Here is a 72,089-nt window from a genome sequence, read left to right as displayed (position 1 = left end):
AGATGGCCGAAGAGAAAGCGGAGTCTGCTGAGGCTATCCGAAAAGTAGCTGAGGCTGAGAAGAAAGAGGCCGAGGTAAAAAAGGCCCAGGCTGAGAAGGAGCTCCAGCAGGCTTTGGCCACCAAGGAGGCCGAAGTCAAAGAGGCTGATGAAAAGGCCTATGCCCAGGGTATGGCCGACGTCACAGAGGATTATAAACTTCAAGTCAGGCAGGCATACAACAGGGGATTTTCCCTTGGTTGGATGTCCCTGATAAAAAAACTTGATCTCCCTGTTGACTTGCCCTTTCGTAATGCCGATGCCATTCCTTTACCATTTCCTCCTCCAAGTCAGGTTGAAGATGAATCAGAGACTGAGGCTGATGCCGAGGATGAGGATGAAGGGAAAAATGATGATGAGGCCTTGGTGAGAAAACCCAAGGATGCTGCTGAAGCTAAGTCCCCTCCTCCTGCTGAGCAAGTGATGGATTTAACTTTGGATGAGAAGGGTGATGAGGTTGGGGAGGCACCCAAGGAAATTGCCATCGGGCAACTATCATCCGACCTTCTTTTGGATGAAAGGAATCTGGACAGTACGCTGGCTGAGATTGATGCTGAGATTGAAGCAGAAAAGGTTGCCGAGGAGGTTCCACCAGAATCGTCCGAGGTCCCAGTCCCTGCAGCTGCTAATACTGAAGAGTCTTGATTTAAAATGTCTTTTGTACTTTTTCCTTCTTTTCCTGCACTTTGCACTTTGTACTCTCTTTTAATTTCTGGACAATGCAAAAACTCCTTCTTATGGCCGACGTAGCTTTTTCAATATGCAACTGTTCTTTCCATGGATGTTTTTAATCTTGTGACGTTCTGTTGATTGCTTCTGCATAGTTCTATACTTAGGAATTTTTGCATGCTTTTTCATTTTGCTTCCTTTGTGCAATCTTCTCGGGGTTACATACCTCGGGTATAACTATAAAACTTTTACTTCGGCAAGATACTGACCTGCAAACCTTTCATAAATTTTAATAAGTATAAAACATATACTACTGAATGTAATCTTTGCAAGCTTCTTCTCAAGTTTCAACAAGTATTAAACAGTGATCTCGGTCTAACCTACATGTGAATTGCTACAAATTTCAACAAGTGTTAAGCAATATACTTAGCCTTTACTTCAGCCTGTAAATTTCTGTATACCTCAGCGGGTGATCATATGTTGGCTTAACATAAACTTGTAAACTGTTACAAATTTCAACAAGTGTTAAGCATCTTCCTTAGGGTTTAAGCAACCCATATATTGCTATGAGAACTTAAGCAATAACCTCGGCTTAACTTCAACTTGTAAATTGCTACAAATTTCAACAAGTGAAGATAAGGAATCAGCTTAATTCCAACTTGTAAATTGTTACAAATTTCAACAAGTGAATTAAGGAATAATCTCGGCTTAACTTCAACTTGTAAATTGCTACAAATTTCAACAAGTGAAGATAAGGAATCAGCTTAATTCCAACTTGTAAATTGCTACAAATTTCAACAAGTGAATTAAGGAATAATCTCGGCTTAACTTCAACTTGTAAATTGCTACAAATTTCAACAAGTGAAGATAAGGAATCAGCTTAATTCCAACTTATAAATTGCTACAAATTTCAACAAGTGAATTAAGGAATAATCTCAGCTTAACTTCAACTTGTAAATTGCTACAAATTTCAACAAGTGAAGATAAGGAATCAGCTTAATTCCAACTTATAAATTGCTACAAATTTCAACAAGTGAATTAAGGAATAATCTCTGCCTTTTCTTTGCCCCCAATGTGAACCTGAGTTTGACTTGGGTTCACATTAATTATGTCTTCAATAAACATCAATGCATAACTTTCTCAATCATATGTGTTGAAAGAATTCTGAAAAGACTTTATTGATGATATCGGCAAAAAAATGACGTACATCTAATGATAGAAAAATTTCAAATTACAAGTATTCCAAGGTCTGGGCAATGCTTTGCCCTCATTGTCCTCAAGCCGATAAGCTCCATTGCCTAATACTGAAGTAATTATGTAGGGTCCTTCCCAGTTTGGGCCAAGCTTGCCTTCCTTGGGATCCTTCTTGTTCCCGACGACTTTTCTCAAGACTAGGTCGCCGACTTGAAAATCTCTTGGATTGACCTTCTTGTTGTAAGCTCTGGCAAGCTGTTGCTGGTATACTGCAAGCTGAATTGCAGCTTTCTCTCTTCGTTCTTCCAACAAATCCAGATCTCGGGCTAAGAGTACGTCATTGGTGCCATTCTCTACTTCCTGGGTTCTGATCCCTGGGATGCCGATCTCCAATGGGATGACTGCTTCTGTGCCATAAGCCATGGCAAAGGGGGATTCTCCTGTTGATCTTCTCGGCGTAGTTCGATATGCCCAAAGTACGTTGGGCAGCTCGTCTACCCACTTTCCTTTTGCTGCCTGCAGCCTCTTCTTTATTCCATCCAGAATTACTTTGTTGGATGCCTCTGCTTGCCCATTGCTTTGAGGAAAACTTGGTGTTGAGAAATAATTCTTGATTTTGAATTTTGCACAAAAGTTCTTGATGAGTTTGCTGTCAAACTGTGTTCCGTTGTCGGCAATTATTGCTCTTGGAATCCCAAATCTGGTGATAATGTTCTTCCATATAAAATTCTTGATGTCCACATCTCGGATTTTGGCAAGAGGTTCTGCCTCTATCCATTTTGTAAAGTAGTCTGTTGCTACCAGCAAGTATTTTCTCTGCCCAGTTGCCTGGGGAAGTTGTCCAACCAGATCCATGCCCCATTGGGCAAACGGCCAAAGGCTGGATACTGGGTTTAGGTCAACAGCTGGCTGATGTATCAAAGGTGCAAACCTTTGGCATTGTTCACACTTTTTCACATAGGCTTCGGCATCCTTTTGCATGTAGGGCCACCAATAAAAAAAAAAGGTAATGGCCCTGTGGGCTAATGATCTGCCCCCAGTATGGCTTCCACAAATTCCTTCATGAATTTCGTAAAGAAAATCTTCAACCTGCAAAGGGTGTACGCACCTTAAAATTGGTCCAGTGAAGGACCTCCTGTAGAGATGGCCTTCTGCTGTTAGACTGAATCTGGCTGACTTTAGTCTGATTTTATGTACTTCCTTATGGTCTTCTGGCAGTTTCCCCTCTTTTAGGAATGCAATGATTGCATCCATCCAGCTTGGTCCCAAGTCCACACACATTGCTTCTTGTTCGGTGCTCTGCTTATCTATGCTCGGGGCCGACATGTAGTCGATCATAATTGTCCTTGTTTTTCCAGTTTGAATTGAACTGGCCAGGTTAGCCAATGCGTCGGCATGGGTGTTGTCATCTCGGCTAACTTGAAGTAATCTGCAGTTCTGAAATAGGGCTGCCAATCTGATGACTTCCTTTGCATATGCCGACATTCTTTCGTCCCTGGCTGCAAATTCTCCTGTTGACTGGTTAACAATGAGTTGTGAATCACAAAAAACAATTACCTCATCTGCTTCTGCTGCTGCTGCCAGCTTTAGCCCTGCAATTAATGCTTCATATTCTGCCTCATTGTTTGAGGCTTTGAACCCCAAACGGATGGACTGTTCTACTATTTCTCCATCTGGAGATATCAGCAGTACTCCTGCCCCTGCTCCCTGGCGGTTTGAACTTCCATCAACGAATAGTCTGAATGAATCGCCGATGTAGATGCTGCAGGGTCTGAGCTTCTCATTCTCTTGCTTTTTTGTTTTTGGCTGGGATTCTTTTTGCTTGTTGGGACAATGCTCATCTTGGCTCGACGAAGCCCGATGTGCGATGGTTTCAGGTGTGAGTTCTGCGACGAAGTCGGCCAAAACTTGACCCTTTATTGCTGTTCTTGGCCTGAACTCCAGGTCAAACTGGCCTAGGGTTACAGCCCATCTTGCTATCCTTCCTGTTAAGTCTCCTTGTTGCAACAAGGATTTCAGTGGGTGCTCTGTTAGGACCACAATCTTGTGTGCCTGAAAGTAATGGTTCAACTTCTTTGATGCCATTACTAAGGCCAGCATTAATTTTTCCAGTAGCAGGTATCTTGTTTCTGCGTCGGCCAAAGTTTTACTTACATAATAAACAGCCTTTTGCTCCCCTTTTTCCTCTCGGATTAGCACTGCACTGATTGCGTGTTCTGAGACTGCTAAGTACAAAAACAGTTCCTCCCCTGGTACTGGGTTGGAAAGAACCAGAGTTATGGTCAAGTACTTTTTTAGGTCGGTTAAGGCGGCTTCACATTCTTCTGTCCATAGGAAGTCTGTGGCTTTTTTCACCAGTTTGAAGAAGGGTCTGCACTTATCTGAGCTTCTGCTGATGAATCTGTTTAGGGCTGCGGCCCTTCCAGTAAGCATTTGAACTTGCTTTGCCGATGTCGGGCTCTGTAATTCCAGGATGGCCTTGATTTGGTCTTGGGCTGGCCTCAATGCCCTTTCTTGTTACCAGATACCCCAAAAATTTACCTGATCCAACTCCAAAGGCGCACTTCGAGGCATTGAGTCGGAGCCGATATCTTTTGAGTATGTTGAAGACCTCTTTTAGGTCGGCAAGATGACTTTTTGATTCCTTGGTCTTCACGACCATGTCGTCGATGTAGACTTCTACTGTTTTGCCAATCAGGTGTTTAAACATCTTTGTTACTAACCTCTGATAGGGTGCTCCTGCGTTTTTCAACCCAAAAGGCATTACCTAGTAACAGTACAGGCCTTTAGGGGTGATGAACGCGGTATTCTCCTCGTCTAGAGGGTACATGGCAATCTGGTGGTACCCTCTGTATGCATCTAGAAAACTCATCCTTTCATGTCCTGAGGTAGCATCTACCAGTCGGTCGATCTTGGGCAGAGGAAAGCTGTCTTTGGGGCAGGCTTTGTTGAGGCTGGTAAAGTCTACACAAACCCTCCATTTGCCATTCTTCTTTTTTACTACTACTGTGTTGGACAGCCATGTTGGGTACTGAACTTCTCGGATGGCCCTGGCCTCTAGGAGTCTGTCTATCTCTTCTTCTACTGCTTCGACGTGCATCAACGTCGGTCTTCTGGCTCGTTGAATCACAGGTTTTGCCGACCTGTCGACATTCAGTCTGTGGCAAGTGACCTCGGGGTCAATGCCAGGCATTTCGTAAGGTGTCCAGGCGAACACCTCTATGTTTGCCCTCAAAAAATCTTCCAGTTCTCTTTCTTCTTCTCTAGCTAAGCCTGAGCCGAGAAGAAAGAAGCGCTCTTCGTCGCCTTCTTGGACAAAAACTTTTTTTAGTGTCTCTTCGCTCTTTTCGGCTGGTTCTTTCCCGACGTCTTCTAGGACCTCCATGTCCTCATCTTCAACTTCTGCTTTCCTTGGCTCCCGTATACTACAGGTGGACTTCATTGCTGTCATGGAGCAATTTTTTGCTTGCAGTTGATCTCCTCTGACTTCTTCAATCCCATGCTCTGTTGGGAACCGTAGTAGTTGATGCAACGTTGAGGGAACTGCCCCCATTGCATGCAACCACGGCCTTCCCAAGATGATGTTGTATGGTGAGGGCGTGTCAATTACAAGAAATTCCGTCTTGATCTTCTTAGTGCCGGCTTATACTTCCAAGCTTGTTGCGCCCAGTGGCCATGTCGGCGTTCCATTAAAGCCGACCATCGGGCCGCTGGATTGTTCTAAGTCATCAGGGTGAAGGCCCAGCTCCTTGTAACATCTGACATACATGATGCCACAAGAGCTGCCTTGATCTATTAGGATGCGTTTCACTTGGCACTCCCCAACCTGGAGGGATACTACCAAGGCGTCATTATGCGGATGTTGGACCAATTCCAGGTCGGCTTCAGTAAAGGCTATCATCGGCCCTTGGCATTCTTCTGGCCGATGTCTCTTCTCCCCGACTTGGTAAATATGCTGTAAATGTCTTACCCTCTGGGTCTCCCTTCTGACTTCGTTTTCGTTGACCCTTGAGTGGATTACATTAACCACCCTCGGTCCTCCTACTTGTGGTAGCTGTGCTGGGGGAGGCGGCGCTGCTGGTGCTTGAGGCAACCTTGCCTGTTCTTCCCTTGTCCTGGCTTCATCGACCAGGTCCCTCAGAAGGCCTTGTCTCACCAGGTCCTCTAAGTGTGCTTTCAAGGCTCTGTAACCTTGAGTTGGGTGCCCTTCTTCATTGTGGTAGGCACATCGTCTACCAACGTTCCTTCCCATGAATTCCTCTGGTGCTCTTGCCGGAGCCCTGAAATAAGGTTGGTTTCGAATTTGATCTAGGACTTTATGGATTGGGATTCGGAATACCATCGTTACCGCCTGTTTATTTCTCAACTCTGTTTCTTGTTTGGTCGGCCCATTGTTGCCTCGGCTTCGCTTCGGCGAGCCATTTCCCTTTTCTTGTTTTACCTCTTTGCTTCCCGATGTATCTTCTTCGGCTCTGGCGTACTTCTCAATTCTTGCCATGAGTTCTTCCATGCTTTTTGGCAATGTTTTTGCCAAAGACTTCCGTAGTGGGCAGTCATCTTTCAGGCCGTTCTTGAAAGATACGACCGCTACCTCTTGGTTGCATTCCGGTATTCAGTTGAACACCTCGTAATACCTCTTCGCATAGGCCCTAAGGCCTTCTTCCTTGGTGATCCTTAGAGCCATCAAAGCATCAACCCTCAGGGGTTGCAGCTTGTTGGTCACGAACCTGGCCACAAACATCTCGGCCAGGCCTTCCCATGTCTTTACGCTTCCCTTTGGTAATTTATGAAACCAATCAGATGCAATTTCCCCAAAGGATGAGGGGAATACTTTGCAGAGCAACGGCTCGTTCCCGCTATATAACGCCATTGAATTCAGGTACAGTCCAACATGAAAGTTTGGATCTGACTTACTATCATAAATTTGAAACCTCGGCATACTGAATCTCTTTGGTGGTTCGAATTTGTCCCGTTCCACCGAGAAGGCTGTCTTCGGCTTTACTGGGGAGTTTACCTCGGCTTCAACATTCTGCTGCCTCCTTTTGAGGTAGTCCCTCAGGTCTTCTTTGCTCCTCCTTGGAGCTCGGCTGTCTTTGGACTTTAGTCTTTTTGGTACACTGCTTTCGGCCTCGTGGTGGGCCCGTTTGGATCTTTCTCCATGGGTTGTGTCAAAGCAGAGTGCTTGCCCCTGAACATGTCAATGTTCTTTGGGCTCCGGATTCTTTATGTGGTGCGTCCTTCGGGACTCTTCTTGCCTCGGCTCTTCTCGTCCGACTTCCCTGGAAGGCCGGTGAGAATGCCTTCCGCTCCTGGTATGCTGAGGGACCTCGGGGATTGTTTTTCTTCCGCCCTTCTGGGTGTTGGTTGCTGGCATCGGCGTATCTTGCAGCGGGTATGGTGGCTGCATAACATTATTCTGTATCATGAAGTTAACGACTGACTGAAGGTCTGCCAACTTGTTCGCCAATTCTTTCACTTCCTCATCCCTCCGTAGGCACCTGTCCGTCCATACCTGGAGGTTATCTTCATTGTAGTACTTTCCTTGGTCTGTCCTTTTTGACGTGTCGCCCTCCTGGATGACGTCTTTCTCTCTGTGACCCTGGTCACGGGCTTCTGTATTGTGGTTGTCTCCTTCAATGTCAAGGTCAATTGGTCTGCCACTCCCGGCGGGAGCGTCATCCCCAATTTTTTCCTGCTGTCCGTTACTGGCCATCTATTCTTCCTTCGTTCCCACAGACGGCGCCAAATTGTGTGGGTGAGAATCTAACCACACTGCCTGCTTAGTGATCAACTGGAGAGCACAGGCAGAATAGATGGCTTCAGCAACCTGTAACAGAAAGAAAAGGCTCCGGCGGTGGTTCTTCCACCCGGGGGCACTCCGACGATCAAGTCAGTATATCTCTCAAAGATAATCAAGTGCTAAACTTGATACTCAAAACATAAATTGCATACCTTAGACCCGCGGGGGTGCCTCTCTTTTATAATATATTCAATCCAAGTCCAACTAGAAGTATGACTTCTATGAATTCCAATTCAGTGTTTACTTTGGACTCTTTAAGAGATAAAGATAAACTCCCTAAGAGCTTTATCCTTATCTTGGTTAAGTCCCCTCTTCGTCTTAGGACTCTTGTCCCTTATTCGCTTATCTCGGATTCCGATATCTTCGGAGATAACCTCGGCAACTCCGAGATCACCTCGGCCTAACTACCACGGCACGTGGCATCTCGGCTGACACATCGACGTCACCATGCCACGTGTTGGTATTCAGAAAATATATCCCCACAAGATCTTATAATACATCATAAAATTTGTGGGCCCATTTTTGAAGTAACGATGTTTTCAAATACAATATAAGGGGAATTACTGTTCAATAGAGAGTAGAAGAAAAAAAAAGGGCAAATTACATATACCCCTCGAGATTTGGCTAAATTATAGATACCCCCTGAGGTTTGAAAAATTATAAATTTCCTCATGAATGCTATATTTGCATAAGAAATTAGGGGGTAATTTGTTATGAAATATAAACCTCAGGGGACAATTTGTTATGAAAATACCAACCTCAGAGGGCGGGATGTAATTTTCGAAACCTCAAGGGGATATCTGTAATTTAGTTAAATCTCAAGAGAGGTATATGTAATTTGTCAAAAAAAAAATTATAAATATATAAGAGATGCAAATAATTCTATGCTAAGATACAAGTGAAAATTTGTAAAGGTGAATTACATCCCTCCATATTTCTGTAATTTTTTATCTTCTACCTTACCAGAGTAATTCCACCTACAATATATCTACTTCAATCATTGTCCTTATGCCAGTTCAAAAAAAAAAAAAAAAACATTGTCCTTATGCATTGACTTGCTCACTAATAGATAGCTCTTTCATTTGTCTTTATTACTGATTAAGAATGAATCCAACTACTTACATTAATATAGAAATTTTGAAAAATAAATGAATGTTTAGTTAGAAACGATTAATTCTTTTGTAATAAGATTAAAATATTATTCCTTTGAATCTATTTTTTTTATTTTTATGTCAGTTTTTTTAAAATTCTTTTTATGTTTGGTTGGAAAAAAAAAATATGTTTTACTTTTCTTTTCTTTTCTTTTCTTTTTTTTTTTTTTTTTGCATTTTTGGTTTCAAAATTATTAATTGAACTTAACTATAATTTAATTTATTTGTAATATCATTTTTCAATGAATAACATAAAAAAGATTGGGTTAAACACCAATAAATGTCAAAATGTGATATTATGAATTGTTTAGTCCTCTCTTTTTTCTTATGAACCAAAAGGTCCCATAAAAGTGGAAATTACGCAAAAAGATAGTCACTTAGATGTTTGAGTTTAATTTTTAGAGATAAAAGTGGGTTTTCTAAATGTAAATTATACATATGGGCAATATGCAGTGTAGAACTTTTGGATTTTCACTCCTTTTAGAATAAATCCCACATTATCAACAAAAATTTAACATTCTAAATGCAACACTCTAATAACGGAACACTCTGACGTAACATACTAAAAAACTCTGTGGTATACTTTTCTCAAACGTAACAACGCAACACTAAAAAAAAATTTCTTAGTGTACTTTTTCCAAACGTAATGCTTCAATATAACACAAAAAAAAAAACAAAAAAAAAACAAAATTCGTTAATGTATGAAAACCAAACATAACACTCCAATCAATATAATCCCAAACATAACACTTCATGTAACACGCATAAAAATATTTAAAAATTCATTAGTGTATTTTTTTCTAAATGTAAAACTCACAGTTTGAAATTATACATTTGTCAAAACTTACTAAGGAATTTTTGTAATCCTTTTGAAATAGTTTGAAGAATCCCACTTTTTTTGAAGTGCTATGTTTGAGAAAAATATGCTAAAGAGTTTTTTACGTATTACATTAGAGTGTTACACTAAAGAGTTTTTTTAGAGTGTTATATTGGAGTGTTATGTTTGAGAAAATTATGCTGAAGAGTTTTTTTGTATGTTACATTAGAGTGTTAGACTAAGGAATTTTTTTGGAATGTTACACTCGAAAAAAATTATGTTACATTGGTGTGATACACTAAGGAGTTTTCTTTGGAGTATTACGTTTGGGAAAAGTACACTACGAATGTTTTTTTTTTTTTTAAGAATCTCATATTTCAAATCATTTTTGTACTCATTTTGAAATATTTTTCAAATAAAAAATATTCTCATATAAAAATGCATCCCACAGTTGATTTTCATAAATTGTGTACCTTATCTTTCCAACACAAAAGAAAAAAAGAGAAGGAGACATAATAGAAATAAGTATATAAACGTAAATTCAATTTTCAAATAATATGTTAAATCCACTTTTCCAAAATTAATGGAATTAATTGGTCTATAAGAAAATCAGTGGGATTAAATGATTCACCATTTTTCAAGATGGGATTCATCGGTAAATTTTCCAAAAAGGTTTTTATGATTATTTTCTTTTTAGTACTTTTTTTTATTTATAATTTGACTAAATTTTTTTCCTTTACTTGTTGCATTGTCTATATATATATATATATATATATTTTACTGTATAGTTGAAAAATGGACCCAAAAAAAAAAAAATAAAGTCAAAAAGAAAGACGATATTTTGGTTTTATTACTGTGGGAGCCCAATGGGCATCCATCCTCTACATCGCTCCATGAGGAAACCACACTCCACTACATAAGTTGACTAAGGCATAGTTTGGGAAGTTGGTTTTGGTGGGTTAGGGGCTAAAATAGCCACAAAAAAACAAAATAGGCTATTTTAGCCACAAAAAACAAAGCATCAAATTCAACCCATAATCATTACACTCCTATCTCACAAAAAAAGTCAAAAAAGCCAAAAAGCCCTTCCCAACCAGGCTTTTTAGCTCCAGGCTAAAATAGCCAAAAAGCCAAAAAGTCAAAAAACCAACCCACTTCCCAAACGGAGGCTAACTATTTCAAATTAGTACAAGGCCTTTTCCTAAGGAAAGAACAAAGCCGTGAGAGTACGCCCAAGGCGAACAATATTGTGCTAATAGGGGATTGGTTACTTTATTTGGTATCGTATATGGGAACTCCCTTCTCAGGAAGCCAGTCAACTGGGGACCTATGTGAGAGCCCAATGGGTGTCCATTCCACATCGCTCGGTAAAAAAATTACACTCCATTACGTAAGTTGACTAACTCCTTCAAATTACTACAAGGCATTTTCCTAAGAAAAGAACAAAATCGTAAGGGTATATCCAAAGCGAACAATATTGTGCTAATGGGGGGTTGGCTGCTTTATTTGGCGCTGTTTATGGGAACTCTCTTATTAGAAAGCCAATCAACTGGGGACCTATGTGGGAGCCAATGGGTGTCCAACCCACATCGCTTTGTGAGGAAACCATACTCCATTACATAAGTTGACTAACTCCTTCAAATTAGCACAAGGCCTTTTCCTAAGGGAAGAACAAAGCCATGAGGATACTCCCAAAGTGGATAATATTGAGCTAATGGGAGGTTGGTTATGTCATTTTGCGCTGTCTGTGGGAACTCTCTTCTCAGGAAGCTAGTCAACTGAGGACCTATGTAGGAGCCTAATGGCTGCCAACCCCCCATTAGCACAATATTGTCCACTTTAGGAGTACCCTCACGACTTTGTTCTTCTCTTAGGAAAATGCATTGCGCTAACTTGAAAGGGTTAGTCAACTTATATAGTAGAGTGTGATTTTCTCATGGAGTGTTGTGGGATAGACACCCATTGAGCTCCTATATAGGTCCCTAGTTGATTGGGTTCCTGAGGAGGGAGTTCCCACAAATGGCGCCAAATGAAGCAGCCAACCCCCCATTAGTAGAATATTGTTCGCTTTGGGCGTACCCTTATGATTTTGTTTTTTCCTTAGGAAACGGCCTTGTGCTAATTTGAAGGAGTTAGTTAACTTATGTAGTGGATTGTAGTTTCCTCATGAAGCGATGTGGGATGGACACCCATTGGGCTCCCACATAGATCCCCAATTGACTAGATTCTTGAGAAGGGAGTTTCCACAAACGGTGCCAAATGAAGTAGCCAACCCCCCAAAGCGGACAATATTGTGCTAATGGGGGGTTGGCTACTTTATTTGGCGTTGTCGGTGGCTGCTAACTACACTTATGTTCTCCCAAGGACAATGCATTAGGTGATTTGATATATCTATAGGGCCCCACTTGTTTGGCCGCATCAGTGGCTGGACTAGAGTAGGATTGTTGTGCGTCCTACTCACAGCATATTTGGTATTGTCTAATAAGGTCAGCTTCGTAGTCTGGGTGGTTTAGTAATCCCTCTTAGTAGAGGGATTAGCTTGGCTGAGAAACGAGTGAGATTAAGAAAATAATGAGGGCTTCAGTCTATTCGAACGTCTGGTACAGTGCAAATTGTTTTTTTACAAATATAGCCGGCCGGCCAAAAAAATATTCGGCCGGACAAAAAAATAGCTGGCCGGCCAACTTTTTTTTTTTAACAATCCCAAGTGCACCTTTTGTTTTAATATTTTTTTTAATTTTTTTTAATATAGAAATAATTTTTTAATTTATTTTATTTTAAAATAATTTAACAATTTCATCATTAACCATCTCTCATACTATTATCAAAATAAACACACTTTTACTTAATCTCCCCACTAACAAGCCCCACATTAACAATATCTTCACTAATTATCCCCTCATTAACAATCCCTTCCAACCTAATCCACCAAACAAATGTGACTTATGTATTCAATTCCGTATATCCATTCATATGGGTTAGATTTCTTAAACTTAAAATTGAAAGAATTCTAGGAGTTTGTGGAGCTTATTACGGGGTCTATTTCAATAATTTAAATTATTTATTTTATAAGACTCTTTTTGTATATTATTTATAAAACAAAATATTAAATCGATTCATTAGTCATAATATTTTCATTTGATTGTATTTTATCTTCAAAAAATTAGATGGTTTATTTTAAAAAATATACCCCCAGTCTATTTTTATTACATTTGTTTTAAAAAAATAAATCACAAGTGTTGTTTTTGAAGATAGATCATTTTTTTATTTTTTATTTTTGATAAATATAATAAAGTAGATGCTACAATTATTGAATTATTTTAATTTTTTTTATAAATAACATATATTAATAATCTTATAAAATAAATAATTTAAATTATGGAAACGTGACTATAATAAATCTCACCTACGTAAATAGAGTAATGTTAGAGGTTTAAAAAATTTATTAAAAATTTTACCAAATATCTCACATAAATATAAAACTCACACAATATAAATCTTATATGAATCACATATTCATGTAAAATATTTGATAAGATTCTTAGGGCCAACTGCATTCTTGACCTAAATAACACCATTCAATTATCATGACCAGGTTGAGGAGCCCACTCTTATCAGATTAAATATGTTGTTGGAGGTTGGGAAAGGGAAATTAATCACATCCCCACATCACATGGGTTTCTAATATGTATATTTATAGGATAGGCTAATTTTTAGAGTTATGTTCGAAACTCCCGATGAATTATTAACTATTTTATTAAATTTTTTATATGAATATGGGATTTACATAAATCTCATATATGTAGGTCGTATATTTATATGAAAAATTTGATAAAATATTTGATAATTTATTTGGGTTTATAGTATTTTTCCAATTTTTATATTTTAATCTCTTCATATTTTTTTTTATAGTTCTTTGTACGGGGAACAAATATTCCGGCAAGCCCGTACTCCTTTCTTCCGAGCTCCGTCGATGTCCGATCACCTGCGAGCAAGTAACGGTGAGCTACCCGGCGGTGTGTGGCCGGAAAAACCATCCGACGATCAAGTTAGCACACACCTTAGGATGGATAGAGAGAAGGGAGAGAGTGTTTAAGTGTAAGAATCCCTTACAGAGATGTTTGTGTGTTGCGTATGGGGGGCGCAGACATGCTTATATACCTTCTGAGCCCCATATCCACTCCCAGTCATCTCCTGACACGTGGCTCTGCTATCCCATCTGTCAGCATAAACCATGCCATTCATCACCTAACCTCAACTGCCTGTCATCACAGCTGGAGCTCGGCAGCTGAGCTGCCCTATCCGTTGTTGTGCCATGCCGTGCTCCATACCCTAGCACTTCACTGGCCAAGACTGAGGAGGACCGGGCTAGGCGGCATCTCGGCAAAGCCTAGCCCGAGGTTCCTCCACTGGCCAAGACTGAGGAGGACCGGGCTAGGCGGCATCTCGGCAAAGCCTAGCCCGAGGTGCCTCCTGGGGTCGGCCTTTCTACCGGTCAGACAACTTCCTCGGATGTCCGCGCCTTCCCGGGCGCCGGTCACTCGGCCTATCTGGCTTCGGCCATCCTCGGACCGAGCATCCTGGTCCGACCGAGCACTGCCTTGCCGAGCAGTTTCTGTCCGGTCCGGGGTGGCACACACAGCCCGAACACTGCCCGGCCCAAGTTCTGGCAGCCCTTCTCTGGGCGAACAGTCGATCATCTCGGCCCAATGCACTGCTGGGCTTTCAACCTGCTCGGTCGATATCTCGGCCCAACTCCAGATCATAAATCACCCTCTCAATTGCCCCTTAATTCCGTCCGCGAAAGCGTGACTGGGATTACTCACTTCGACCGAGATAACATTTCTCCGGTCTTCAAGACGCCGAACCTCGTCCAGGCTAGTTAACATAATTGTCTGCAAACTTGCCCGGTTATATCCCCGGCTGACATCTTTTCTCCAAAAGTAGCTCGGCTGGCTCTTCGCCTCTTCAACCCGTCGTTTCAGTCCTGACGTCGCCATAAATAGGGACACGTGGCGGGCTGCCATTGGTCATCGAGCAGCCCACCCACCGTCTGTGTCAGAATTTGAATTTGGGCGGTCTCATGCTTACATATACACGACTCCCATCATTTCATTTCTTCCTACTGCTGCTTCCATTTCTGACGATTTTGAAGCTCAAGCCTTCTCCTCAAACTCGACTGCCATTCTTCGTGTTCGAGGGACACGACCCTGTCCTTCACTGGTAAGTCATTCCACCCTCATTTTGTTGCTATTTTCCTTCATATTGCACACATTAGGGCACAAAAACGTAGTCCTTAGGGCGTAGGCCATAGAAAACGTCTCAAACCTCCTACTGTTCTTGGTGTTCTTCGTCTTCCTGAAGAACACTGAAGAACTGGGGCGAACCGGGCTCTCGGTCTTATTTTGATCCGAAAAGCCAATCAAACCGGGCAAACAACATGTTTGTCGCAACCCCGGCACAAACCGAGATAACAAAAGGACTTGGTCGCTCAACCGGGCTAACATCTGGTCTGCTTGGGCGACCGGGCTCCTTAGATAGAGTAGACAACCGAGGTGGTTTGGCACTCTTAATGACCGAGCTAAAATCCAGCTCCTTTTGCGCGACCGCGCCCAAACCTAACACTTACCATCCTTTTCCTGCAGAGTCCAAGGGGACCACTGTCATTCCTGAGGCTCTCAGGACTGAGAAGCATCCAATAACCAGTGCCAAACCTCTCAGCCGGGATACACTAGGCCGGCCACCAATGGGGAAATTCCGCTTCCTAGTGGATACTCCGGCCGCACTAGATGCTTTCAGAGAGGACTACGGCATCCCGGCCGATGTTCATCTCGAACTGGCAGAAGAAGAGACCACACCCTGGGGCAGACTTGATCAATGCCCCTTCACCGTGCTCTCAATTGTCGAAGGGGGTCTCCGTTTCCCGCTCAATCCTCTTATAACCGAGTTCCTTCGTCGCATCGGGCTGGCACCCACACAAGTGTCAACCAATAGCTATAGAATAATCAACGGCGTACACGAACTGAACAATCGGCTAGGCACCCACTTAGGTCTAGCCGAGATATTAAGGCAATACACAATGGGCCACACCGGTGACGGCCTAGCATATTACTTGAAGATTAAACCGGGCAAGGAAAAAATTGTGACCGGCACCCCGGATAAAGATCTTCACGACGATGATTTTTTCTGGGTGTCGGGCAATTACGAAACAGCCGAGGTGCCGGGCTGGTTCATAAACAAGGACTTCGGTTCTTCCTGTAAGTCATTCAAACTTGCTCGGTTTAGCTTAACGTTTTACCTTGTAACTAACCGGTTTTCTTGTTTCCTTTGCAGCAATCCAAGCCTTGCAAGCCAACTATCAATTTCCCAACGTCGAAGCAATTCGGGCCGTGCTTCGGTATCCCCGCCAAGATTGCAACGAATTACTTGGCTACACACCGACATACAGGTATTCTGCTCCGCGCCGGAGTAGAGTAACTGACTTCCTCCGGGCTCCTTCGCCACCTCCAGATCCTACCCTTCCAGACGTTCCTCTCATCCGCCTGACCGAGGAACAAGAGATGGCCAAACGCAGCAGAATCAAGAATCTTCTCACCGCCACATCCGCCGAGCTGTTGAGCGTTGTAACCCGGTCGCCAGCTGCTGGTCAATCCAGCAGCGCTGTGGTCGCCCTTGCCTCCCAATCCGCCCGGCAATCCAGCCGAGAACCCTCTGCACGGCGCGCCGGGAAAAGAGCTCGGGCAGACCCGTCCGCCGAGCTTGTCACCGAGCTTACCACCGAGCATCCAACAGACGCCCCCGCCCCAGTGCCGGCCTGGCGCCCACATTTGAAGCACCGGGGCCAAGACATCCCGGCGACGGCTTCGATCAAGGGTGACAAAGAGCATCTGCTCGCCTTTGATCTGTCAAAAGCTCTGCTACTACCGAGCGACGTGGTCGGCAGCGACCACGTCCCCGACACTCGGTTGGTCAAGTCGTCAGTGAAGTCTATGGCCAGGGTAAGTTGATGTTCCTTTTAAAAATTTCACAAGTGTTTGCTCGGTTCCCTTTCTGCTCGGTCCCCTTTCTGATCAACTTTGCTTCTTTGTGCAGGCCATTCAAAAACAACACTTGGTTTTGGAGCGCATCCACCGGCTTAGGCAAAAAGCCAACGACACAGCCAGCCAGGTTGAAAGCCTTCAAGCCGAGCTCGGCCGGGCTAAGTCTTCGCTTGAAATGGCCAACCCCGACAATAACAGACTGCTCGGCCAGCTGGATGCGGCCGAGAAAAAACGAGATGAGCTCCAAGCCGAGGTGGACACTCTAAAGAAGTCGAAGAAGAAAGCTTGCCGGGCTGCAAACACCGCTGGCTTCAATGAGGCCGAGGAGAGCTACAAGAAGTAGGTCTTTGCAACGCAAGACATCTACTTCAAAGCAGGCTGGAAGTCTGCCTGCGAACACCTCGGCCAAGGCTCCGGCACCGACGTATTTGCCAACCCTCCTCCAGCTTCGCTACCGGTCTACCTTGTGCCTTACGCAAACGACGTATTCAGCGCTTTGCAAGCGGAGGCCGAGGAGGGACTTGAAGATGGAGAGGATGACACAGATTCAGAGGCAGAGGAGGCCGAGGTGCCAGAGCAGCCCGGCAGTGCTGAGCCCGGTGCCCAAGAAGTCAGTCCTACCATCAACCTTGATGCTGGCGAGGACGAGTTCACCAATCTCTCCCCCCTAGTTTAGTTTTCTTTTTCCTTGTTTTTGTATTTTTGTTTCCAACTCTTTTGATGTAACCGGGCTCTGTCCCCACCTTTTGTAATGAATTTCTTATCAATGAAAAATTCTAATTTTTGCAAGTGTTTGCACGGTTGTAATCAGTTTTGTCTTCAGCAAAACACCTCGGTATAACTCATAGTTTGAACACTTTGTCGACTGGAATACATAACACGGTCGAAGCACTTCAGCAGAACAAGACAAATTCATGAACCGAAATAGCCACCTCGGCTGTAACAAAGTCGAACAAATCAACACTTCCAACCGGAGTACATCATCTCGGTTGGGAATCCAAAGTTGGACAAGACCCCAACTCTTCCAACCGGAGTACATCATCTCGGTTGGGAATCCTAAGTTGGACAAGACACCAACTCTTCCAACCGGAGTACATCATCTCGGTTGGGAATCCTAAGTTGGACAAGACACCAACTCTTCCAACCGGAGTACATCATCTCGGTCCGTAACATTAAAACAACAATCCAAGTGCTAAAGCAAAATTACTTCTATAAATTAACAAAAAGAATTACATGCTGTGGTGCAAGCCAAAAAATTTATTTGCACAAGAAAAGAAAGCAGAAGCTTAAAAATAATACAGTTTCAAGTTGGCCGCATTCCATGGCCGGGGTATTGCTCTTCCCTCTAAATCCTCCAAGTGGTAAGCCCCCTTGCCCGCCAGACCAGTGATCTTGTAGGGTCCTTCCCAATTTGCCCCTAGTTTGCCTTCTCCTGGCACCAGAGTGTTGCCCATAATCTTCCTCAAAACCCAATCTCCAACTTTAAACGGTCTGGGGTGCACTGTCTTGTTATACTTCTTGGAGAGCTCTTGTTGGTAGGCGGCCACATGGATGAGGGCTTTCTCCCGGCGCTCTTCCGCTAGGTCCAGCTCCAAGGCAATAGCCTCGGCATTTAGCTCGGGCTCAAAACTCTCGGTTCTGAGGGTGGGCATTTCAACTTCCAAGGGTATGACCGCCTCCATGCCGTAAGCCAAAGCAAATGGAGTTTCTCCGGTTGAACGTCGCGGGGTTGTTCGGTATGCCCAAAGGACGCTGGGTAATTCCTCAGCCCATTTGCCCTTGGCCTTTTCCAGCCGTTTCTTCAACCCATCCAGTATAGTCTTGTTCGATGCTTCGGCTTGACCATTGGACTGCGGGTAAGCCGGGGTGGAGTTGTAGAATTCTATCTTTAAATCTTCACAAAATCCTCTGAATAGGCGACCGTCAAACTGGGTGCCGTTGTCAGAGATCAAAATCTTGGGGACGCCAAACTGCGTGACCACGTTCTGCCAGACAAATCGCTTCACGTCTTTCTCTTTGATGGTTGCCAAGGGCTCAGCTTCAACCCACTTTGTGAAGTAATCTGTGGCTGCGATGAAGAATTTCCGGTTGCCCGGTGCTGTTGGCAGTGGTCCCACTATATCTAGCCCCCACATGGCGAAAGGCCAAGGACTGGTGAGGGGAAGAAGTTCTCTGGCAGGCTGGTGGATCTGATGGGCGAATTTCTGGCATTTTTCGCACTTGCGGACATACTTTTGTGCGTCGGCCTGCATGCACGGCCACCAGTATCCCTGCGAAATAGCTCGGTAGGCCAAGGACCTGCCCCCTATGTGGCTGCCACAAATGCCCTCGTGAATTTCGTACAAGAAGGCCTCCACACTGTTCGGGTGCACGCACTTTAAATAAGGCCCAGTGAAGGACTTCTTATACAACGCGCCCGATGGAGAGAGCCAAAACCGCTCTGATTTCACCCGGATTTTGTGTGCTGCTTTCTGTCCGTTGGAAGAGTCCGGTCTCTGAGGAATAAGATCAAGGGGTCCATCCAGGAAGGACCTAGCCCGGCACAGAGTACATCCGTCTGCCCGGCGTCTTCAATGCTCGGCCGCGGAAGAAAGTCTATCAACATAGGGTTTGGAGACGTACTATCTACCATGGAAGCGAGGCTGGCTAGTTCATCAGCTCGGCTGTTTTCTTCCCGGCCAATCTGTTGGACTCTGATTGCCTCAAACTGCTTGATGTGTTCCCTGACCAGAGCTTGGTACTTCGCCATCCTGTCATCCTTTGCTTCATAAATCCCAGAAACTTGGTTAACCACAAGCTGGGAATCACTGTACACTCGGCAGCCTTCATTTGAATTGCGCTCTTGAGCCCGGCGAGAAGTGCCTCGTACTCAGCCTCGTTGTTAGACGCCGGGAAGCCAAGCGTGATAGAATGTTCAATGGTTAGGCCATCCGGGGATATAAGAACAATACCTAGGCCGGCACCATGGCGGTTGTTCGCTCCATCAACAAAAAGCTTCCACATGTCCCCCACAAAAAGCTTCCAGCAGTCAGATGGGTCCTGAGAGTTGCGAAGGGCAATGGGATCACAACTGCTCGGCTGTGCGGTGTTGAGTTCGGTGTTGACCGGTTCGAATTCAGTGCCCCTTGGTGATTCGACACCGGACTCAGCAAGTTGTTCTGTAATGCTCAAGTCCGTGGGCGAATCATCAGGTTGCGGTGTGAAGCCGGCCGCAGGTTCTAAGCTGTGTGGAGCCATTCCTTCCCCCCTTGATGATTCGGCACCGGACTCAGCAAGTTGGTTCGGAATACCCAAGTTCGTAGGCGAATCATCAAGTTCTGAGCGGTGTGGTTCAATTTCTTCCCCCCTTGGTGATGCGGTACCGGACAGAGTGGATGGGTTGGTGATACACAACTCCGTCATCGCATCACCGGGTGGTATGACCGTGCGAGCTGAGGGAACTTCGATGGTGCGCGCTAACTCCGCAGCGCTACCTCCTTCAACTGGTTGTTCCTCGGTTGGCATTGCGTGCATCTTATCATCTGCCTCGGCAATATCGACCGGGCATACCGGATGAGTGCCAGGTGAGAACTCGGCGACAAAATCTGCCAAGGTTTGGGCTTTGATTGCGGTGCGCGGCTGGAACTTCACATCGAACTGTCCCAACTCGACCGCCCATTTTAGAATTCGGTCTGAAAAGTCCGCACGTTCAAACAAAGCCTTGAGGGGAAACTCGGTCAATACGATGATGGTATGGGCGTGAAAATAGTGCGCCAATTTTCTTGAAGCCATCATCAAGGCTAGGGCAAGCTTCTCCAATGGCAAGTACCTTGATTCTGCCGGTAACAAAGTTTTGCTGACATAAAAAATTGGGAGGTGCTTGATTCCTTCAGCCCAGACTAACACCGCACTTACTGCGTGCTGGGAGACGGCAAGGTAAAGGTAGAGTTCCTCACCCGGCTCTGGTGTAACCAACAGCGGCGGAGAAGACAAATAATCCTTGAGCTCGGCCAAAGCTCGGTCACACTCGTCATCCCATGAGAACTTTGACTTCAATGCTTGAAAGAAAGGGCGGCAGCGATCTGACGACCGGCTTATAAATCGATTAAGCGCGGCGGCCATCCCGGCCAGATGCTGCACGTCCTTAGCCGAGCTGGGCTGCTTCAACTCTTGCACGGCTCTGATCTGAGTAGGGTTTGCTTCGATGCCTCGGTTCGTGACTAAGAATCCCAAAAAATTTCCGGATCCCACGCCAAAGGCACACTTTGAGGCGTTCAAGCGCAGCTTGTGCTTCTTCAGAATGGCAAACATCTCGGCTAAGTCGGACAAATGGTTTGCCTCATGTCGGCTCTTTACCACCATATCATCGATGTAAGCCTCCATTGTCCGGCCGAGCAAAGGAGCAAACATTTTGGTCACCATCCTCTGAAAGGTTGCCCCGGCATTTTTCAAACCAAAGGGCATAACTCGATAACAGAAGAGTCCCCTTGGAGTCGTGAAAGAGGTGATCTCTCGGTTAGGCCCATGCATGGCGATCTGGTGATAGCCGCGGTACGCATCCAAGAAACTGAGCCTATTGTGTCCAGCCGTCAAGTCCACCAGCTGGTCAATGCGCGGCAAAGGGAAGCTGTCTTTGGGACAAGCTCGGTTGACTGTCTTGTAGTCGACACAAACTCGCTACTTCCCATTCTTCTTAGGCACCACTACTGTGTTGGAGATCCACCGAGGATAATGCACTTCTTGGATTGCTCGTGCCTCAAGCAGGTTCTTGACCTCCTCGGCAACTACCTCGGCGTGATGCAACGCCGATCTCCTTGTTCGCTGGATGACTGGCTTTGCTCCAGGGAAGACATTGAGGTGATGGCAGATAAAATTCAGGTCGAGGCCAGGCATGTCGTAAGGCGACCATGCAAAGACTTCGATATTCGCCATCAAAAACTCAATCATCTCGGTCCTCTCTATGGCCGTGAGACTTGAGCCCAGCAAGAAGAACTTGTCCGGCTGCTCGGTATCAATCCGCACTTCAACCAATTCCTCAACAGCCTTATCTTCGGCCATGGTGCCTACATCATCCAAGACACCCTGGTCCTCCGGTCCCTCAATCATTTGAACGAATCCTTTGGCAGCCCGGCTTCCGTTGACCACCACGAAGCACTGTTTGGACATGACCTGATCGCCCCAAATCTCCTCGATTGCCCCCATAGCCGAGGGGAATCTCATTACTTGGTGAAAAGTTGATGCCACAGCTTGCATGGCGTGTAGCCATCCCCTTCCAAGGATAAGGTTGTACGTCGAAGGCACTTGCAGCACCCAAAACTCAACTTGCTTGACCATGAATCCCGCTTTGACCGGCAGGATTATCTTTCCCAAAGGCCACTCCGGTTGCGAGTTGAATCCAACCAATGGCGAAGTAGCCGGAGCCAAGTCCGTCTCACGGAGTTTAAGCTGTTTGAACGCATCATAATACATGATCTCGACTGAGCTTCCCTGATCGATCAAGATCCGTCTAACATCAAATTCTTTGACGCGTAGTGTTACTACAAGAGCATCGTTGTGCGGCGTCTGGATACGCTCTAAATCCCTTGAGGTGAAACTAATCACGTCTTTCTCTTCTGTCTTCCCCCTTTTGATGGCAGGCTGTACCGACAAAACTTCCCTCATATGCTCTGCCTTCTTGATCATGCCCCGGAGTTCGCAAACAAGCTCTGGTTCCACGATGCCGTGGATGACATTAATAACTCCTTGTGGTGGTGCATCTCGGTCATCCTGTCCCCTGGGATCGACCGGAGCCTGATTCAGTTTCACGCCGCCATCAATGTAAAGGTCCAGATGCCCGGCCGCAACCAGTTCTTCCAAGTGTTGTCGCAAAGGCAAACAATCCTCAGTCCGGTGGCCTCTCTCCCGGTGGAACGTGCAACGATACCGCGGGTTGTAGCCCTTTTGTCCATCGCCCAACTTAGCAGGAAACCGGACATACTCCTCGTCTCGGATTTCACTAAGTATGCGATAGATTGGAATCTTGAAGACCGTGGTTATGCCAGTCCTCGCCTTCATTCTTCTGTTTGCGTCCTCAACGTCATCTCGGGGGTAGTCATCCCGGTCATTCCGACGTCCTCTACCCCGGTTTTTACGATTTGAACCCCGGTCTGGTTCCTCTGCTCGGTCACTTGAGCGGCTGGACTCTTGCCCAACTGCGTGCACTTTGCCTGCTGTCTTCTTGTCTGTTACGACCGGATTGGCTTTCACGGTAGAAGCCGACGCATCATCCTCCACACGGATGTGCTCATTGATGCGCTGGATGAGCTGGCCCATGGAGGTCGGCTGGTGCATGGTAAGCGAGTCCCGCAGTCTATGTCCGACCGGGAGACCGCGCTTATACTGCGTGATTGCAAGGTTGACCGGGCAGCCTAAGATCTCGTTGAAGGTTTCCCAATACCTTGAATTGTACGCCTTCAGTGTGTCGCACGGTTCCATCTTGACACTTAGCAAGTGATCGACTTCCTTTGGTGTTTTTGTGTTGGTTTTAAAGCGCGTAACAAACGCCTCGGCCAACTGATGCCACCTTTGTATGCTCCCTTCCGGCAACCTCTCGAACCACTTTAAGCCCAGCTCGCCCAAACTTGACGGGAAGATTAGGCACATAAGTCCGTCATTCCGCCTATGTCCGGCCATAACCTGTCGGAAGTGACTCACATGCATGTAAGGGTCGGTTTTTCCGTCATAGAGTGTGAACTTAGGTTGGTGGAAGCCTGCCGGAAGTGGTGTTGTCTCAATTTCCAGGGAAAAAGGAGTGGCACTCAGCCTGGCCAAGTCCATATCTTCAAAGAGTGGAACTACTATGCGGGGTGGAGGCATTCCGACCTCCTCACTGGCGTGAACCCCATAGGATAACTGCTGGAAAGCAGGTATCCTCTGAGCTTCGCGGTGGCGGGCCCGTTCCTTTAAGACCGCCCGTAAATCCTCTGACTGAGCGGAGTATGAGTACCTCGACGTCGTCGCCGGACGTGAGAGTTTGTAGGTGCTGTCTTGCGCGCTAGACTTTTCTGCATGCACGTCGGAATCACCAACCTGGTAACTTCTGGTGATGGAAATGGACTGAGTGCGTCACTGACTCTGATCGCCTGACCGGCGAGATGGGGTGCGCTCACTGTGGTCTCCCACTCCAGCTACACCTTTCCCTTTGACATGCCGCTTAAGATCCTCCATCTCCGCCGCCATCCGCCTGATGACAGCGTCTTGGTCCCTCAACTTGTTTTCCAGTCGCCTGGCGTGCGAGTCTCTCCTCCGCCGGTGACCGTCTGGACTCCGTGAATGACCATGACTCCTTCCGCGCTTATCCCGCGCGTCTCCTGACTGTCCTCCAGTGGGCGTCCCCAAGTCAGCCATTAGATGGACGGCAGGAGGTCCCTCTCTTCTTCGGGTATACTCCGGGGTGGCTCCGTCGATGGCGGACAACAAAAACTCGTCGTTGTTCGCCATGGACTGCGATCAGACGAGCCTGGAAGACAAGGTTTTGTCTGAAAACTCTTTTCCCACAGACGGCGCCAATTGTACGGGGAGCAAATATTCCAGCAAGCCTGTACTCCTTTCTTCCAAGCTCCGTCGATGTCCGATCACCTGCGAGCAAGTAACGGTGAGCTACCCGGCAGTGTGTGGCCGGAAAAACCCTCCGACGATCAAGTTAGCACACACCTTAGGATGGATAGAGAGAAGGGAGAGAGTGTTTAAGTGTAAGAATCCCTTACAGAGATGTTCGTGTGTTGCGTATGGGGGGCGCAGACATGCTTATATACCTTCTGAGCCCCATATCCACTCTCAGTCATCTCCTGACACGTGGCTCTGCTATCCCATCTGTCAGCATAAACCATGCCATTCATCACCTAACCTCAACTGCCTGTCATCACAGCTGGAGCTCGGCAGCCGAGCTGCCCTATCTGTTGTTGTGCCATGCCGTGCTCCATACCCTAGCACTTCACTGGCCAAGACTGAGAAGGACCGGGCTAGGCGACATCTCGGCAAAGCCTAGCCCGAGGTGCCTCCACTGGCCAAGACTGAGGAGGACCGGGCTAGGCGGCATCTCGGCAAAGCCTAGCCCGAGGTGCCTCCTGGGGTCGGCCTTTCTGCCGGTCAGACAACTTCCTCGGATGTCCGCGCCTTCCCGGGCGCCGGTCACTCGGCCTATCTGGCTTCGGCCATCCTCGGACCGAGCATCCTGGTCCGACCGAGCACTGCCTTGCCGAGCAGTTTCTGTCCGGTCCGGGGTGGCACACACAGCCCGAACTCTGCCCGGCCCAAGTTCTGGCAGCCCTTCTCTGGGCGAACAGCCGATCATCTCGGCCCAATGCACTGCTGGGCTTTCAACCTGCTCGGTCGATATCTCGGCCCAACTCCAGATCATAAATCACCCTCTCATTCTTAATTCGGACTCGCATCAATAATTTAAATCCTTTATGTCATAAGTTTCGTAATAAAAATCATTTATACAAAAAATAAGCTTCATTCAAAAATTATAAACACATGAGTAAAAAATATTTTATCTTATAAAATGAATGATTTAAGTTTGCAATCACATTTTTTTTGTTTATTTTATAAAACGAAATATAATTTTTTTCTTAAGTTTATAATTTTATAATGAAATTTAATTTTTGCATGAACAACCTTTATTATGAAGCTTATCAGATAGACCGTTCAAATTATTAATAAGAATCTAAATAAAGGACTGGTTTGGCATACCTCAAAAAAAGTCAAAAAGTTATTAAAAAAGATAAAAAATTATCACTATTTACCAAAAAATATATAAAAAAATTAATTTTACAAAAAAAGAGTACAACTCATATGTCACGTGAGCTGTAGTTTAGCTGCCCACTGTTTGTACAAAGGAAACAGGCGGAGAAGCAAAAAGACGGTGATGTTCAGTTTGTGGAGGCCTATTACGGGTCATGTGTTTAATAATCTGAACTGTTCAATGTTTAGAATTCGTCGAGTAATATATGTTTGTAAAATATCATGTTGATCGGATATCGCTAACTACATGATCAAATCAATTTTGTATAAAAAATTGACGGTGTTATAGTTAACGGTTGACAAAAAAAACTAATTCAATCAGATAGTTATCGATATCCGATTAACGTGATTTTTTATAAGTGTATAGTACTCAATAAGTTCTACACATTGAACGGTTCTGATTAACAAAACGGGACCCATGGTGGGTCCCCATGGGCCGAACAATACCGTCCAATTAAATGCTCGAAAAAGAGGCAAGCTTCTCTTATACACTATTCTGCCCATCCTACTCTACTTAAGCTTCTCCTCTACACTAATTTATACAATTTTTTAATACATATTTTTTTGTAAAAAATCAAAAAATTATCCTAAACAACTATCTTTTTTTTCTCTCAACTTTTTAATCTAAAAATTTAAAAAGTACACTTATTTAAAACATCTCAAATAATCCCTAAGACCTATAAAAAAAAAAAAAAAGGAATAAACAAATATGAAAAGATGAAGATGGGGAGGAGAGTTTATTCCTACTTTCCCGTCAAATGTACTCTACCATTATGAGATGCTATTTGTCGGTGGAGGTGGGGAATAGTATTAAGCCTCCGTTTGGCAAGGGCTTTTTCAGGTTTTTTTGGCTATTTTAGCCACAAAAAACAAAATAGGTTATTTTAGCCATAACAAACAAAACATCACATCCAACCCATAATCATTACATTCTTCTCTCACAAAAAAAGTCAAAAAAGCCAAAAAGCCAAAAAGCCCTTCCCAAACCAAGCTTTTTAGCCCAGGCTAAAATAGCCAAAAAAGCCAAAAAGCCAAAAAGCCAACCCACTTCCCAATCCCTCATTTTATAGTGAATTGAATTGGATTGTATAAATTGAATTTGTTGATCTATTATAAGTTTTATTTTAATTGTGTCTGGTCTAAAGATTTGGGAAGAGGTTTAAAAATAAAAAGGAACAAAGTGTGTGAATTTAGGTAAAATATAAATATGTTTTTAATCTGAGGGGAGATTTAAAAATAGAAAAAAAAAATTACATAAAATTAGGTAAAATATAAATATATTTTAAAAAATTTATATTTCACATAATTTTACATACCTTTTCTATTTATTTTTTTTAAAATTCTCTCAAAATTCATAAACTAAACACAACTTTAATGATTTAATTTATTTATTTATTATAGATTGATTTGATAATCGATAACCGTAATCTTAAATTTTATTAATTATGATTATCTTATCAATTTGATTCCCTTTTTAATAAATAAATTACCAAAAAAAATTGGATGGACATATGAGCATATTAAATTGAGTGTGCCTAAATTATTATTATTATTTTTTTATTTTTTTATTTTTGGTGTGTAGTTTTATTTAGTATGGGTGCAATTTAAGGTTTGGAGGTATGTTTCTTTTTCGATTTCAGATTCAATTTCTATTAAATGTTATCAACTTTTTAGAGTTACGCTCACAGGTTCTATGCAAGATTTGCTCGATCCACGTGGAGAAAATGCTTTGCGTAGGTCTTAGGATTAGTCGAGATACACATAATTTAGCCCGAACACCCAATTAAAAAAAAATTAAAAAAATTCAGCTTGTTTGGTTTTCAAACTCAGGATTCACTTTTCAAAAAATTAAAATTGTTTGTTTTCTGTGTTTTTTTATTTTTACTGAATGTTTTTAATATTTTAAGTAATTTATAGATACACCTAATATAAATACACTTATAAAGTAAAATAGTTATGAAAAAAATATTTAAAAATTCACTAAATACCAATATATATATATATATATATATATAAATTCAGTATAATTTTCGTATTCTTATGTATTTACTAATTTTTTTAGAAATATTTTACTTTTTAGATACATCTAAGTAAGGGACATCTAAAAAAGAAAAAAAAAATTGTTTAAATTTTTAAAAATATTCACTGAAAATAAAAAAAATACAAAAAATAAAAAACTTAACTTTCAGAAAATAGAAATCAAACACACCTGATTTGTGTCTATGTAGATATATGTGGCATGGTGATGAGGGGAAATGCGATGGTATGTATATCATATATACCTTATTATAAAATGTGTAATTTTATCATAAAATACATAATTTTTTGGGGGATGCACCAATAAATCCCAAATTAATAACTTATGCACTGTTTAGTCCTAAAAGTTTTCTTATAGACTGAAAGGTCCCATTACAATGTTAATAACATCAGATACAATGTTAATAACATCAGAGTCATGTTACAAACATTGGATTTCAAACATCTAATGTTCATCAAATTTCAATAATGTTTGAAAATATAGGATGAAAAACATTTAATGTTCATCAGATTTCAATAAATTTTGAAATTATAGAATGAAACATCTGATCATTTACATCATTCACATCATGTTGATGTAAAAATGGGACTAAATGGAGCATAAGAAAACTTTTAGGACTAAATGGTTCAACGTTTCAAAAACTAGGACTTATGGGTAAATTTTCCTAATTTTTTTCATAAATTGTCATAATAAAAAATGTTGTAATCAATCCATAAATTTTCACAACATTAATCACAAAATTTTAGGCATCTTGTCATGTCAATTTATAACAAAATTACACATTTATAATTGATAATACAAAATTTTATGATAAAATTACATATTTTTATGGTAGAGTGCATATAATATGTGCACCTATAACCCAAGAGGTTGTGGCAATTTGGTAAGGTCTTGGGACATAAGTCCCGAGATCTCAGGTTCTATACTCTCCAAGACTAACTCCTAAGATTTGGTACGGTGATCCTAGGACGGCCCTTTGAGTGTTGGACAACCGGTATTCAAGGCTTGGATGTGTGGTTGAATTCTGATAGCTGCACTCTCTGACTAAAATAATATGTACGTTATGAAATCGATGCATATATCTGAGATTTATCCCTCATCTTATTCTAATTAACTGACATTAAGTAATTGATTTCGAAATCGACGAAGGATAGACACAGGAGTTTAGTGGTTTACTTAAAAAACATATGAGCACCTATTATGAGACTACATTGTCCACCCAACTATGCAATCTCTCCCGTGAATTTATCATGGGCCTTACCTCACTGATTTTTTCTTTTTTTTGAACAGGAAAAACAGTCATATTAAAATAAAACAAACAAATATAAATTGAAACAAATTAGAAACTTACATATAAGTATTAATATGTGGACTTATTGTTTAATACGATTTATGATAATTAATAACATTTTTATCAAACACTATTAAAAAAATCATTAATTGTTAATTTTCAATGATAAATTGAAAAGTTTGTCACAAAAAATATTATTAATTATAAGTTTTAGCAACAATTTAAAAAAATCGTCACAAAAAGTTTCTAATTTTTAACTTTCAGTGACAATTTAAAAAAATTGTCATAAAAAAGGTCATTGATTATAAATTTTAGTCACAATTTATAAAAATCGTGACAAAAAAAAGTTACTAATTTGTAATTTTTGACAACATGCAAAAAATCGTCACAAAAAATTATTTTAATGACGATTTTACTGTGACTTATTTTTATTAGGAGTTGATGAAAATTAAGTCTAATTATTAGAACCTATTAGTAGTTTATTCTAGAATTATAAGGGGGAAACAACGAGACTCAAGAGGGCTGAACAAACAATCAAATAACAAATTACAAACAACAAAAACAAATTTGTCAAAAAAAAAAAACTACGATCTAGGAAAAATTATTCAGTGTGTTTGGTTTGAGTTTTTTGAATTAAATTTTTTGAAAATTGGTTTTTTGGTTTTCGTATTTTTTTATTTTTAGTGAATATTTTTAAAATTTTAAACATTTTTTTTTACTTTTTTAGATGCACCTTACTTAGATGTATCTAAAAAGTAAAAAAATTGTGAAAAAATATTTTTAAAAATTAATAAATACATAAAAATACAAAAAATGTACTGAATTTTCATTTTTTTTTTGTATTTTTGGTATTTAGTGAATTTTTAAAAGGTTTTTTCCAATTTTTTTTTACTTTTTATGTATATGTATGTTAGGTATGTTTAAAAATAAAAAAAATTGCTCAAAATATTAAAAAAATTCAGTAAAAATAAAAAAAAAGGAAAATAAAAAGGTAGAATTTTCTGAAAAGTGTTTTTGAAAAATGATAACCAAGCATAGTGATTGATTTTCTCATAAATGGGGTTTGGAAAGTAAAATTTGCATCAAACCATGCAAGAACTGTACCAACACTTGCCGTCACTATCGACGTTGTCCTTGTCACTGTTGTTCAACTCTGCCACCGCCGCTGTGGCCAAACTTCGGACACTGTCAAAAGTTAGAGTTGAAGAGGAAGAATATTCACAATGGTATGAGAGAATGCTTGAAAGAAGAAATGATTGTTGTGGGTGTTGAAAATTTAAAAATCTATACCGAAATCGAAGGGAAAAAAAAAACTCAAAATGCCAATTTTAGACGTTTGGTAACATTTACGTTTTTAGTTTTTAGTTTATATTTACAAAAATTTTAAAAACTCAAATAAAAACTTGTTTGGTAAATTTTTGATTTATAAATCAATGGTCTCAGTTTATAAATGTAGCCAAAAAATAAGTTTACGTTTTGAGTTTTTTTTTTTTACCATCCAATACTAGCTACCAACCGCCACCATTTTCTACCACCGTCTTCCGCCACCACCACCCACCCCCCACCACCACCTCCACCTGCCACCACCACCCGCCACCACCACCCACCTGTCACCCACCACCTACTCACCACCACTACCCACCTGCCACCACCACCCACCTGTCACCCACCACTTACTCACCACCACTACCCACATGCCACCTACTTACCACCACCACCCACCCCTCGTCGCCACCACCACTACACCCACCTGCCACCCACCCGCCACAATCATCCACCGCCCGTAAACACCACCCGCTACCTACTCGCCACCACCACTCACCACCCACCTGCCACCACCATCCACCACCCGCTATTACCAGCCATCAACCAGCCACCAGCCACCACCACCCGCCACTACCATCCACTGCCCGCCATCACCACTCACTACCCACCAGCCACCACCACCCGCCACCTGCCACCCACCTGCCGCCACCACCATCACCCACCACCCACCCGCCACCACCACCACCACTACCACCACCACCACCACCCACCACCTGTCACAACCCACAATCACCCGTCATTCGCTACCCACCCGCCACCACCACTCACCACCCGCCACCACCACCCACTCGCTACCACCCACTACTCGCCACCGTCACCCACCCACCCACCCGCCACCACCACTCACCACTCGCTACCACCCATCACTCGCCACCGTCACCCACCCACCCACCACCATCACCGGTCACCACCACCCACTCGCCACCCATTTGCCACCACCACCTATCACCCACCACCACCACCACCACCACCACCCACTAGCTACCACCTACCACCCGCCATCGTCACCTACCCACCCGCCACCACCCGCCATCCGCCACCCACTGCCATCACCACCCGCCACCACCACCACCACCACCACCACCCACTCGCTACCACCCACCACCCGCCAACGTCACCCATCCACCCACCCATCACCACCACCACCACCACCACCACCCCCTCGCTCCACCACCACCACCACCACCACCCACCCACTCGCTACCGTCTTCCACCACCACTACCCGCTATCATTTTCCACCACCGTCTTCTGTCGCCACCACTAGTCTCCACCCACCACCCGCCACCACTTGCCTTTTCTCACTCTTTTTTATATTTTTAAAATTTTTAAAAATTTTTAAATATTTTATTTAAACCAAACGCGTTTGTAGTTTATATTTTTTAAAAATAAACAAAAACCAGTTTATAAAATTTTTATAAATATAAACTGAAAACATAAACGTTACCAAACAGGCCCTAAAAAACCAAGATTTACATTTTAGAAGTGTAAAAGAAGTCACCTGAGTGTCACCGGAGCACCACTGAAAATCTCTAAAGAGAGAAGCTCTACCCCCCCTCTCTCTCTCTCTTCAGGGTCCACTACTTCACTGAATTTTGATCCTTTGTGAATTTTGTTCAGTTGTAATGCACTACCAGTAATATTTTCAATAATGTCTCAAAATAACATCATTTTGGAACAAAAATTAAGAAAAAGAAAAATGGCTTCCCTTTCTTTTTTTCCTACCTCAAAATGAAGTCATTTAGGGTGTTATAAGAACATTTACAGACAATGCATTGTAGACTATTCAAATTCAATAAAATGAGGCCATGACAAGTCACAGGGCAGATCGCACAATTCGGTGGACAAGCCATTCCCATAATCACCATACTACATATACCTATGCAAACTCAAAGGTCATATAGCAAACAACTAATATCGAAGTCTAACGAATTAAGAGTGGAGTGTTGAATTCAAAGATAGAAATTTGATTTTCTTTAGCCACATTTGTTTGGCGTGGATTAGATTAAATGGGAAGGATTATTAGTTTTGAGATTATCAATTCTTTTGAATTGTGTATCATATGCTATCTTTAGATTGACTTGGATGATGAGAAAATGCTAACATAATTCTATCAATTTTGTAATTTACCAAACTAATTCAAACCTCTCGTCAGTCCTTTATTTTGTATCACACCCTATCTTAGGATTCAATAATCCTTCATATGAGAGATACCATGTTCAGGTTGGACTATTAGTATGAATTTTAATTTTCTTAAGCAAACATCGGATTATGTATGTTTTTGGATTATTACACTACTAGAAAACAGGGCTTTTGAGTCGGCAAAATGCCGTCGCAAATAGCGTATTTGCAGACGCAAAAACTTTTTACGACGGCGTTTCGACGGCAACTCAAGGGACGAAAATGATGGGGTCGCAAAAAGTTTCAATTTTTTGAGACGGTAGATTGCCGACTCAAAAAGTGGTTAAATGTTTTAAAAAAATTTAACCCACAATTTTCTCATTGAGGCTCCCAAGTTTCGAACACACTCCATTTGGACGATTTGACCCCAAGTCACCGCACTAAGTCCACTTGACCACCATACCTCTTTCAAATATTAAATGAGATATATATTATTTATAGTATATACACTCAATATTAATATAAAAGTATATGTATAAATAAATATATTTATTAAATATAATCAAGTAAATATATATATATATATATCTTGGCTATAAAATTTTTTTTTTTTGCTACGGCATCAGTTGCCGACACAAAAATGTATAATTTTTTGTGTCGGCACAAATTTGCCGACGCAAAAGATCTATCCCGACTCAAAAGGTCTATCTTTTGCGTCGGTAAATTGAACTGATTCAAGTAATGCTATCAAATATTAATTTTTTGTGTCGGCCAACGGTGCCGACGCTAAAGGTTTGGTTTTTGAGTTAGTAACTCTGTGCCGTCTCAAAAAGACTACCTTTTGCGACGGTAAAATTTGCCGACTCAAAAAACTGACTCAAAAGGCCCTTTCTTTAGTAGTGTTAGCCTAATCCCAAGACCATGTCCACCTAAATAAACATGCCACTTGTGGTTCCGCTCCTCCTTACTAATAACTGACATCTAGTTCCCCATGTATATTGTGTGGCAAAAAATAAATAAATAAATAAAAATACACAAAAAGTATTTAAATTTAAAATTTATGAAGTAAATGTAAATTTAAATTTATCATGACCTGATGAATTCGATCTATACATTTTAAATTATAAGTATTTTGTCTACATATTTTTTTGGTATACAAGTAGTGTTGAGCTCATGATAATTCTCACAAACTGGATTTTTAATTAGACCACATAAGTGTTGGTATTTTTCCATAAAAATATAAGAAAAATATATAAAATGAATTAAATAGAAATAACAAAATAAATTTTTTAATTTTCTTTATTAAAGAATAAAATACATAATAAACTACACAATTAAAATATAGAAATGAATTAAATTACATTACTAATAGAATAAATTATCAACATGGATAACTAAAGATTAAAACTCATTGACATAAACTAAATTCTAAAAAATTTAAGAACATATGATAAGAAAAGAAGTAAATCGAAACCTGTGTGATACTACAGTTTCCTTAAAACATATTCATCGCCTCCCGATGGATGCTGGAGGTGTGTCAGCGTCTGTCTCATAGGATACAACAGTTGTAATAACCCACATTCATGTCTTAGTCACGTTCATGTGCCTTTGCATTTGCATGATTTCGTCTTGTTAAGCTTGCATTTGTGGACTTAGACTTGTTTTGCTTAGATAAAAGTCATTGTCTTGTTTTGTACTTATGTGATTTGCCTAAGTGTTGTATGCATGCTTTGTTCCTTCCTTGCTGTCTCAAGCCTAGGTCATGCCAAGTCTAGGTCATGTTAAGCCTAGGTCATGCCAAGCCTAGGTCATGTCAAGCCGAGGTCATGTTAAGCCTAGGTCATGCCAAGCCTAGGTCATGTTAAGCCTAGGTCATGTCAAGCCTAGGTCATGCCAAGCCTAGGTCATGTCAAGCCTAGGTCATGCCAAGCCTAGGTCATGTCAAGCCTAGGTCATGTTAAGCCTACGTCATGTTAAGTCTAGGTCATGTCATGCCAAACCTAGGTCATATTAAGCCTAGGTCATGTTAAGTCTAGGTCATGTCAAGCCTAGGTCATGCCAAGGCTAGGTCATGTTAAGCCTAGGTCATGCCAAGCCTAGGTCATGTCAAGCCTAGGTCACACTTTTGAGCCTTTTACACCTAGGTCGTCGAGCGCCAACACCTAGGACCATCTTGGAACCACTTTGGTTGACCTCCACCTTCACCCTGGTATATTAGCTGAGATGTCATCATCTAGGCCGAAGTGTGCATCACCTAGGCCGAGATGTGCATCATCTAGGCCGAGATGTTATCATCTAGGCGTCCTAGATCTTTGATCCTTGCACCTAGTGATCTTGCTCCTAGACTGGTATGATCTAGACCGAGGTGTGGCACATCTAGGCCGAGGTGTGGCACAGCTAGGCCAAGTGTTATCCTTCCTAGCCGAGATCATTGAGACCTTACTTGCCGAAGCCTTGTCCTAATCCGAGATCATTACCTGCCGGAGTGCCATGTCACCTTACTTGTTGTGCATCCTTTGTCATGCTCTTGTCTTGTCATTCAGTCACCTTTTTGAGGAAACCCAATCCGGTAGTGCCACGTGTCCCAGCAGAGGGTTAAGTCAGCCAACAGAGAGAGAAAACATATCATTTGTCATATCTTTGCCTTTGAAGAGAGAGAAACTCTAAGAAAGAGGAAGAAGTTCTTAGAAGGAGAGAGCTAGATTCCAAGCTTGATCTTCACATCTTGAATCGTTAGATCCATGTTTTGAGGTTAGATTCTTGATCTACTCTTGTTATTCTTTATGTTGATCCAATCACATTGCATGATCTAACATTATTCATGAGCCATGCATTGATTTAAATCTTAATTTAGAAAGAGAAAATGATGTTCTTGTGTTCTTGAAAGAAAAACCATGTTTTGATCCGAAAGTTTATATCAAGATCCATGTTTATGTGTTTGTTTTCATAAGATCTTCAAGTATAGGTACCCAGGTCCATGTTTTCGAACTCATCTCATGAAATCTCAGATTTTGAATAAAGAAGTTATGATTTCAGCATTCATGTTTTTCATGTTCATGTTCTTCAAGGAAGGAAACCCAGATTTCCAGACTTCACCTTTCCTTAGGTATAGTCACCGAGACCACTCTTGCCTAGATCTCACACTTAGGCCAAGCATCGTATCTCACCTTGGCCTACCTTGCATGATCACTTGCACCTTAGTCTATCTTGCATGCGTACCTAGGCTAACCACTGCACACCTAGGCCGACCATGGTACACCCTTGTCGGCACCTTGTAGCACCTTGGCAGGCAGCTGCACGCCGAAGCCTAGGTAACCACACCTCGGCCAAGAGGTGTGGGACCTCGGCCAAGACCTCCTGAGTTCACCCAGTTAGGTCATTTTTGCCTAGATCATTTCTATACATCCATTCTAAGACCTGATTGGTACCCAACATGTTTTCCCTAGATGAAAAACAGTGATTTAACTCCCAGCATGTTTTACTTTGTTTTGACTTGGTTTTGGAAAGAAATGTCGAGATCATCTGTACTCATGAAAAGCTTGTTTTAAGAATGCATTTCATATCTATCTTTGAGCATCTCTTCTTGTCTTCTTAAAGTGCATTTAGTAGACTTTACTATGTATTTGTAGGTCTTAGATCCTTGCCATAATCCCTACACCCGAAGAGCTATGTGAGTGGTATTTTTAATAAAGTTATGTTATAAAGTTTTGATAAAGCTTTGTTTCGTTTTGGAAAAGTGTTTGATCAAGCATGAATGATTATCTTTAATTTTTGTATCAAGTATTATCTTGTTTTGCTGACATTCTTGGAAGGTCCTCCCATGCTAAGGGGACTTTAAGCCCATGTAGCACCATGTTTAAGAGATCTCTGCCATCGACGGTCTTGTACGAATGGCCCCACCGACGGCCTTGTGCGGGTGGATTTGTCTAATCGATTCCGGGTCGATTATTCCCTTGTTTTGTCCGGAATGTCATCCCCTATGTATTATGTAGATGTTATTAAACATCCTAAGAAGATTTGAAAGATTTGATTGATGAACTTGATTCATCCCATGTTTTGTTACAAGCTACGATATGTATTGTTTTGATAAAGATCTCGATATCATTCATTCAAACCTTTATTAATTATATCATTCACTGAGTATCCAAGCTCACCCTTCCCTTTATATATATGTAGGTGGCGAGCAAGAAGGCGGTGATGCCTAGATGTTGATTGCAAGTTGTTTTGGATTCATTTTGCTAACCTTTTAAAGATTATGCTTCTTAGTTTTAATTTACTTCTTTTGTATATGTCGGCTTGAGAAGCCTTTTGATCAAGATGTAACATGTACTTTATTTTATTTGTATTCAAGTTGTAAAATCATATTAAGATGTATGTCATTTCATTTGATCTATGCACAGCTCTTATGAATTACTTAGATTTAAATATATTGCTTCCGCACATGTAGGCCCCATATGTATACTCTGATTGTGTGTAAATCCTTGTAAGTTGGCCTTTGGTAATCTCAAATTACTGGTCACACGACACAATTCTACTAGGGACGGAATGGGATCGTGACAACGATCGAAACCAAATAATGCAAAAGCACCTTCTGAATAACTTCAGTGAACTTGACAATGGCCAGACTTTTTTTAAAAAGAACCAAAGAAAGGGCTAACAAAAGAAAATAGAAAAAAAAAATTGGTAGAAAAAAAACATCTCCAACTTTTTATCTCAAAGCACCATCTCTATTTTCCATCAAAAATTTCTCTAAAATTATCCTACCAAGTTGGAGGAAAAATGTCTCTATTTATACAAATAAGAGAATCCCTAGTCGTGAAGGCTATACATTAATGGGGCCATCAAATGCCATTAACCAAGGCCATTAACTTTATCTATTAGGACTAGAGTTACAAAGGTTGAAAACTTATTGTCACTAATATGGTCATCAGCTCCATCATCAAAAGATAAAAGTTACAAAACCTTATATTTCTCATGTGCTTAATATATACAAATAAATATGTATATAATTATATTTGAATAAACCAACTAGACGAGTCACAAAATGGGTACTAATGTTGGGTAACAACCCGATCCAAACTCAATTCTTAAATACATGGACAAGCTAAGCCCAACATAACAAAACTTAGCCCAAGCTCAAAATTAAGTCAAAGTCCAAATTCAAGTCCAAGATCAAACCCAGCACATGCACATGCACAAGCACAAGTTTAGGCCCAGTTCAAACCAAGTCCAAATCTAAGCCCAACTTTATTGATGCCCATTTTATGAGATAATTTTCATTCATACACTACAAGAATTTATACATTTGTCGACCACTTTTACCGACCAAAAAAATTTTGGTCGCAAAAAAAATGACATTTGCCGACAAAAATATTAATTAGTCGCGAATGATCATTATTTTTGGCGACCAAAATGAGTTGGTCGCAGAAGGTCATATTTTGGCGACCAAAAAATGAGTTGGTCGCTGAAAGTGGTATGGTTTTGGCGACCAACTACAAATTTGGTCGTGGAAGGTCACATTTTGGCGACCAAAAAATTAGTTGGTCGCAGAAGATCAAAAATAAGTTGGTTGTAGAATTGGCGACCAAAATTTTGGTCGCGAAAAATTTATTTTTAGCGACAAAAAATATTTTAGTCTCCGTATATTGAGTTTTAGCTACTAAAACAATTGAGTTTTAGCTACAAAAAATATTGAGTTTTAGTCTCCGTATTTTGGTCGCCAAAAGATAAAAAATAATTTTTTATTTTCCATTCGGCGACTACATTGTTTTAGTAGCTAAAACTCAATATACGGAGACTAAAATATTTTTTGTCGCTAAAAATAATGTAGTCGCCAAATGAAAAATAAAAAATTATTTTTTATCTTTGGCGACCAAAAACTTATTTTCAGCAACCAAATACAAAATATTTTTCTTGTTTAAAAATAAAATAAAATCTGTATTTGTGCTTTTCAACTAGGCAAAGACTAATCCAATCAAATGATTTAGACTTAAAATCATTCAGGCAGTTGGATTATTGGAAACATGAAAAAAAATTCCACCAAAACATAAATTTTGAAATTGAAATTTCAAACTTAAAAGTCGGCATGTGGATGAGCGCGGGACTCCACTTACAGGTCTTCAAACTGAAATTGAAATTTTACAAAACCACCACCACCACCAATCCATCTTCAAATCTCCATCGTCCTTACTTACAGGTCCTTTCATTCTCTCTCTCTCTCTCTCTCTCTCTCTCTCTCTATCTACTTTTAGTTCTTGTGGATCTACAGTGAAAACATTTTTTAAATTTTTTTGTTGTTGTTTGATGCAGATGATAAACGAAGCAATATCGTCATTGAAGGATCGCACAAGTTCGAGCCAGCCAGCGATCGCGAAATTCATGGAAGAAAAGTACAGCTCTCTGCTTCCCCCAAATTTCAAGAAAATGTTGTCGATTCAGTTGAAGAAGTTGGTGAAATCGGAGAAACTTGTCAAAATAAAAAACTCGTACGAGGTGTCTGCATCCGAGAACGTGAAATTGGTTGCTGCTGCTGCTGCTTCTATCGCAGAATCCGAGAAAACAGACAAAGCGTTGTGAAAGAACAGAGAGAAGACGAAAAGGCTGAGCCAAGTCAAAACTCCAGAGGCTCTGAAGAAGAAGAAGACAGTTTCGACCCCTGCGAAGAGGAACTCATCCAAGTCGGTCAAGGTTAGGGCTTGATGACGATGATGTTTAATGGTGATTTCAAGTTATACATATGTAGTAGGAATTTGGAATGTAGTAATAGTAATCTGATTTAACAACTCTCCCTAGAGAACTTGGAGAGCAAGAGCAGAGGTTTTTTCAAGCAAGTTATTAAGCAGTCTATTCATCTAGGGGTTTGAATTTTCAAGTTACTAAACAATCTATTCTTCTAGGGATTTGAATATTCAAGTTCATATTGGTTGATTATTTAGAAGTTTTGTGTTAGATTGATAAGATCTTGTCAAATAGACAATGTCTTCTACTTTCAAGTTCATATTGGTTGACATTATGGAATCTACTTTTTGCTTTGTTGAATTGTCACATGGGCTTTTGAACTGGTATTATTATAAATTAGAAGTTATGAACTTAGTTGGGGATGTAGGAAATGGTATTATTGGTTTCACGTGTTCATGTGGATGCCTTGTTGTGGGAATTTACATTTTATGATTACTTGAAGGGATCTTAGAATGGCACTGGCAACTATCATGGTGAAGAGCTAATATTCATTGTTTCCAAGCAAATTTTTTCGGTACTGAATGAATTGGATTAACTTGTCTGAGCAAGTCTTCCCAACATGGGTAATTAAAGTTCAATAGACTTGAGTTTAACAATTGACCAGGCTAGTGAGAATCATTTAAGGATTAAATAAGAATCTTCAATTATTTGCAGGTCAGGTCTTGAGTTTGGTACTAATTTGGGTTCTCATGCTCAAAAGTACCTCATATATATATATATATATATATATTTCATGACATTTTCTATTGAGGCATACAAATATATTGCATAAAGATAGCATAATTGTTAGATAGTATAATTTTTTGTTATTGTAAATGAGGTGTTATAATGGAGCACCATGGAATCCCCTTGCTTCCTTTTTTGCTTACTGTCTACTTATTATATGTCCCAAGTGGCATAAAGAAGCCAATCAGTTTATCTCAGAAACATTGGTGATTGAATGTTTATTGGATAGAATGGAATACCCTTGCTTCCTTTTCTGCTTAATATTGGATTGAAGTTTTATAAACAAAAATTGATTGTTCTCCAAAAAAAAAAAAAAAAGCGATTTGGCGACTAAAAAATTAGTCGGCAAATTCTATACTTTTGCGATTAAAATCATTGGTCGGTAATTTCTTACTTTTTGGCGACTAAATTGTTAGTTGGCAATTCCTCGATTTTTGGCGACTAATCTGTTTGGTCGCGAAATGTGACAATTGGCGACTAAGATATTTGGTCGGAAAAATATCACTTTTCGCGACCAAAGTGTTTTAGCGACAAAATAGATTAGTCGCAGTAATTAAATATTTAGCGACTAAAAATTTAGTCGGCAAATCCAATTTTTCCCGACCAACCAAAATTTTGGTCGCGAATGACTTTTGCCGACCCTCAATTGGCGACCAAAATAGCGACAAAAAAAATTGGTCGCGGATAACTTTTGCCGACTAAAAATGGACTTTTAGCGACCAATTTTTTGGTCGGCAAAAGTGTTAATTCTTGTAGTGATAACTCAATGGTTTCAGTTCATTATTTTTATGTTACAACCTTCTCACTTAAGAGAATGCAAAACCACTCAATCCCATCTCAACCGATGGTTGGATCTTATTTTAATTTCGAATTAAAATTACTAAAAAATTATTATTTTTCAACAATAAGCACGAGCTATGTTGTCATATTTTTTTGTAAAATTGTTTGCTGGGTGAAAAAAAATAAAAATGAAGAACTAGGCTCACGCATGTCGATCAATAGTGTGTGGGTGATTTTCCGACCACACTGCCCGCTTAGTAATCAGCTGGAGAGCACTGGCAGAATAGATGGCACCTGACTGACCTGTAACAGAAATATAAGAATCCCGCGGTGGTTTCGACCACCCGGGGGCACTCCGACGATCAAGTCAGTATATCTCTCAAAGATAAATCAAGTACTAAACTCACAAGCTTGAGTATCAAAAGCATACCTTAGACCCATGGGGGTGCCTCTCTTTTATAGCCAATACAATCCTAGTCCCAAAAGGAGCCTGGCCCTGATGGACTTAGGATTACTGCTAATCTGGGACTCCCAGTGGGATTAGGATAAACTCTCTAAGAGTCTTATCTTTACCCAAACTGAAGTCTTCTTCCAATCTAGGACTCTTGTCCATATCCAAGTTGAGTTCCCTCTTTATTTTAGGACTCTTGTCCCTTATCCACTTATCTCGGATTCCGATATCTTCGGAGATAACCTCGGCCTTGCCGAGATCACCTCGGCGTCACGACCAGGACACGTGGCACCTTGGCTGACACGTCGGCGTCACCTTGCCACGTGTTGGTACTCAGAAAATATATCCCCACAACTGCCCCCTAGGTTCTATTACCTCGGCATTCTGAGGTGATAGAACCTACACTGTTTCGTTCATCTGTGCCCCTTTGTCCGAGATCAAACTCGCCGACCTCAAAGTTCCCTGGACTTCGCTGTCACTGATGTCAAGAATCAAGTTTCATGCTTTCCAAGCTGCTTGAAATCGCACCTCCTAGCCGAGGTTCTGGTTCCATTAATTCGAAAATTCCAAGAGTTTTTGCAACTGCTCCACTCACACTCTCTGGTGAGTTCCCGATTTCCAGTCACTTATTTGACTCCGGCGATTTTCATATCGGCGTTCATTTCACTTTGTAGGTTCATAAACTCTTACTTCTTTATTAAGCTCAATCTTTCATAACTCTTCTGATTTACTTTGAATCTGTTTATTTGCCCTCTGTTGTCTTCTATTTTTGTCTGTTTTCAAGTTTTTGATTTCTTATTGCAAAAATGCCTGGAACTGTTCTTTGTCATATCCGCTTTCTGTTGCTAGTATCATGTCTGGGTCATTACTTTCTTGTTCTTCACATACTTACTTAGTGCCTGTGCACTTGGCTTTATTCTTTGAACTTTGTCATCTTCTTGACTTCTGTTTTTCTCCTCCGGTAAAGCTTTACGTCATTCTGTCATTGTCGTCAGACTTTGGCAATTCTCATTTCGACTTCCTTCTTTCTGGTAAGCCACTGTTCCTCCTGGTTTTATTTCTTGTTGCTTTCCAAGAAGCTCTGCTTCATTGTTAATCACCATTGCTTGTTTTACCCGTTATTTCCAAATCATCTTCTTGGCTACACACTATTCACATATCTGTTGATTTCTGTCACTGTTCTTGGCTTGACACACCTGTGCAATCCTTTTGTCTTGATTTCCTGATAGCTTCATCACCATTTTTGATTTACGAATTACATTCTTGTTTCTGTTTTCTGTGTCTTTTCCCAGATTTTTTGCTTTCAATCCTTGCTTTCAAAACTTTGAGGTGCCAATCGCCAAGAAGAGCTTTGATCAAACTCTTCAGGAGGTTGATGCTGAGCTCATGGCTGAGAAGGCTACTGAGAAGTTCTTTCCAACTGTCTTCTGGGGGTGAGACATAACCTACCGCTGATGCCGAGTAGTTTGCTTCCTTCTTAAAATTGATGCCGAGGTAGCGGTAGAGAAGCTCCTCTAACTGACTACCGAGGCTGAACCATTGTCGTCCGTCGAAGTAGATTAGTCCGACGTTCTTGCTTTCAGTCCCTAGTTTTTTAAGGTCTTCATTTTTGTACTTGCCAACCTTCTCAGCTCTTAACAAGCTAGTTGGTCATCTCGGTTGATCATATCTCAGAAACGTCTTTCAGTGTTTATCTCGACTATACCAAATTTGTAAATTGCTACAAATTTCAACAAGTGGTAGACTTCATAATCTTCGGTTAACTCATCTTGTAATTTGCTCAAGAATTTCAACAAGTGTTAACATTCCTTGCTCCTTAATTATCATTCCTTCCCCCTACACCTTCTCCCTGCCCCCTAACGTGAACGTAAGTTGTACTTAGGATCACATTAGGGAAGTGGGCTTCATGCTGTAGTCACAGACCTGATGTGTTCTTCTTTCGCCGATGTACTAAAACTTCTGGTATTTAATTCACCCCCTTTAGACCCTCTTTCTCTTGGCCTTTGCAAACTATCATCGCTATTTCTTGAAGCATTTATTCCTTTTCACAATTCTGGTCACCACTTCTGGCGTGCATTTAGTGGTTCTAATCAAAACGACGTTTGACTCTGGAGAATCTTTTGCCGACATTTAACTTTGTGCACTCTTTAGCTTGTAAATTCTCTCAGAATTTCAACAAGTGTTAAACATCATTTCGGTTTAACTTCGGTTAAGTATCATCTCAGTTTAACTTCAGTTAAACATCACCTCAGTTTAACTTTGGTTAAACATCATCTCGGCTTAACTTCGGTTAAGCATCATCTCAGTTTTTGAAGTTTTTCTTTTTTTTGTCGCTTGTACTCTTGTACCTTTTTTGTTCTTTAGATAATGTAAGCTCTGCATATGGCCGATGTGCCTCCTTGTTCTTCAACATCTAATTCAACTTTCCTTCTCTGAATGAAGCGCTCTTCGTCGCCCTCCCGGACGAGGATTTTCTTCAGTGTCTCTTCACTCTTTTTGGCTGGCTCCTTGCCGACATCATCTAGGACCTCCATGTCCTCGTCTTCAATCTCTGCCTTCCCTGGTTCCCGAATGTTGCAGGTAGTTTTCATTGCTGCCATGGAGCAATTCTTCGCCTGCAGTTGATCCCCTCTGACTCTTTCAATCCCATGTTCTGTGGAGAACCGCAACAGTTGATGCAACGTTGAGGGAACTGCCCCCATTGCATGCAACCATCGCCTTCCCAAGATGATGTTATAAGGTGAAGGTGTGTCAATCACGACGAATTCTGTTTTGATCTTCTTCTAACTGCTCTTGCAAGATTCTATACTTAGAATATTGTGCATGCCTTTCATACTTTGCCTCCTTTGTGCAATCTTCTCGGGGTTACATACCTCGGGTATAATAGCTACAAAACTTTTACTTCGGCAAGATACTGACCTGCAAACTTTTCATAAATTCTAACAAGTGTGAAACATATACTACTCAATGTTAACTTTGCAAACTTTTTCTCAAGTTTCAACAAGTGTTTAAACGGTGATCTCGGTCTAGCCTACTTGTAAATTGCTACAAATTTCAACAAGGATTAACATAACAAGTGTTAAACAATAATCTATTTGTAAATTGCTACGAATTTCAACAAGTGTTTAAACAATATACTTAGTTTTTACCTCAACCTGTAAATTGCTGCAAATTTCAACAAATGATCACATGTCGGCTTAACATTATCTTGTAAATTGCTACAAATTTCAACAAGTGTTAAGCATCTTCTCTGGTTTAACCAACCTGTAGATTGCTACAAGTGTGCAGACTATAACCTCGGCTTCACTTCAACTTGTAAATTGCTACAAATTTCAACAAGTGAAGAGAAACAGTAATCTCGGCTTAACTCCAACTTGTAAATTGCTACAAATTTCAACAAGTGAAGATAAGGAATCAGCTTAACTCCAACTTGTAAATTGCTACAAATTTCAATAAGTGAAGATAAGGAATCAGCTTAATTCCAACTTGTAAATTGCTACAAATTTCAACAAGTGAATTAAGGAATCAGCTTGACTCCAACTTGTAAATTGCTACAAATTTCAACAAGTGAAGACAAGGAATCAGCTTGACTCCAACTTGTAAATTGCTACAAATTTCAACAAGTGGAGACAAGGAATCATCTCGGCTTAATTTCAATTAAGCATCATCTCGGCTTAACTTCGGTTAAGCATCGTCTCGGCTTAACTTCGGTTAAGCATTATCTTGGTTTAACTTCGGTTAAACATCATCTTCGGCTTAACTTCGGTTAAGCATTATCTCGGCTTAACTTCGGTTAAGCATCGTCTCGGCTTAACTTCGGTTAAACATCATCTGGGCTTAACTTCGGTTAAGCATTATCTCGGCTTAACTTCAGTTAAGTATCATATCGGCTTAACTTCGGCTAAGCATCATATTGGTTTAACCAACTTGTAAATTGCTACAAATTTCAACAAGTGGTAACCGCATTCTTCTTCTCTTTGCCCCCAATGTGAACTTAAAATCCACTTGGGTTCTCATCATGTAGCTTCGACCTTGTCGCCGAGGTTGAATTCAATCCGAGGTTGTCGGCCTTGGTTTCTCTATTGATCTTACTTGGCTCCAACCTGAGTTTGATTTTCGGCCTCGCATCGGCGAGCCGTTTCTCTTTTCTTGTTCCGATGCCTTTGTTCCTGGCATGTCTTCCTCGGCCCTAGCATACTTCTCAATTCTGGCCAACTTTAGTCTGATCTTGTGTGTTTCCTTTTTATCTTCTGGGATTTGAGATCTTCTCATTGTGCTCTTCTCTTCTCGGACTCAGGTCCTGAGATCTTATCTTCTGGAATCTTGGATCTACTCACTCAGGTTGAGCTCTTCTTTTCTCGGACCTACTCATCTAGGCCGAGATCATGTCTTCTGAGATCTGGGATTCGGGATTTGCTCACTCAGGTTGAGCTCTTTTTTACTTGAATGTTATCTTCTTGGGAGCGCTCATGCCCCCTGTCTTTGCATCCCTTCTAGAAGGGTCTTCGTTCCTCCGCAGGTATCTATCCTTTCATACCTGGAGGTCGTCTTCGTTGCTTCGATCTGTTGTCTTTGGTGCGTCACCTTCCTGGCCGACTTCTTTCACTCCGTGACTCTGGTCACGAGTGTCTGTGTTGCTATTGTCCCCTTCAACGTCGAGATCAATAGGTCTTCCACTCCCAGCAGGAGCGTAGTCTCTAATCTAGTCATTCTGTTCGTCATTGGCCATCTATTCTTCTTTCTTTCCCACAGACGGCGCCAAATTGTGTGGGTGATTTTCCGACCACACTGCCCGCTTAGTAATCAGCTGGAGAGCACTGGCAGAATAGATGGCACCTGACTGACCTGTAACAGAAATATAAGAATCCCGCGGTGGTTTCGACCACCCGGGGGCACTCCGACGATCAAGTCAGTATATCTCTCAAAGATAAATCAAGTACTAAACTCACAAGCTTGAGTATCAAAAGCATACCTTAGACCCATGCGGGTGCCTCTCTTTTATAGCCAATACAATCCTAGTCCCAAAAGGAGCCTGGCCCTGATGGACTTAGGATTACTGCTAATCTGGGACTCCCAGTGGGATTAGGATAAACTCTCTAAGAGTCTTATCTTTACCCAAACTGAAGTCTTCTTCCAATCTAGGACTCTTGTCCATATCCAAGTTGAGTTCCCTCTTTATTTTAGGACTCTTGTCCCTTATCCACTTATCTCGGATTCCGATATCTTCGGAGATAACCTCGGCCTTGCCGAGATCACCTCGGCGTCACGACCAGGACACGTGGCACCTTGGCTGACACGTCGGCGTCACCTTGCCACGTGTTGGTACTCAGAAAATATATCCCCACAAATAGGCCGTATCGAATAAGACAAATTGGGACAAATAATTTTTTTTTTTTTACTTTATTATAAACATAGTCTATTATCAATAAATCAACAGATGGTAAATTAAAAATTAATATATTCTTAAATCTATAGTGTTTTTTTTTCCCTTCAAATCTATAGTTATAGTGGCATTCATAGTTCTTTCTCTAGTTCTTTCTCTCAATTTAAAAATCAATATAAGGTTAAATCTGTTAGAAAATATATGATTTCTCATAAGTAAATCAATTAATGAGAATAAAAATTAATGCGGAAAAATTAAATCAAAAGTAATGCAATAATTTTTATGTGATTCCCTCAATGTGAGGTACGTTTACGGGATCGAAATCCGATTCCATTATCAACCAAATAAGTTTCCAAATAATTACAAACGACGAATGGTCTCACAAAACCACCCTTAGGTGAATTCCAAATAATCACAAATAAATAAGAGGAAAGATCTCACCAAATAGATGAACCAAAATCTTCGAAACAAAATGTAAAAGACCTAAAATAATGCACCCAAAATAGAACCGAAAACTGAACCAAACGAAGCAGAGGAGCACTATTGTTTGTATGTGAAAGTAATACACACACAACCACACCTTAACAAACTGATCCATTGAATAATGATTAGCTTTTGTTCACCCATCGAATTAATCCCTTTTCAATCTATATAGTTGCTCGCCCTTGGAAATATATAAACAATATATATATATATTGTTAAATCTTAGACTTATTTAGTCAAAATCTTACTTGTTATCAAATTGAATATTCAATACCTATTAAGATTTCAAAAGTCAAATATAATATATAAAATATATTATACCCAAATCAAACTAAATTAAAATTCTTTTAATAAATTAATTGAGTCTCACACTCCAATAAAGAAATATATCCAATCAAATCTACAAATTTTATCATTGCCAAAACATGGCTACTTCAGCAAAAAAATTTCTCCATGTCAGGTGACTGTCAAATTATAGTAAAGTCAAATCTTCTATGTCACTGTAACTTCAGATATGTGATCAAAAAACAATAATCAAAACCAAAAATTAATCTCACTTTTATTTCTAAATTATCAACAAAATATGTTTTCTTGAATTTGGTTTTTTTTTTTTGAAAAAAAAGAAAAAAAACTAGTTTGGTGAGGGGAAAAAAAACAAAGGAAAAATAGCAATTTGAAGTACAAAAAAAATTACACATTAATTGTAAACTTTATAAACATTATTCATTTGGCTAGGGTTTTTTTGATTAAATAAGCACAAAAAACAAAATAAACAAAACAAATTAATAAAACGAAATGTCATATTCAAATTATAATTATTTTACTTTTTCTCTTATAAAAGTTAAAACAATCAAAAAAGGCAACTCAAACGAATTTTTTAGTCCCAAACTAAAAAAGTCTTAACTCAAAAAACCCAACTAAAAAAGTCATAACCAAACGACAACTAATAATTAAAATTCTAAACATTTCCATGTATTCGTAAAAAAAACTTCAAAATCCCACCAGGCTGTACTTCCTCCCATAAAAAAAAAAAAAAAAAAAAAAACCATTATCATCATATGATTTTAGGTAAATTACCATTTGTCCCTTTTATTTTTAATCATTTTCTCACTTTGGCTTTTCAAATTTATTTTTTTTTCACTTTGGCCCTATGTTTGAAGGTTTTCTCAATTTACTTCAAAAGCTAACTTATTTTCAAAATTAGATAAAAAATGACACATTGACAGTCACGTGATGTAAACATATTTTATTATATATAACTTACATCTCTGACATAAACCTAAATCTCAATATAATAATATATTTTTTTCGTTATATGACAGTTAATGTGACATTTTTTGTCTAATTTTGAAAAGAAGCTAGCTTTGAGAATAAACTGGGAAAAACTTGATACCTGAAGGGGCAAAGTGAGAAAAAATAAATTTCAAGAGTCAGAGTGAAAAAAAAATAAACTTCAAGGGTCAAAGTGAGAAAATAACCAAAGTAATTTTTGGAGTAAAATATAATTTTTCCAAATGGTAATTATTTTTTCATGTTTATTTTCTCAAACTAATTTTATTATTTTATCGCTTAATTTAATCCAATTTAATCCCAAAAAAAAAAAAAAAAAAAGGAGGAGGAGAAGGAAAAGTTGGTTGGTTGTGCCAAAATAACATTTGAACCATCGAAGAATCATTGATAAAATTTGACATTTTGTGAGACTTATTTTTTTTTTTTTTTCAAATTTTAGGAGAAATAAGTGTAATTTATCTAAACCAATTATATAATTAGTTTTGGCATGAGAGTTGATTTCTACATCATTTTAGGTGGGGTTTGCCAATTATTTTGCTAGTATTTTTTTTTGTCGATCGTTTCTTGTCTATGGTGATTTTTTTTTTTTTTTAAAATCACTTTTATATCTTGTTAGACTATGGCTTCTTGTGGGAAATTTTTTAAAAAAAATGCTAGTTTATTGATTTTTAATTTTTTTTTAAAATATATAAAAAAAAATTAAAATAAGTTAATAAGCTAAGAAAAATGCTTGGGAGCACTAATTAGTGCTCCCACTAATTAGTTGGCAGTGGGTCCCGTCATTAATGATGTGATGTTTTAGTCTTAGAGTTGTGTTTTTTTTTTTTTTTTTACTTTTTTAATGCATTAGTGCTATTAGTGGTGATGTTTTTAGTGGGATGAATCATTGTTGATAAGCTAATAAGCTGGCTTTTTTTTTATGTTTCCAAAGACCCTATAAAAACTGCTTTTTTTAAATAAAAAAAAATCCACTAAAGACAAGGGGAAAAAAAAAAGAAAAAGAAAAAATAAGAAGTGAAGGTCAACTTTTTTTGGATTTTTATTTGTTTACTTTTTAGATCTTTATCAACTACAAGGACCTGTGATACAAATTTTGTTTTTCAAACACCAAAAAAAAAAAATTAAAAAATGCGAGTTTTTAACTGTTGTCAAACATAATTTAGGAGAAAAAAAGGCCTAACTTTGACTTGTTTTTGTAATTATTTAAAGAATAAATATACTTATTAAAATGAGCTCATTGTTGGTTCATGACCACCCCCCAAAAAAAAAAAAAAAATTGATGACAACATTAATAAAAAATAATAAGAAAAACTTACCACTAATTCATCACCGACTAGCTAGCGTGATTTGTATTAAATTTGGTCACCAAAATGTTGTGATATTCGGTATGACAATTCTGATAGTTCACATGAAGTGTGAATTTCAATTGTTTTCAGAGTGGAGCCTACTGATTTATATTTTTGATTGAGAGAATATCAGGAGTCCATGAAATTGGTGATTGGTTAGTGTCATAACCACATAGTGCTCTTGGGGCACCAAATAATTCCCCAACTATAACCTCATTTTTCTATTAAAAAAATAAAAATATTTGAGAACTCTAATTGGGCATCCCTAATAATGTGGAATGTGTTGGAAAATGGTTTTATATAGGCATAATTTCAAAACCCATTTTGGGTGGGCCCCAAACATATTTTGGGGTGGGTCCGAAGAAGTGACGTGTTCCTTGCCACGTGGCAAGTCACACGGTGAAGACGGTACGTCAAAACCATTTATGAGTGAATGAGATGTTGACGTCGTTTTCGGGTTTAACATTAATTTTTTAGATTAAATTCTTTTGAATTTTTTCAATAAAAAATTATTGTGGGAATTTAATTTAATTCTAAATTCAAATTTTGGGTTCCTAAGTGGTTTCCTAAGGTTTGTAATTTTGGGAGTTTAATTTAATTCTTAATTCAAATTTTTAGTTCCTAATTGGTTTCCTAAAAATTTGATTAAACTATTTAATAAAGTTATTTCATTCAAGTGAAAGGTTTTATTTCTAATAGTTTAATTATAAAGTTTCAAACAGTTTGTCTAAACTGTTGCACCTATACGGATCTCTATTTCAATTTATTTGAAAGTGAGTTAAACGGTTCTTTGAATTTCGAAATTCAAAGGTTGACCAAAGGTGTGCACCTTTTCACTTTTGAATTTACACCTCTTCGGGGTGAGTTCCTTGTGCCTATATATACTTACTTCCTAGCAGTGGGTTGGGATTCGGGGATAGGAGAAAATCAGTCTAAGGAATTTTGTTTTGTTGTTCGGTTTTATTTAAGTATATTATTCTTCATTTATATTTTTAGGACTAATAAAAGAGAGTATTAGAACACAAGGTTTGGTTCGCCGAACAAATTGTTTGGAGTACTACTACAATTTGTGAAGATCATTGTATCCTGGGAGATAGACGCCACTCATCCGTAAGTACCTTAGCGGGGCGAATCTGTCTTAAGGACAGAGTGTCACACACTCGACTTGGTCTTGTAATTTTATTTGGTTCGACAAAATAAATCCGGTATGTTATTTATTTATTTTGTTTGAATTTATTTGTAGTTATTTTATTTACACAGAAGATTGTTCCAACAATCTTAAGACAGATTCGAATTATTCTGTTTACAGAATTTTTCGTTTGTTTTCCTTTTTCCATTCTTCGTAAATAATTTCGGAAGAAAGTTATTTTCTGTGAATTTACAAAATAATATTCTGGTTGGAAAAACAAATAGTGATTATATGCTATTTGACAGATAGTAGTAATATACTGTCTCTTTTCTTTGACAACAACTAGTAGTACGATACTGGTATCATTAACAATTCAGAATATATTTTTGTGGAATTTTTTCAGAAATTAATTTTGGGTTTTAGAAATTATTTTCTGAGTTTTCATTAATTAAAATTCTGTTTCAGTATTTTAATTATTGAAGTGTTACTGAAATTAATTTTCTTGTGTGGAATTAATTTGGTTAAATAAAATTTTATTTTATTTCCAAATTAATTGAAAAATAAAAGTTATAGTTATTATTTCTTTTATTTTTATAGAATTTAATTTCCTTGTGTGGAATTAATTTGGTTAAATAAAATTTTATTTTATTTCCAAATTAATTGAAAAATAAAAGTTATAGTTTTTATTTCTTTTATTTTACAGAATTTAATTTTCTGTGTGGAATTAATTTGTTTAAATAAAATTTTATTTTATTTTCAAATTAATTGAAAAATAAAAGTTACATTCTTGTTTCTTTTATTTTTACAGAATTTAATTCTGTGAATTTGGTTTAATTTTCTGTGTAGTATAAATTCTAATTATAATTTTGTTGTTATAATTTAGAATTTATGGCTACTAAAACTGGTCAAACTTATGTTCAAACCAGTACTGGTATGGTAATTGCCATTACGCCAATTTCTCCTTTTGTTGGGACTGTGCCAGTGAATAATAGTGAAAAGGCAGAGAAGTTCTTAAGAACTAATTTTTGCAAAGGCAAAGGAAGAACAAGTAAGAAGGTTACTAAAGCCGATATAACCAAAATGGATATAATTTCCAATGGTGTAGATGTCATAAATCTTTCTGTAGTTGTTTCCGAGGCAAATCTTGTCGGAAATCCTAAAGAATGGTGGGTGGACACTGGTGCTACTCGCCATATCTGTGCCGACAAAAAGATGTTCACATCTTATTCTACAGTGGATAATGGTGAACAACTCTTTATGGGCAACTCCTCAACTTCCAAAGTTGAAGGACAAGGAAAGATTGTACTCAAGATGACATCTGGAAAGGAACTCACTCTCAACAATGTGCTGCATGTACCGGACATTCGCAAGAATCTTGTTTCCGGATCTTTGTTGAGTAAGAATGGGTTTAGGCTAGTATTTGAGAGTGATAAATTTGTACTTACTAAGAATGGGATGTATGTAGGAAAAGGTTACATGTCTGATGGCCTTTTCAAGTTAAATGTAATGACCGTTGTACCCTCAGTTATTAATAAAACTACATCTTCTTCTTACTTGCTTGAGTCTTCAAATTTATGGCATGGTAGACTAGGACATGTTAATTATGGATCTTTGCGTAGATTAATTAATATGGAATGTTTACCTAAATTTGACATTGATTCAAATCATAAATGTGAAATTTGTGTTGAGGCAAAATTATCTAGAACTCCTTTTCATTCAATTGAAAGAAGTACGGAACCACTTGAATTAATTCATAGTGACATTTGTGATTTTAAATCAATTCAAACCAGAGGTGGAAAAAAGTATGTAATCACTTTTATAGATGACTATACTAGATATAGTTATATTTATTTAATTCGAACCAAGGATGAAGCTTTGGAAACTTTCATTCAATATAAGAATGAAGTTGAAAATCAACTTGGTAAGAAAATCAAGAAACTTAGAAGTGATAGAGGTGGTGAGTATGAATCACCTTTTGGTGAGTTTTGTAAAGAACATGGAATAATTCATCAAACCACTGCTCCTTACTCACCTCAGCAAAATGGAATTGCTGAAAGGAAAAATAGGACTTTAAAAGAAATGATGAATGCCATGTTAATTAGTTCTGGATTACCTCAGAACTTGTGGGGGGAAGCAATACTTTCTGCTAATTATATTTTAAATAAAGTACCCCGAAAGAAAGTGAATCAAACACCTTACGAATTGTGGCATGGAAGAGTACCATCCTACAAATACTTAAAAGTGTGGGGGTGTTTGGCTAAAGTGGCTATTCCTAGTCCTAAAAAGACTAAGATAGGTCCTAAGACCATTGATTGCATTTTCATTGGTTATGCTAAGAATAGTAGTGCATATCGGTTTTTGATTCATAAATCAGAACATTCCGAAATGCATGTAAATACTATTATTGAATCTCGGAATGCATCTTTCTTTGAACATGTATTTCCAAAGAAGATTGGACAAGAGACTAGTACTAATAAAAGATCTTTTGATGCTATTACTAGTCAGGATCAAGAACATGATCAAGAACAAGAGTTAGATCAAAATGAGGAAGAGGAACTTAGGCGTAGTAAACGTGCTAGAACCTCAAAATCTTTTGGTCCAGATTTTCTAACATATTTGTTAGAAAATGAGCCTTTAACTTTTAAAGAGGCTATGTCCAGTCCTGAAGCTCCTTTATGGAAAGAAGCTGTCAACAGTGAAGTTGAATCCATCTTGCAAAATCACACTTGGGAATTAGTGGACTTGCCACCAGGTTGTAAACCTCTTGGGTACAAGTGGATTTTCAAAAGAAAATTAAAAGCGGATGGATCAATAGATAAATACAAGGCAAGACTTGTAGTCAAAGGTTTTAGACAGAAAGAAGGTCTAGATTACTTTGACACATACTCACCGGTTACTAGAATCACATCCATTAGAATGCTAATTGCCATTGCATCTCTGTACAATCTAGAAATTCATCAAATGGATGTTAAAACCGCTTTCTTAAATGGTGAGTTAAATGAAGAAATTTACATGGAACAACCAGAAGGGTTTTCTGTTCCAGGAAAAGAAAAGAAAGTGTGTAAATTGGTTAAATCATTATATGGTTTAAAACAAGCGCCAAAGCAATGGCATGAGAAATTTGACAAGGCAATGATGTCAAATGGATTTAAAATTAATGAGTGTGACAAGTGTGTTTATATTAAAAACACAGATAAAGGTTATGTCATTGTATGTCTTTATGTAGATGATATGCTCATCATTGGTAGTAATAATGACATGATTAAAACTACCAAGGAAATGTTGAATAAACATTTTGACATGAAGGACATGGGCATTGCTGATGTAATACTTGGTATGAAAATTACCAAAACATCAGAAGGATATGGTTTATCACAATCTCATTACATTGAGAAAATACTTGACAAATTCAGCAAAGATGATGATCATCTAGCTAGAACACCTGTAGATATTAATGTGTTTCTTTCTAAAAATGTACAGGAAAGTATTTCTCAATTAGAATATGCCCAAATTATTTGAAGCTTAATGTACTTGATGAACTGCACTCGCCCAGATATAGCTTATGCAGTAAGTAAATTAAGTAGATATACGAGTAATCCGGGAGTAGAACACTGGAAAGCAGTTATAAGGGTTCTAAGATATCTCCGATTTACTCGTAACATTGGGCTGAATTATACTAGATATCCAGCAGTACTTGAAGGATACTGTGATGCAAATTGGATATCGGATACAAGAGACTCGAAGTCCACCAGTGGGTATGTCTTTACTCTTGGTGGGGCGGCTGTATCTTGGAAATCTTCCAAACAGACTTGTATTGCTAGGTCTACTATGGAATCTGAATTCATAGCTTTAGACAAAGCAGGGGAAGAGGCAGAATGGCTTCGCCACTTCCTTGAAGATATTCCAATTTGGCCAAAACCGGTGCCTGCTATATGCATACATTGTGATAGTCAATCAGCAATAGGTAGAGCACAGAGTCATATGTATAACGGTAAGTCTCGACACATTCGTCGTCGACATAATACCGTAAGACAACTACTCTCTAATGGAATTATTTCCATAGAATATGTTAAGTCTAAAGACAACATAGCGGATCCACTAACCAAAGGGTTAGCAAGAGAGTTAGTTGAGAATTCATCGAGGGGAATGGGACTTAAGCCTATTAAATAAGAGTTACCACAACGGCAACCCAACCTAGTTGACTGGAGATCCCAAGATCTAGGTTCAAAGGGACAACCGAGTTGTGATTGACTCAGAAGGATCACTGTGGAGTCCAACTCCTACCCATTTCTACGATGAAATAAGTGATGTCTGCAGCGATTTAGGTTAAGTAATACTTTTAATGATTCTTATATCTAGGTAAACCTAGTGGAGTATGGCAGGATACTTTTCATAAGAATCACCTATGTGAGTGTGAACTGGGCCGGTTCTATAAGATTTGTGAAAGGCTACAAGTCTTTAGAGCACTCATGAAAGACCAGGTTGTTCAGGGCCAAAATGAACACAATAGTGAGAACTAAACTGTGTCTGGAGATATACTGTGTGAGTTCTATTGTCTTGGTTTACATAAACGGCTGAACAGTTCAAGACATCATGTTCACTGGTTAGCTAGTAAATCCGATAGTGTCTCACAAGGGAAGGTTCAAAGCCAAAAGCTACCTATCCTTTGCAGAATATTTCCAATTTCTGTACTCTCTGTAATTAGATCATGTTGTTGCATTTTCTCTCCGTCAAATTCCATTCATGTGGGGGATTGTTGGAAAATGGTTTTATATAGGCATAATTTCAAAACCCATTTTGGGTGGGCCCCAAACATATTTTGGGGTGGGTCCGAAGAAGTGACGTGTTCCTTGCCACGTGGCAAGTCACACGGTGAAGACGGTACGTCAAAACCATTTATGAGTGAATGAGATGTTGACGTCGTTTTCGGGTTTAACATTAATTTTTTAGATTAAATTCTTTTGAATTTTTTCAATAAAAAATTATTGTGGGAATTTAATTTAATTCTAAATTCAAATTTTGGGTTCCTAAGTGGTTTCCTAAGGTTTGTAATTTTGGGAGTTTAATTTAATTCTTAATTCAAATTTTTAGTTCCTAATTGGTTTCCTAAAAATTTGATTAAACTATTTAATAAAGTTATTTCATTCAAGTGAAAGGTTTTATTTCTAATAGTTTAATTATAAAGTTTCAAACAGTTTGTCTAAACTGTTGCACCTATACGGATCTCTATTTCAATTTATTTGAAAGTGAGTTAAACGGTTCTTTGAATTTCGAAATTCAAAGGTTGACCAAAGGTGTGCACCTTTTCACTTTTGAATTTACACCTCTTCGGGGTGAGTTCCTTGTGCCTATATATACTTACTTCCTAGCAGTGGGTTGGGATTCGGGGATAGGAGAAAATCAGTCTAAGGAATTTTGTTTTGTTGTTCGGTTTTATTTAAGTATATTATTCTTCATTTATATTTTTAGGACTAATAAAAGAGAGTATTAGAACACAAGGTTTGGTTCGCCGAACAAATTGTTTGGAGTACTACTACAATTTGTGAAGATCATTGTATCCTGGGAGATAGACGCCACTCATCCGTAAGTACCTTAGCGGGGCGAATCTGTCTTAAGGACAGAGTGTCACACACTCGACTTGGTCTTGTAATTTTATTTGGTTCGACAAAATAAATCCGGTATGTTATTTATTTATTTTGTTTGAATTTATTTGTAGTTATTTTATTTACACAGAAGATTGTTCCAACAGAATGGACTCACACATTACTCATCGTCCTTCTTCTCTCCATCTCTCTCTTTTACCTCATTAGAAATCAAAATAAGAGTGATATATTAGGAGATGTAACACCACTTATAAAAAAATAATTGAAAAAAGAAAGTGAGAGTAAAAAAAGTCTACTTATTACCTCTTATAAAAACTTTGGTAGGATTAGAAAATTTTTAAAATAATTATATTTCATGGAGGTACAATAGGTGCAAGTCAGAGTTCTCTTATAATTTTCACTTGCACCATAGACAAACCTACTGAAATTTTTATAAATGTCACAATTATTTTAAATTATTTTTATTCATTTGCAATTTCGTCCAAAATTATTTACTTGTTTTAAATAATCAGCTTACATGTTAATATATAGTATTCTTGTACTAAGAACAATAGTTACAATTACAAAATAGGTATATCGTTTCGATTTATCTTAATTGACTAAATGAGAGATATAATCAATTCTATTTTATTTTATTTTATTTTTTTTTGTACCATCTCATTAGTCAAGTGTATGATGTATACCTATCACAATTAATGATATTAATATAATCAGCTTACCTTTCGAATGAGGAGTGACCACAACCTTTTATCACTCCCATCTTTGGGATTCAACTAGATGGTGGGTTAATCAATTGATGAATACATTAAAGTCTAGAGTCACGTGTTCAGACAGCTATTTATGATAATGGAGACCCTTACCAACTCATCCTTGTCCATTGGGAACCTTTGCGCTTCAATTCCATGGTGAGTTAATCAATTGATAGAGGTAAACCCTCAAATTTGAAGAGAAATTATTCAATGTTATTAAAGTAAGTTCAGGTGATATTTCAAAGGGTGGTATTACATGCACCAATTGATACACTAGTTAATATACTAATTGATACATGTAATATTATTATATTTTAAATGAGTAGTTATTAATTTAAATCATGAGATTAACTATTTTTATAATAAAATTTTAAGAGATAAAGTATCATGTGTTAACTTATAAATGAAATAGAATATTATTCTAAAAATATTAAATAATTTATCAAAATCTGGACTCATGTGGTTAGACAACTATGGTAAATAGTGACCTTTGTCACCTCATCCTTTGATCTTTGGGCTTTAACTAGATGCTGACTTTTGGGCTTTGATAGCTTGATGTTGAGTTAATCAATTGATACATCCGCTGACAAAAAGTTTAAACCATATTCTTAAAACAGCTTTGACAATAGAAAGAAGTACCTAACTCAACTGTAACCACAAAGAAAAATAAATAAAAAGAATATCTAATGATTTACAAAAATTTCTTCAGTAAGTTAAATTTAATGAAATTAATCTTTAAAATGAAATTATCATAAATTTTTTTGATTTCAACTCAATTTTATTCTCTTAAATTTATAAAAACTATGCCTTGTTTTATATATTTTTTACTAAATTAACTCTAATAGCAGACAAAAAATACACCATCTTCAATTAAAAACAAAAATAAAATCTATATTAGTTTTAAAATTCTATTTTACGTACTTTTTAAAAAATTGGATATGGAGCTATATAGGAGATTCGAAAATGATATGGCACATATTGGTGGAAATAATATTAAAATGTGTTAGTAATTTTTCATTAAACATGTTATTTGTATCAATTTCAAGTTATGCAGATTCAAAGCTAACTCGACATGCTTAATGTTCAGGTTATCAGGTCGTGTCCTATAAATGTTTGCATTATAAAATAATCAATCCTAACATGCTAACTTTGTGTACAGTTCAAATCGTATTATCACATCATGTCCAAAATGCTCGCATTCACATATATACACAATAACTAGATGGCGAGCTAGACTTTCTTTGGAGTTTTTTTTTTTTTTACTCTTTTCACTTGGTTTATTTCATTATTAGTATAAAAAGAAATTCAAAAGTTATGTCAAATTTTTTTATTTTTAAAATCCGCTTCAATTAGATGATCCTAAAAGCAACAAAAATTATTTTTTTAAAACATTTTATAGAAAAGACCAAAAAACAAAAAAGAGGCAATTTTGCAAGTTTTTTTTTTTAATAAAAATTTTGGCCTATTTTCAACTTAGTATTATATATATATATATATATATATATATATAATTTTACTCAAAATTTTAAAATTTTCTCATTGAGATTGATCAAACACCACCCCCAACCAACCCCCCCCCCCCACCAAAAAAAAAAAAAAGAAAAAAGAAAAAACACCCTCAAAGTTTAAAAATAATTAAATAAAACATTTTTGTTTTAAGTAAAATAGAACTTTAGGACATATTTATTTGCCTCCATGAGTAAGAGGATTAGACTATGAGTGAGGTGGGCTTCCACTCATAGCATGTTTAGTTAGAAAAATTGTAAAGGGAGTAGCACTCCAATTGGAGTAGTAGTGGATTAGCAAAGATGGGTGAGAGGTGGGATTGATGGTAAAAAAATCATTTTATCCATTTGTTGGCTTTTTGGCTTTTCGAAGGGTATTTTTGTGAATGTGAGCGTGCCAGCAAGGATCAATCAGTCCTTACAGAAATTATAATTGCCAACCAATTATCAGACGATTGTGTTTTAGTTCTTTTCAGCCTCAATGAAGAGGACTTTTACTGGTGGCTTGACTTAGGAGAAATTAAGAGAAATAACAGTAATATGAAGAACAATTGAAGTATTTCATAAAAATGAACACTTACAAATGGTCCGAACTCAGCCTCGGAGAGGTTTACAACAGCAATCTACTTGAATCTACTTGAAGCTACTCCTATGAATCGAAGTGCAGTGCGAGTATTTAAAGTGCAGGTATTTAAAGAACAGGTATTTAAAGACTGGAAATGTAGATGACTGGAAAGAAAATATATGAAGTAAATGACTGGTTTGTATGATCTGAGTCCGTCCCTCTTTCTGGGGGCTACCCTGCTATTTATACTCGTCAGTGATGACCTTCGAACTGCACTTCGAACTGTCGAACTGCTCCTCCATGATCGCTGGTCATGCTTCCTTACAAGTAGCTCCATTACGCCATTACTGGCAGTTGAGCTTCCCTCTTGTACTTAGATTTGAATATGAGTAACCGTTTGAAGACACGTCATCTTGCATCCCGTTTATTTGATCTAGTGTTACTCGGATCATGTGAGGACCAATGTTTATTGTCACGTGTACGATCAGGATTAAAGGCTTGAATAACCTTCCTTTATTACCCTTACTATGCCACGTGTCGAACTGTAACTGGCTTTTACAAAATATGTAGCCAACATTACCCCCCGCACTAATATACCCAATACTTGGTGATATTAGTGGATTGCAGTTTTCCCGCGCTTCCAGAACGTGTATGGAGTCCATATTCTGGAAACACAACCGTCATCCATTTGGAGATCATTTACATTAACTCGTCGAACATCCCAATACCTTAGTATTCGAACAGGCTATGGCTGCATCAACTTCCCTTTCTATTGATCAAGCATATGAAGAGCCTTTGAGTGATGTTGTTCCCCCTCGAAAGAACCTCCATGCATTCATTAGCCACCTTTACCCGCCCTTCTATATTCAGGTAATGGAGGCTTTTGTAGATTATAAACCTCTGGACTATGAACACATTGCTTTTAATCCCTTGGTTTACAAACTTACAGATACAAAGAATTCTTCCCCTAAGCTCCCTTTGTATTCTGACCGAACTACCCTCGAGCCTTTGCTTCGACAAGTTGAAAATATGGATCTAGGAAACTCTTCTTCACAGACCTCTGCATGGGATGAAACTGTGACCTCTTCATCCTCTGGAGTTTCTGGCTGGACAAGCTGGTCCACTCCTGAGACTTATGATCTAAGGGAGCGAATCAATCACCATTTTGTTGAGTTTACTGACCCCTTGGAGTTTCCCTCCTACGCTCGAAGCTCAGTGGTCTACCCTTACGTGCCCATTGACCTTCGACGTAGCTTGGAGGAGAATCTGCTTGTGGCTTGGTATACTTCTTCCATGCCTACGAAGATAATGCATCCTGCCCAACGTTCAGAAGAAGCCCAAGGGTATGCCCCTTCATTTTTAGCCAAAAAGGCGAAGATTTGTTCTTCTGATTGGCTTGACTATATTAATGCTTTTGCTCCTTCTGTTCCCGTGCCATCTCCCATAATAGAAGCATCCACACCTTCTTCTGCATCTGCATCCTCTGAGATAGAAACAACTGCTCCTTCCCCTTCGTCTTTCGAAGCAGAATCATCTTCTCCTTCTCCTCCTCCCATCCTTTCCTGGACAGAAAAACTAAGACTTGCCCTTCCAATGGACAAAGTCTTTCCACCTTACCAACCTCCGTCACCCCCTTCTCCAGCCGAGCGAAAGCAAGCTCAACTTTTGCTTGCGGCTTTCTCCCACCTGCCCTTCAATGTTCTTGAGGATGATATTCCTCTTAAGAATTTTCAATGGGCTTGTGATATCCTCACTAGGGGTCATGTCCTCAACCCTCTTGCTCAAGCAGAGCTCCATTTGTTTTTGGACCAACTCCCAGTGCTCCTCTACTGGCATCAGAATTCTAAGATCACCATCCAAAATCTGGATGAACTTTTATCTCTCCGAATTCATGCCCAATATGAAGCAGAGAATCTCATCGAAGAGCTCGATGACTTCAGGAATAAAGATTCTACGTACTGGGATGGTTTGGTTATAGATGACTTGGAACAAAAATCGAGGGAAGAGGCCTTCGAAGCAAAGGCTGAAGAACTCTATTATGAAGTGAGGGCTCATCAGCTTATGCAATCGACTTTAGAAGAAATAGAAGAAATAATAAAGAAAGAACAGAAATTTATTGACCATTGCTGGACAAAATTTCATGACCTTGTTATTTATTCTATTCCTTATTTTTATGAGCTTGAATTTGTACCGAGATAGAGTTACTTAATGTAATAAACAAAGTCTTTCTGTACTTAACACTGTTTGACTCTGTTTCCTTTTATCTCTAAAAGCTAACCCATAACTTTGAATTGAACAATTTCATCATTCGAATCAACTGTTTAATGAAGTACTAAAAGAACCAATCATGTCTTCTTCCAATTCATGGAGTAAAATTGACAATTCTGGCAGATATCATTTTAGTACTTTGATTTCAATGACTTTATATTAACTGTAACCAATATATGGTCATAGTTGATATAGCCAATCAATTTGAAACTGATCTCTTTTGGCTTCGAAGGGCAAACTATGGCAATTCCTTCTTGCTCAAACCAATAACTGGTTTTGGATGTTCCGAACAGTGCCCTTTTTTCCTTAAAGAGTCCTAGGGCTTGCTTCGAATGTTATCACTTCGAACAGGTCTTTAGATTTTTTGAAGTAGACCAATACTTTGAATATTCAGACATTTTTAAGCATGCAGTATGCTTCGAAGTCGGCTCCTGCATTTCGAAGCCGTTTTTGTTTGAAATTTTAGCGCCAAAATGTGGCTTCGAAGCTGGCATCAATGTGCTTTTCCCTCCAGAATTTATCGATGTTGAAAGAGATTCCTTGTTTTCGCACGTTTTAGTACTTAATGACTTACGAGATGTATCCCCGCACACAAAAGTTATTTAAAACCTTTTCACTCTGTGCCCCGGAATTGCTTACACATTCAAATCCCCTTTAGATTTCCATTTCTCTCTACTCCCTTCTATATTTTCCGAAAACTCACTATCAATGGCTTCTTCCCCATCAAAAGTTCCGACCATAGAGCGCGTAAGCTCATCTGTGGCTTTGAAGCGGCTTATTGATGCTGAATGTGAGAAATACAAGGGTGATGAGAAAAGTGCTATCGATGGGCGTTTCTTTATCCCTCGTCGCCATGTGCAGCGAGAGTACATGCTAGGACCCATTTTCAAGGAGATCCCTTCCGAGCTTCCCGCCCTATATCCTCGCTTGGAGAATCAATGCCTTATGTATGAAGGTGGTCTCGACTGGCAAGGCTGGAAAGTCAATCGTCCTCACCGATGCTGGCCCACGATGAGACCAGAGTGGCAAGAATGGTACGACCGAGTTGTCCCTGCTAGGACATTGGACCTTCAAGAACTCTGCCTTCTTGATGCTCTTCGACTATCTAGGGTAACTATCTCAGAAGACCCTTTTCTAATCCCCGCTGCTTTATGTTTCTGGAACCCTATTTTCAATTTCTTTCAGTTTAGGTGTGGGATGATGGCTCCCACTGTTCTTGATATTTGCCATCTATTAGGAGTATCCCCCATTGGTACCCCCATCACACCAGATTTTCCTGACTTAGTAGTCCCTTTCTCCCTCCCCTCTCTTAATGTATCTTACAGTGATTTTGTTAGAGTCGAGAACAAAAGAATGGGTCCAGTAACTGATAGGGAATTCTTTTCCTTTTTATTATATTGGCTTTGCAAATTTCTTTTCTGCACCTCCTCCCAAAGAATCATGCTCGAATTTGCTCCTCTTGCCAAAGCCTTGGTTTTGCAGAAAAGAATAGCCTTAGCCCCATACATTCTGGGTCATGTATATAGAGTTTGTTCCCTCTTTTGTGAGAAACCCCTAGATGCCAATCAAGGGGGACCATTTTGGATTCTTCAGCTTTGGCTCTTTGCCTATTTTTCTGAACTACAATCCAAATGTCTTAAATTTTCTGGGCTACACTCCCTCACTCATGGCATAAAACTGGCCAATGCTTCACTTTATCCAGCTACTTTTGCCTTTTATTTCTCCTTCTTTCATCAACTACCAGCTGCTCTTCCTGATCATCGTTTCCGTCCCTTCGAAGCTAGCATAGGTCCAACCTGGTTAAATCACTTCCTTAGTGATAGGCTCTGTGCTTTGCCTATTCATAAAGATATGTGGGCTTCCCTACTGATCCCTAGGGAACTGTTTATTGGGACCACCAACCCCAGAGCCTATAAATGCATAGCTGAGCCTTATTGTCCTGCTCAATTTGCTAGACAATTTGGCCTCACACAAGGAGTTCCAATACCTCTTTGCAGCAACACCAATCTGAGTCTTACTAAGAGGGATTTGAAGGTTCGAAAATCGAGATTAGAAGAGGCAACCTTCAAGTTTATGGATGATTTGGCCAGTTTTGAGTTCACCCCTTTCTCCCCTCATGGTACTGAATTGAAGAGATATCAAAATTGGTGGGTGAGCAACATGGAAGTTTATTTGGCCATCTCCTCTCAAAACCTATTGGAGGTGCTGGATGTGCCCAAGCCCAAAGAAGCTGAGACTGTCATTTCTTCCACTATTCCAATTACAGTAACTGCTACAACTCAGTTTACTTCTGCTGCTTCAATTCCTCCCAGAGTCACTCGAAGTATGTACCCCTTTCTCCTTTTCTCTAACCTCTTCATATAATGCTTGCTATCTTATCTCTAATCCTTCTTTTATGAAGGTGGTCAACAACAAAAGAAGAAGAGACTCCTTGAGCTAGAAAGGGAAAAAACTGAACTTCCAGAGATGGAGGAAGAAGAAAACGATCAAGAACAGGAGTCTCCCTTGAAAAGAAACAAAAGAGAACCTCAATTGGCTCAAGAGGGGATAGCCGCTAGGGAAGAAGAGGAGAAGCTCACTTTTGAAGAGTCTGGACCCCAACCTAAAAAGGTCGAGAAGACAATGGAGGAGCGAATGATACCAACTCAAAGGAAAAGGAGAAGAAAAATTACCGTTTCTCCTTCCGATTTTACCGAAGATTCTGATTCCGAGACAATTGCTCAAGTAATAGAAAAGAGGAGGAAGATCACTGTTTTAGCTACCAGCTCGTTTGAAGATCCCATCCATGAGGTTGTAGAACAAGAATATCCCAAAGCCATAGTTGTTCTTGAAAGAGCTGAGGAGAGGCAGCAGCAACAATTCCTTGGGACAAGTAAGTTTCTGCATGCCTTTATTCTTTTCTTGTCGACTCTTCAAGACTAAGACTTGACATTACCTCACATTTTCTTCTTTTTACAGCAACGACCACTGCATTAATCTTCCCAACGGAAACTTCCCCAATTTCAGTCGAAGTTGATCAGATGCAACGCGTGAAAACCATTCAAATCACGCTCCCACTTCCTAAGCCTATATTCGATACATCTTTACCGAGGCCGAGTATCCCTGCATCTCTTTTCCTTGGCTTAGAGCCATACCTCCCTTTCTTGACTCTTGATCTGCCTCAGTTTGTTTCTTCGATCCTCACTCTTCCTCCTACTGCTACTTCATCTCGCATGGCAGTTGATTCTCCTTCAGGGGATGCCGATAATTTTCCAATTCATGACTCATCACCAATGCCTACTTCCAGCCCTTCCTCACTTGATTTGCTGGTGGCCAAGACCATAGAGGCTGCCAAAGATGCTCCATCTGTTTCTCCCATCCCTATGCAGCCCTTTGTGTCTTCCACCACAACACTCTCTATGCCCTTCACGTCAAGGGATGAGGTAGACATTTTTGAAGGAAGACTAGCTAGTCTTTTTGACATACCTTCTACCTCTCCTACTTCTACTACTGAAGCTGAGCCATTAGCCTTGGCTAACTCCCTTTTGGAAATCTTCGAGAGTTCTCCTTCCTCCAGCGACAAGCCTTTTGTACCTTTAGTAGATTTGGACACATGCTTGCAACTGTTGACTTCCTTTTCGAGGATCCCCTTCGAGGCTCTACAAAGGCCTATCATCAGGAATGGGTTCCTTCAATGCTGTAACATTGCTGAGCAGTCTGCCATGAGTGTTTCAAGTCATCTATCTCAGGCTGCAGCTACTATTGATTTTTATCTCAACATTTGCCATGCTGCTAAAGCTGCGGATGATAAGCTGGTTAAGGACCAGAGTTTTGTTTCTCAGGTGCATACTGAAGTATCAACTCTGAAAGAACAACACTCTTCTGCCTCCCACTTTCGAGTCCAACTTCTGGAGAAGAAAGCTCAGCTCGAAGAGGAGTTAGCTGCAGTAAACCAAGCCTTGGTTCGAACTGATAAGAAATTGCACATCACCAATCAAGGACTGGCTGATCGAAAAGAAAACATGGCTGCAGCTATTCAATTATTTCCTTCCCTTAGTAATAGGAAAGCTATTGTACAAAAACAATTAAAGCATTGTAATGATTTTTGGGCCAATTTGTGGCATAATGTACTTGATTCTTTATGAAAGCACACTATTTTGAATATAATTTGAACAAGCTTGTGTTTTTGCATATGGTGTTTACTCTATCCCTTGTGTCTCCCAAACGGTTGAAAAATAAGGTTTTAGATATCTGCCATTAATCTTTTTGGGATGTACATAACCATTCAAATTTCTTAAATGGTATGCTCCAAAAGGCAGAACCCTATGAATTTGATATGGTCCTTCCCAATTAGGTGACCATTTGCCAAACTTATGGCTTTTAATCCCAATTGGGAGTATTGTCTTCCATACCAAATCACCTTCATCAAAGCCAATGTGTTTGACTTTCTTATTATAATTCTTGGCTGCTTTCTTCTTTTGGAAAAGAATGCTATTTAATGCCAAAATTCTGGCTTCATCTATGCCTTCTAATTCTAAGCACATACTTTGATGGTATTGTTCAGGATTCAATTGATCTTGACATCTTACTCTCAAAGATTTAACATTAATCTCTACTGGTAAGACTGCATCATGTCCATACACCAAGGCATAAGGAGTGACCCCTGTGCTTGACCTCGGTGAGGTTCTATATGCCCACAGAACATCCAACAATAGGTTATGCCAATCCCTGGGATTGTCATCCACAACCTTTTGTATTCCTTTTTTCAAGGACTTATTGGATGACTCAGCTTGACCATTAGCTTGTGCATAATAGGGTGTGGAATTAACAAGGCTAATTCCAAATTCTGCCGCAAAAGCCTTCACCATCTTCCCATCAAACACAGTTCCATTATCAACTGTTATGGTTTGCGGGATTCCAAATCTATGGATCAAATCTTTAATAAAGCCAATAACCTCTGTTTGGTCTACAGCCTTGTATGGCTTAGCTTCGACCCATTTAGTGAAGTAGTCAGTGGCCACTAGAATGAAACAATGATGTTTCGAAGAAGGTGGGTGTATTTTTCCCATCATATCCATGGCCCACCCTCTGAATGGCCAAGGCTTCACTACTGCATGTAGGTCAGTTATGGGCACGTGCCTTATTGTGCCATGCTTTTGACATGCCTGACACCCCTTTGCATATTCTATGCAGTCTTTAAGAATGGTTGGCCAATAATAGGAATGCCTTCGAAGCAACCATCTCATTTTTACACCAGGTTGATGAGCACCACAGATGCCTTCATGAACCTCAGCCATGGCTGTTAATGCTTCTTTTGGGCCTAGACATTCCAACAATAAGCCATCTCCCCCCCTTTTGTAGAGAGCATTACCATATATCATATATTGCATAGACTGCAATTTAACTTTTCTACTGGCCTTCGAAGATGGGCCAACCAAGTACTGCATTATTGGATGCCTCCAATCTTGTTCTTGTAAGTCATTATGATTGACTTCCAAGATCACATTCCTTTTATTCAAAGGTTGAATTAATCTCTGATATGTTGTTTGGCTTATGTCCCTTTGGGTATTATCCCTTCTCTTGAAGTTCGAAGCCTTTTGAGCCACATCATTGGCTCTATTGTTCAAGAATCTTGGAACATGGGTTACATTTGCTATTTGAAACTGAGAAAGCAAATGTAATGCAACAACATAATATGGCAAGATACTTATGCTTTGACACTTGAAAATTCCTTTCACTTGGTTAATCACCAATTGAGAATCCCCAAATATGTCAACTGCATGTACTTGTAATCCAATAAGAATCTCTAGTCCCACAATTAAGGCTTCATATTCAGCCTGGTTATTGGAACAGGTAGCTTCATCCACTCTAAAACCATGGGTAGTTTCTGTCCCTTGTGGAGACTTGATTACAATACCAATTCCAATTAACCCATTTGCTTTCGACCCATCGAACCACATTTGCCATGGCTCAACACTGGTCATACCAAGTTCCATTATCTCCTGGCTCTCAGTTTGAGATGGATGGTCTGCCAAGAAATTGGCTAAAACCTGCCCTTTTACTGCCCTTTGAGGGACATATTCTAGATGAAATTCTGATAAGGCAAGTATCCATTTGCCAATTCTTCCCCTCAACATTGGTCTAGATAACATATATTTAACCAAATCTGTGGTTGCAATTACCAAGACAGTTGTAGGCAAAAGATAATATCTTAATTTTATTGCAGCAAAATACAAAGCAAGACACAGCTTTTCAACAGCTGAATATTTACATTCACACGAACTTAAAAACCTACTAAGGTAATAAATAGCTTGCTCCTTGCCTTCTTCATTGTCTTGGGCTAAGAAAGCTCCCAATGAATCCTCTGCTGCAGCTATGTATAACTTCAAGGGCTTGTTCCCCTTTGGTGGCATCAGCACTGGAGGTTTAGCCAAGTAGGCCTTGATACCTTCGAAAGCAATCTGATGCTCTGCTGTCCACACAAACTCCTCTTCATCTTTCAGCCTTAACAAGGAAGAAAATATTTTAGTTTTCCCTGCAGTGTTAGAAATGAACTTTCGAAGAAAGTTAACCTGCCCAAGGAACCTTTGTAATTCTTTCTTACTTGATGGGGGTTTGGCTTCGATGATTGCTTTGGCTTTATTCTGATCAATCTGTATTCCTTTCTTGTGAACAACATAGCCCAAGAAATTTCCAGATGATACCCCAAAAGCACATTTAAGAGGATTGAGCTTTAACTTGAACTTCCTCATCCTTTCAAAAGCTGCTTCTAAGTGAAACAGGTGCTCTTTCATGGATTGGGATTTAACTACAATATCATCAATATAACATTCCAGATATCCTCCAATAAGATCATGAAAGATAGTGTTCATGGCTCTTTGGTATGTAGCTCCAGCATTCTTTAGACCAAATGGCATTTTAACCCACTCAAAGGTGCCAATATTCCCAGGACATCTGAATGCTGTCTTGTGGATATCTTCCTCTGCAATGCATATTTGGTTGTAGCCGGAATGCCCATCCATCATTGACAAGACTTGGTGACCTGCTGAACTATCTACCAGCAAGTCCACTATAGGCATAGGGTACTCATCTTTGGGAGTTGCTAGATTTAAATTTCTGAAATCGATACATACCCTCATTTTGCCATTCTTCTTGACTACAGGCACAATATTAGATAGCCACTCAACATACCTGGCTGTTCTAATAAAACCTGCCTTGAGGAGTCTAAGGATCTCTTCCTTGACCTTCTGAATTACTTCTGGACTCATCCTTCTTGGTTTCTGCTTATATGGCCTGAAATTAGGCTTCATAGGGAGCCTATGTTCCACTAATGACCTGTCCAATCCTGGTAGTTCATTATAAGACCATGCAAAGCAATCTTTGTATTTCTTCAGAACAACCAAAAGCTGGTTTCTGTCCAGAGCATTCAAACAAGCACTTACATAAGTGGGCTGTTGTACAGAACCTTCCCCTAGATTTACTTCTTCTAAAGGGTCTTGTGCATGAGAACTCCCTCTAGTTTCTGCTGCCTTTGAAGTGATCTTCGAGCTTGGTTCTGCCCCTAAGTTCTTCAGTTCAATATCTCTGCCCTCCTCCTCATAGACAAAATCTGTCCACAAGGCTTCCTCTTCCTGTATTTCTTGGACTTTTGTTTCAATGTCCAAGGCACAGTACTTACCATGAGTCAAGACTCTAGCCTGTTGCTGCTGCTGTTTGCAGCCAATTATCATGGCCTCTCTCTCTTGCTCCTGAACTTTCTGGACTATTGCTTTCATGTCCAATGCTGAAAACTTGATCAAAGCCAAGGACTTGGCTTCTGGTGGTTCCTCTCTTTGCCTATAACCAGGCATTATTGTCATCTCTAAGGACAACCTCTTCACCAGCACTTTTTTGGACTAAGTGCTTCAGGTGTGTCACCTCCTCATCAGCCGTCACTTCGGCTGAATTGTCATCTTTCATCAGTATACTGAGAGGTGTCACTCCCTCAATATACAATTTAGCCTCCGCAAAGTCTGCACAGGCTATGAAGGGTTGAGGATCTGCGTCGATCTCCTCTGTCTCTCCATTGCCCAAGGCCATCATGATTTTCTGATGTAAAGAAGAAGGCACACACTTGTTAGTGTGGATCCAGTCCCTTCCAAGCAAAGCATTGTATTTAGCATTACTGTCGATTACGAAAAATGCTGTCATACAATCCCTGGTTCCCACACTTAAATTAATGGGTAGAATCCCCTGAGCCATTTGTTTATCTCCAGCAAAACCAGCAATGGTTGTGCTGGTTGGTATCAACCTGGGATTCTTTTTCCCTAGTTTCTTCAAAGAAGATTTTGGGAGTAGGTTCACTGCTGCCCCATTGTCTACTAGGACTCGGTTCAGCTGTACCCCATCAAAGAAAGCCTTGATGTACAAGGGCCTGACGTGCTGTGTCATCGAATCCGAGGGGTACTCAAATGGATATGATAGATTGATGCTTACCACCTCTTCACTCTCATATCCATCTTCCATCGGGATGACCATTTCGAAGTTATCTTGCACCATACTTGCTTGTGAATCTTCACTGGAGATCTGAACTGGGTCAGCTTCCTGCCCCTCTTGATTCTCATCTCCAGCTTGAAATTCTTGTGGCAGTATGTGTACCATGTTTACTGATACTGGGGGAAACGAGCCAAACTGGATGGCTGGCTGTACTTGTTTCCCCTCTTGGTTACTTTGGTTGACTCCCTCAGAAACATCCTGCATGATGCATTCTGGTATTTCATCACTAACTGATCCCTTCGAAGGATCTTTCTCAACTGGCTCTTTAGTCAGAAACGTTTGCTCAGCCATGAAGGCTTCAAACATCTCTTCCTCCACAACCTCTTTCTTCTGACTCACGCTAATCTCTTCTTCAGTCTCGCTATCTGTTTCCATCAGAGCTTTCTCCAACCCTACCAAACTGGCCTTTTCTCTGGTTTTCAGTTCAGAATGAACCTTGGCCAACTGTTCTCGGCTGCAGACCACTGTGCTCTGTGGAACTGGCTTTGGAGCATGGTCTGATTTTAGGTTCTTCCTCCCTTCCGTTTTGACTGATGAAGAATTTTCTCCACCTTCCTTCAGATCCTTTTGGTACTGGGTGTACCTGCGCTGAATTTTTCTCCTCTGTGATCTTGAGATGACTGGGATCATGTCGGGTTCCCTCGTCTTTGGGTGTTTAAGCAGTACCCAGTTGTTCGGAGCCACCATAGGAGGCTTGATCATCCTGCCTTGGTTTACAGTATCTCCATAAGCACGTACCTCCCTAGGTTTGTTTTGCATTACAAACCAATCCGGGACCCCAGGTACCCATGAGCTTACTGATTCAAAAGCTGACCTGCCTTTTTCCACCTTCGAAGCCATCTTCGAAACTGGCCGTGAAGGTAAGTGCTTGGTTTTTTCCTCATGTTTTGAATCTGATTCAGACCTTCGATAAGGGTGACCATTTTCTGTCCTGCGTGAAACTGATCTAGGGAGCCAATCTCTGGCTTTGATTCCATGGACTGAACTCCTCTCCAGCTTTCTTTCAGAATGGCTACTCTCCATTCTATAATAGTTATGTGGTCTGGATTCATGTAAGAGTTCCTTGCCTTTGTCATGCATTCTGTTTACCACAGGCTCAACCACTGGTGGTCTCTGCCTATCACTAGCCGGATACGGCCTTTTGTTGTAAGCATTGGTTGATTTAAGACGTCTCTGAACATCCCTGTAGTATTGCTTCCCATCAGTTGGAAGCCCCTTCAACCACTTGTAACTGAGTCTGCACCTGGGGCACATTCTCTGCATCACTGCTGCTTCTAAAGAATCATCATCCAGTGACTCTTCATCAGAACGTTCCATCTGGTGTGAGGAACCTTGTTCAATAACTGGTGGTCTTCTAGTATTCTTCTTGACGTTGGTTTGATTAGCAACATGCATCTGCACATTGACTTCCTCCAATTCTGTCAAGGACAAGTTCTGGAAATCTGATGTAATGACATTGGCTGCTGCCTCTCCAACTTCTGGAAAGGGATCACTGTCAATTCCCATGGCTTTTTCTGTTTTAGCTGAGAACTTCAAACTTCCTTTCCGAATCTGTTCTTGGATCCTGTCTCGAAAAACAATGCAGTTTTTAGTCGAGTGAGACCAAGAATTATGCCATTTACAGTATACTTTTCCTTTCAGTTCATCCGGAGATGGTAGTTTTACTCCTTTAGGCAACTTAAGGAAATTAGCCGCGAGCAAATGATCAAAGATGTCATCTGCTTTTGTTAAATCGAAAGAGTATTTTCTGTGAAAGTCTTTCTTTTTAAACTGCTGGTCTATAGTTGTATCCTTACGAATTAATGCTTCACAGATTACAGGTTCTATGCCTACAATCTCTGCTGCATCTATTTCATAATTAGGATCTCTATAATATGTCTTATATGATGCATTATTTCGATCTTGTTCCTCTTCTAATAATGTTTCATATTGAGACACCTTATAGGTCAGTTCGACCAAATCTCTGAATTCAGTTGAATCAAACTTCTTTCGAAGCCTGAATTCTAAACCATTTTGAGCCAATCTGACGAATTCTGGCTCTGGCAGGATGACTCTACATTTATTTCGAGCCCTTTTAAATCTGGCAATAAACTGAGTAGCCTTTTCTTCAGGCCTTTGACTCAACCTAGCCAAATCTGCCATAGATACTTCTGGTTCTGATTGGAAGAATTGGGCATGAAATGCCTCTTCCATTTGTTGCCAATTTTGAATGGAGCCAGGTGTAAGGTTGATGTACCATACAAATGCTCCTCCCGTTAGGGAATTTGGAAATAATCTCAGTTTCATATAATCATGGTTAGTGAATTCACCGCA

General features: G+C 39.7%; 1 protein-coding gene across 1 annotated transcript; it reads left to right on the top strand.

Moving 5' to 3' along the window:
- Positions 1–38,331: 38,331 nt before the first annotated feature.
- Positions 38,332–39,197, top strand: LOC145800408 (histone H1-like). Its single transcript, XM_082890079.1, has 2 exons — positions 38,332–38,442; positions 38,556–39,197. Exons 1-2 carry the CDS (start codon positions 38,332–38,334, stop codon positions 38,820–38,822), a joined length of 378 nt encoding a protein of 125 aa, XP_082746205.1. The 3' UTR covers positions 38,823–39,197.
- The last annotated feature ends 32,892 nt before the right edge of the window (positions 39,198–72,089 follow it).

This window comes from Camellia sinensis, chromosome 10 (assembly GCF_055761805.1).
Source record: "Camellia sinensis isolate YWXY chromosome 10, ASM5576180v1, whole genome shotgun sequence".
In the NCBI taxonomy this organism is placed as follows: Eukaryota; Viridiplantae; Streptophyta; class Magnoliopsida; order Ericales; family Theaceae; genus Camellia; species Camellia sinensis.
This window is presented reverse-complemented; position numbering and strand designations above follow the sequence as displayed.

Coding starts and splice junctions, on each gene's coding strand:
- LOC145800408 (XM_082890079.1), top strand. CDS start 38,332: ATGTGGATGAGCGCGGGACTCCACTTACAGGTCTTCAAACTGAAATTG. Junction 38,443..38,555: donor TCCATCGTCCTTACTTACAG/GTCCTTTCATTC, acceptor TGTTTGATGCAG/ATGATAAACGAAGCAATATC.